The 72089-nt window shown below is 43.0% G+C and overlaps 1 protein-coding gene, 1 long non-coding RNA gene and 3 pseudogenes across 9 annotated transcripts; 2 read left to right on the top strand and 3 right to left on the bottom strand.

Moving 5' to 3' along the window:
* Window positions 1-861: 861 nt before the first annotated feature.
* Window positions 862-980, bottom strand: LOC120594747 (uncharacterized; annotated as a pseudogene).
* Window positions 981-27489: 26509 nt separating this feature from the next.
* On the top strand, window positions 27490-32020 carry LOC120594457 (uncharacterized). Its single transcript, XR_005650584.1, has 4 exons — window positions 27490-27832; window positions 30786-30839; window positions 30948-31081; window positions 31846-32020. It is a non-coding gene; the product is annotated as an uncharacterized LOC120594457 (long non-coding RNA).
* A 10818-nt stretch (window positions 32021-42838) lies between these two features.
* On the bottom strand, window positions 42839-42957 carry LOC120594678 (uncharacterized; annotated as a pseudogene).
* Window positions 42958-46183: 3226 nt separating this feature from the next.
* SEMA4F (ssemaphorin 4F) lies at window positions 46184-70650 on the bottom strand. 8 transcript variants are annotated; one of them, XM_039852469.1, is made up of 14 exons: window positions 70370-70650; window positions 68014-68165; window positions 67339-67398; window positions 67009-67107; window positions 62293-62386; window positions 53854-53973; window positions 53601-53752; window positions 52800-52978; window positions 52433-52580; window positions 52083-52305; window positions 51833-51942; window positions 51558-51718; window positions 48744-48802; window positions 46184-48509 (listed from the first exon to the last, which is right to left on the bottom strand). In XM_039852469.1, exons 1-14 carry the CDS (start codon window positions 70512-70514, stop codon window positions 47899-47901), a joined length of 2313 nt encoding a protein of 770 aa, XP_039708403.1. In that variant the 5' UTR covers window positions 70515-70650; the 3' UTR covers window positions 46184-47898. The 8 variants fall into 8 exon arrangements, with proteins under 8 accessions (XP_039708403.1, XP_039708404.1, XP_039708405.1 ...); XM_039852470.1 differs by having other exon boundaries at window positions 53601-53734; XM_039852471.1 differs by having other exon boundaries at window positions 53601-53731.
* Window positions 59645-59763, top strand: LOC120594731 (uncharacterized; annotated as a pseudogene).
* Window positions 70651-72089: the final 1439 nt, after the last annotated feature.

The raw sequence follows: 72089 nt of genomic DNA, 5'->3' as shown, positions 1-72089 counted from the left end.
ACCTGGTTGCCCAATCACATAGGAATGAGTCAAGGCCCGGCCAGGCTGGGTGGGGCATGGATGTGTGGGCAGAAGACTCTGAGACTTGCACAACCCTGGACTACTGATGTCACCAGAGGGAGCCCAGCTGCAGCCTGAAGCACTGGAGTGACCCCTCCAAAAACTCTGAGAGGAGGGGCGCTGGGCTGTAGGTTTTTTGGCTTCCCCTCTGGGTTGGCCCTCTGATACGTCCTGTCACTTCTCAGACCAGATATTAACAGGGATAATAAGTTCCCTTCATGTCTACCTCTGTGGGTAAGGGGAGGGCGTAAGAGGTGTTAGAGCCAACCAAGCTTGACTTTCTGTTCCAATGACTGGCACGGGACACCCTGGACTGAAGAGTGGGGTCATCACATCTCAAGGGGGCTTCCTCAAGCTTCCAACAGGATGGAATAGGGCACCCTTAGGAGGACCATGGGCCTTGGGATCCTCAACCAGCTTAGGTCTGAAAGGAGGGGGAAAGGGATGCTGAGTCTCTGACTCAGGTCAGCTCAATCTTGGGGGCTTCAAATCCAGCCAGAGCTGTGGCAAGTTTCAGGTACAACCAAGTTGGTTCCCCAAAACCACCTGCTGAGCAAAGGAAGGGAGCCAGGCTGATGGGAATGAAGGCATGTATTACTGGAGAGGATACAGAAAGCAGCAAGTTAGAAATAGAGGAACCTACCCATTCTCACATCTCGAGCTTGTCACATTTAAGCTAAAGTCAACAAAAAAGCAAAAGATGTGCCTCTAAGAGGGGTCTCAGAAGGAGGAGAGGATTTTTAAATTCCCTCCAATCGAGATTTGATTTATTTATTTATTTTTTTAATTTATTTATTTTTAAGCCTACAGCACCTGGTATTCCTAAGTAGTCTCCCATCCAAGTACTAACCAGGCCTGACCCTGCTTAGCTTCTGAGATCAAATGAGATCGGGCGTGTTCAGGGTAACATGGTCGTAGGGGAGCAGACTTTAGACAAAGGACCATGAACTTGCCAGGGAAGGCATCCATGAGCCGACTGAGGATATTGGAGCTGGAAGTAAGGCTTGAGTCCCTAGGCAGCAAAAGAACCTGTCATCTGTCTCTTCAGGTTAGAAAAGAAGGGGCCCCGTTAGCCCACATGGGGCCTCATATGAACTGAAAATGGCACCCCCTCTAGGCAAACCAATTGGATAGACACACCAGAAGCACTCAGATGGCACCTTTGTACAAAGAAATAGATTCTGCTTCCTCCCACAGGTGTGGCCCACACCAGAATACACAACTTGCAAACAGAGTGTGAGCTGGATTTCAGCATGCACTTACTCCCTTGGTCAAGATCTGTGTGCAGTTCACAAACTGCACGCCTGTACACGGATGCCCTGAGAACTGGCTCGTGTGTAAACCCTCCTGTTCTCCCTGGCAGTAGGCAAACCCGAACCTCCCAACAAGGAACAGTGACTGTGGGTAGGCCTAAATCCATGACGGGAGGAAGGAGTTTGAAATAAAGTCATCCTCGTGCCTTTGAAAATGGGCCCTGCATCTCAGCTACCACTCTGCAGTTTAGCCTCTAATTGATTCCTTCCTCACACCATGTTGGAATTTCAGGAATCAGTGTTAGCGACACCCCCTCCCCATCTGCCAGCCACAGAGCCATAGCTGGGGAGACACTGGCAAGCAGGGTTCCTCAACCACAGGATTCTGGCTTGAATTCTGACCTGAAGGTTATAGTAATTACTAGAAATAACTAACATTTATAGAGCACATTGCAATTTACCAAGTGCTTTCACACACATGATCTCATTTGTGCCATGTGAGGCAGGGATGCCTGGTGGGCCTCTCACAGATGAGAAGACAGACTCAGAGGAGCCTGGCGTGGTCAGGTGCTATAGCAGGTGGTTGGGAGTGTGCTCCCTGGAGTCTAACTGCCCGGGTTCCCATCCCAGTCCTGCCATTTCCTGGCTGTGTGACACAGAGCAAGTTGCTTCACCTTTCTGCGCCTCCGTTTTTCCATGCATGAGATGGGGGTATTACTAGCTACCTTATGCATGAGATCGTTGTGGCAGTTAAAATACTTAGAACAGTGTCTTGCATGGAACAAGGGATCCCCGCATAGAAGGTCTGCTCTCCTGGCCAGCTCTGGAAAATAGGATCCATCAATATGTACAAAATCTCGCATCTTTTAGCAGCCCATTTCTGGCATAATTAAGACGGGGTTAGATTGCAATGTCACATTTGGGAACTTTAATTACCTGAGGTTTGTTGAGTGCAACTTAGTCCCCACATGGCTGACACAGTGCCCACAGATGCAGGTGACAGGGATGAGGGAAGCAGGTGGAACAGGCCCTTGGATGGACTGGCAATGTGTGCCTGCCAGGAAGTGAAATCTGGCCAAAGGTGGCCAAGTGGGAATTCAGGCTCAATGTAGCCTCTTCCCGTTTTTCAACAGAATCTTTTTCACTTTTCAACAGAAGCCCAAAATACTGACTTTTAATGTGAAACATCCTGATTTTCAATTTTAGTCATTATTTTGAATTTCTCTAAAACACTGTGTGGGCCAGACCAGACCCAGCTGCAGGGCACCAGCTTGTGCCACTTCCCCAGTCTGCCTTCTCTAACTGCTGTCCTCTGGAGCCTGCAGTGCCTGCCAACCACACGGCTCTCTCCAAGCTTGTCTTTGTTTTTCCCCCTGATGGACACCACCCTGATTGTTCTGCATTTTGAAGTCCATAGATAGTAAAATGTCTGCCGTGAAAGCAACGAGGGTTCTACCTAGAGTGTATCAGAGGAAAGATGCCATAACAAATTAATTACCCAGTTACCATGTAGTATGAAAAATACCGTCCTCTATAAAATAAGATAAACTGACATGCGCTTCTGAATGTGAACATGTTCATCTCAGGGGAGAGGTCTGATACCATATGAGAACCCCTTATTAAAGGGAGGAACCTCAAAGTCATCCCCCACAACCTCTCGTATTGAGATGGAGAACCTGAAAGAAATATGCTCAAGATCCCAGAGCCAGCACCAGCCTCCCGACACCAACACGGCAGTTCCCATGTGCTCACTAAGCCCGCTCCTCGATAGTAATGTGCAATCCTTGCTTTCCAGGGCCTGTGAGTTCCCTTCCCAGGGTACATCCTTAGACATGTCACCCCAAGCATATTCATTGGGAGCACTTCTGCATGTGTAGGGTAGCACTGGAGCCTCAGAAAAGTGATAACACAGTAGCTTACATCTGCAGAGTGCCTTATATGGTTATCCAAGGCCTTCTTATGTTCTTCTAGTTTTCTGGAAGGGGTAAGAGGCATGGAAGAAAGAACACAGACTCAGGGTCAAGCAGACCTCACATGAACACCACTACTGAGATGAATGAATTTAGGTGAGGCACTTGGCCTCCCTGAGCCCCCTATTTCCTCTCTCTGGATATGACTGGATACTAGCTACCACTTAGCATTGGTATAATTCTTATGAGATTTCCCCAATCCTCCCGTTAAAGATATGTTGCTGAGTGACTGTGACACTAGGCCCCTGACTATGACTGTGGTCCAAGGATGTTTCTTAGCTGACAAATGACATCTTGAGAAATGGCACAAGGTCCCCGAACCCACCAAAGGGAGAATCACACACAGAGATACACAGGAGCACTCACACACACGCACATACTGCTGAATGCGCACAGGCAGAGGACTGCTGGGAAGGTGGCCCTTGGGAACCCACCCCTGACAACAATGAGCCAGACTTCAGGTCACCCAGGTTCTCCTGGCAACAAAGGTCAACAAAGGCTTTGGCTGAGGCTGATGGCCCCTGTACCCAGCGGGCCACTGGCACTGGGACACTTTCTCCTTGACTTCTGAATCCATTTGGCAATCCAGTGCACACTGAGACCAGGCTGTTTTAGCAGCAAATTACAGAGACAAGACCGAGGCAACGGGATTAGAGCTGAACTGCGCCTGTACTCACACTTGCGCCAATAAAGTTACACAAGCTGGTAGTGCCTACACTTGAGGGGATTAACGTTCAGGGTAGAAAGGATTTTCCAGAGAGGAACAGCGGGGACTGATGAAGAGCGGTGTTTGAGAGACTATGTGGGCGGAGATAGAAAAGCCTGTGGCCCAGGAGAGAGGCATCAGGGCTTAGTGTGAGCTTCATCGTCGGGATCCTAATTACCTTAAGAAAGTAGCTTAGTCTTCTTGACTATTGTCCTCTTCATTTAGAGTGGGAGAAATAGCTAGTCATCAACATCTAGTAAATGCTTACATTATGCCAGGCATTGTGTTAAGCACTTCTCATATGTGTCTCATTTCTCCTCACAATGAAATAGAGTCTATTATTATTCCCATTGTCCATGTACAGAAACTGAGACTTGTGGCGGGATAATTATCATAAGAAGAGCTGGGGAAGACTTCACAGCAGAGGTGATGTTGGAACTGTCTTAAAAAAAAGAGTAGATGTGTGTTGAGTCAGCAAACAGGAGAAAGAGGAGTAAACATAGTATATTCTAAGCAGAGGGATCCCAAAGGCAGGAAATGAGGTGGAAGAGCAAATTGAGATCTGATCGTGAAGAACTAAGCTAAGGAGTTGCACAATGATGCGTCATCAAGGACTTTTTGGTGGGAGTGTCACATGATTGGATTTTTTGGGTGGAGTAATGATTTTATAGGGCCTTTTGAATCAAGTTTTGCATTCTTCATTATTATGGCTGCAATTTACTCTTAATTCCTGACCACTTCCAACTCATTTCTTTTTTTATTATCCTAGTATAATAAATGTCACCTGTTTAAATCCTTTTTGGAAGTAGACAGGGACTCAATACCTGCTTACCTACGAATAATATACATATATACATTATACATACATACATACATACATACATACATATACATATAGAGGTGGTGTCCAGGCCAGAGAAGAGAAAATGAGAAGATGATTATTTCTGAGATAGAGTAGTAAGGTGATGGGTTACAGAAGCCAAGAGGAGAGAGAATTAGAAGAGGGAGCAGCTGGTCAGCAGGTCACATGTTGCCAAGAGGTTAAATTGGATGAGGACTAAAAAAAGGCCACAGGATTGAGCGATGATGACAAGGTCACAGGGACCACAAGGACAGTTCGTTGCTCTGCAGAGTCAGACACAAATGGGTGATGAAGTAGAGGCAGCAAGGAAAGACTCATCCATATTCAAGAAATTTGCAAAAGGAAAAACAGAGAAAGAGCAGCCCCCGCTGTGGGGGAGGAAGCTCATATTTGCTTATAGGAAGTAGATGAGGAGTACAGATGGGAAGGTGAGCATCGGACGAGTGAAAAGACACAGGGGGAAATAAACCTGGAAGCGGAACGAATTTTTGACAGTGGAAATGTTAGGCAATGGAGATGGGGAGGGAGTTAAAATCTAAGCTACAGCTTTCCCCTGGAATGACAGTTGAGGTTGAAGTGTGCAATCTGATTGCAGGAATCTGAGAAGCAGGTTTCTATCCTTTCCTTACAGAAATATTGTTGAAGTCATTGCCCCAGCTGCAGAATCCTGGCGCTCCTATTCCTCTGTCCTCCCTCAGCCCCCAAAGCAGACACATTTATTCACTGCATGTCCCCAGGAGCAGTCCCTTCTCTGGGCCTCACTTTCTCTGCCTGAGGCTCCTGGTGGGGATGGGGCTACCTAGGATGCATCTGGGGGAGGGAGGTGGAGCACGCAGGTGGGAGGGAGGGGAGGACAAAGAGAGGGGTAAGTCAGGGCTTGGCGATGCAGGTTCAAGGCTCAGGGATTACACATTCTGATCAGTTTCCCAAGGACTGGATTCTCTACGACTGATGGACAATTGCTCTTCTGCTTGTTCTCCAATAATGCTTCCATTTCCATTCCAAAGATGAATTCATAGGAAGCTTGTATCCAAAAGAAGAATAAAAAAATAGTAGTGAACAAATGGGAAGGTCCGCGGCTGCCAGCACGTATGTAATGCCGCCTGTGCCTGGGTGCTTACATAATCGCAGGGCAGCAGTGAGTCACAGCTGCCAGCAGAGTTGAGAAGTGATTAAGTCCTTACAAACCCTCTGCCTGGAGCAGGGCAGGGTGTGCTATTTAACCCCTCTGCTTCCATGGCCTGGCACAGGAGAGGGCTGCTCTTGGGTAGACAACTGCTCAAGATTGTCGAGTTCGGGGCACTGGGAGAGGACCCTCTGGCAGCAAAAGGCCTTTCATTCCATGATACTAATATTTCTGAAAGAAATAAACATAGGGACTCCCAGCATTTTAAAGTTGAGAAGAACTTTAGACTTGTCCAGTCGAATCTTCCCCCTTAACAGATGAGGACAGTGAGACCCAGAGGCTTGCTGTCAGCAGACCCAAGATGAGGACACTTGAGACCGCTCAAGGTCACACAGTGAGATAGTAGCATAGCAGAAACTTGAACCTGGGTCTGCTGACAGCAAGCCTATGAAGTGGTAGACATGAGGACCTGTGGAGATTATTGTTCTTCTGTATTTCAGGTGGGGAGCAGAGCGGTTCTCCACTTCACTGCAGCCTGTGGGCACCCGCTCTCCTCACACAGCCCTAACAAGAATGGCCCCAAAAGAGTTTCCCTTTAGGCCCCAAATTCAACTTAATATTCTTATAGCTGAAGCTCTTGAGGGAAAAATTTCTGGATCCTAGTGGATTCTCTGGCTCTGGAGCCTGTCTGTCTGTCTGATGTGGTTCTGTCTCAGACACTTCCTAGCTCAGTGACCTTGGGCGTGTTATCTAATTTATTTGAGTCTCAGGGGGCTCATCTGTGAAATGGAGATAAAAACAATAGGATTATTGTGAAATCACTACAATAATTTGTGAAAAGTGCTTAGCATGATGCTTGCTAAGAGTAAGCGCTCACCGAATGGTAGCTATTATTAAAATAGCAGAAGTATCACTGCCTTCGCAAAGACTAGAAGTTCCTGCCAGGAGCACCCAGGGAATTCTAAGCCCCAGGCACTCACAATCCTCACGATAATCTCTGTCCAGAGCCTTTCTATGAAGACCTCAAAGCTCTACCACAAATGTAGGCACCATGTAACCTGAATCCTTTCCAGGTCCCTGCCCTGTAGTTGCTGAAGTCCAAGAACATCTGAATTGCTACATCCTATCTGATGTTGTCACTGGCAGTGGTAGCAAGGGACTGTCTGAAGGCAAATGAGTTGTCATCTTATCAGAATTCTCCACAAAAGGTAAAAATGCCTTCCACCTACCCCAGATGGCTGTCCTGGTCTTACTTAGTATCTGAATGATTCTGCCATGCAAGAGTTATCTAAATAAATGATTGCCAGAAAATCTTTTATTTTTCATAATCATTCTATTCAAACATGTTTAAAGTATGTATTCTAGAGGAAGGGGACCTGTAAATATTAACTAACATAAGTGAGAGGGGCACCTGACTGGGGACAAAAAGCAGAACAAAATTTGGGGTGAGGAGATGGTTTGAAAACAAAGGATTAACAAAGTTTGCACATTGCATGGTGAGACCCCCTCACCTTTCCCCTGCTTAGTTCCAAGAATGCCGGCAGCCAGATTCATATCCCCGAAAGGGAAATCAGAGCATCTTGATAAGAAGAATTGAATCACACTTGGAGAAAGACCTCCGATCCCACAGATACTGACATTTAGAAGCACCTCAGTGCAAAAATTCCCATCATTGTTCAGTTACCCATAGCAGTGACCTCAACTCTATCAGACCCAACACCTTTTTGTTAACAGCTTTACTGAAGTATAATTGTGGTACAATAGACAGCTTGTATTTAAGATGTATAATTTAGAAATTCTGACATATGCATCCACTCATAAAATCATTGCCACAATCAAGATAATAATCATATATATCTCCCCAAAAGTTTCCTGTGCCCCTTTGTAATCTTCCTGTCCTTCCACTTCCTGTCCCATTCCCCATTCCCAATCACTGATCTTTCTGTCACTATAGGTTAGTTTGCATTTTCGAGAATTTTATGCATAGGTAATCTTTTTGCCTAGCTTCTTTCATGAAGCATAACTATTCCAAGATTTCACCATGCTGTAGGTACCCACACCTTCTTTTTAAAATAAATATTTTGAAATATCTCCTTTACTAGCTGAAATGACATTCATAGTTAAAAATAATCAACCTATACATAATTTTAAAAAATACATTATAATGCCCTTACAAAGTTAAAATAAAAGGAAAGGAAAGTAATTATAATAAAATAACATGTGTTTCATATGGGCAGAACACCCTGGAAGACATAATAAAGCAGTTAGATATTTTCAATAAGTTTAAACTTAAGAGAAATCAGACTATATTCAACTGAATATTGTTGACATTTTCCTCATTATAATTTGTTATATTTCTTATATTTGCCATTTTAAAATATGGCCTAAATTAGTATATTTGAGTCATCATGAGTAAGACAACTACAATTGAAGACTAATGTCAGTGTATTTGAGCACAAGCAGGACTGATGTCAGTGATGTGTCTTTCTAAATGGTGAACAACCCTTGTTAAGTTCTAAACAAAACGAAGTCCAGTCTCCACTTAGTTTGCATGGTAATTACATGCTTAGAAATGTGAATCTATAGAAATCTCAGGGTATATTAAATCCATGGGGAAAAAATTATATATAAGGCAGAGTTGATATCCTGGATCAAATCATTAAAAATGATTTTTCACCTCCATAACTGTCCAGGAGGACATTGAAAGTGGAGTAGAACACAGAGTCATCAAATCAAAATGCAGTCTCTTAGACATGTTGATACAAAAAATATATTTTTCGTTTATCTGAAATTTTATTTTAACTGGGTGTCCTGTCATTTATCTGGCAACTCTAGACGTGTGGCAGTCTTCATTATATAAGACTGTCCTGCATGTCAGCTAACATCCTTGGCCCCCACATACTAGGTACTAGCAGGACCCTAATGGAAAACTTGGTTCATCTATACTCACAACTCTCCTGAACCACCAGTGTAGGGATTTTCCCCACTCCAACCAATTCTCCAACTCTCCAGACACCAACTGGATGTCTTACAATTCAATTTTGACTACTCAGAGTTAGCACAGGCCACATAAGTTAAGGCCTCAGTCCTATAGGGCTTCCCCTTCCCACCTCCCACTTCAGACACCAAACACAATATGTCTCAGGTTGTCACCTATACTCTGTCTAACTGACTATAAATCAGAATTCCCACAACCCCCTCCTTAGATTTGATAATTTGCTATAATGGCTGACAAAACTTGAGGAAACATTTACTTGTTTTTATAATTTATTATTTAAAATATGGTAAAGTATACAGTTGAACAACAAGATGAAGAGATACATAGAGTGACATCTGGAAGTGTCCTGAGCACAGGAGCTTCTGCCTCCATGAAATTTGGGGTGTGTCACCCTCTCAACACCTAGACGTGTTCTAAACACTGTAGTTTAGGGATGTTTATGGAGGCTTCATCATGTAGTCATGATTGATTATTAAATCAATCTTCAGCCCTTCTCCCCTCCCCAGTTCCCAAGCTTCTAATCATGGCTTTCTGGTGAACAGCCCCCAACCTGAAGCTATCCAGGAGCCCATTTAGAGGTGCTTCTTTAGAACAAAAGATGCTCCTATTACCAGAAAATAAATCAAGAGATTTAGGAACTCTTGACATTACTAGCACCCCTATTACTCAAGAAATTCAAGGGTTTTAGGAACTCTGAGTCAGAAACCAAGGGCAAAACCCAAATATATGTATTTCTTATTAGGTCCTGCCTACCCTCCCATAACTGTGACAACTAAAAATCCTCACAACTTTCCAAAATTTCCATAAGAGCTATCCTTGTTGAGAACCACTGTCCTACAGTGAAGTTCACCAGAAGCAAACCCTACCCATGCACACAGAGCCCACAATCAGCTTTTTAATGATTGGCTCAAACACTCATGAACAGCTAAGGATCCACAGACATTTAAAAAAGACACCCAAGGTGAAAAATAAGGACCAGAACAAATAGATAGAAAAAATGGAACTTGGAGAAAAGATCAAGAAGAAAAAAACTTCAGGGAAAAAATTGTAGGCCACCTTTGGAGAGATAATAGCATGAAGAGGTTTCTATAAAAGGACAAGGAGAAGAAACCTATATGAGCACTTGAAAATTAAATATGCAATAGCCAAAATTGAAAAAAAAAATTAAGTTAAAAAAAATCAATAGAAAGAGTAGGAGATTCAAGGGAGTTTTCCAGAAAGCAGAACAAAATAACAAAGAAATAGACAATAGGATAGAATGAGCTAGAAAGTTAGAGGATCAATTCAGGGAGTTTAATATCCAATTAAGAATTCTAGAAAGAGAAAGCAGAAATTTGAAAAGGGAAGAAATTTATCAAACAAATAATTTAAGAAAAATATCTTAATACTAAAAGACTTGAGTTTGAAAGGCCTATCAGGTGCCAGCATGAAGAATGCAATCCATATCATGATAACATTTCAGAATACCAAGGATGAATAGAAGTTCTTAAAAAGAAAAAAAAAAAAGTTACAACAAAAATAACTAGAAATATGAATGACCACTTCTCAGCTATAATATAGGAAGCTAGAAAACATGAAGCAATGCTTTCAAAATTCTAAGGGAGAAAATGATTTTCAGTCTTAAATTCTATACCTAGCCAAATTATCAATCAAGTGTAAGGATAAAGAAAAATTCAGAGTTGAAAGTCTCAAAAGACTTTTCTCCCATGCATTCTTTCTCAGGAAGCTATTTGAGGATGTGACCAATGAAAACGAGGAAGTTAATAAACAAAAAAGAAAACATGAGATCTAGGAAACAAGATCAAACACAGGTGGGTCAAAGGAGATTTCTAGGATAATGAAGGGAAGTTCCAGAACCATAGCTACATAGCTGGCCCAGAAAGCAACAAGTCAGCTTGAGCAAGATGAGGCAAGAAAATTATCTGGTAAGTTATCTGATACATTTAACTATATGTACAGTCACATTAAGAAGCCATCCATCAGAATTGAGACATTTAAGCAAATGGGGGAGAAAAGGACAATTACTAACCCTAGGAATATCAAAAAGTTTACAAGAAAAGAAGCATGATTACAATACCATCCTTGGCTCTGCAATGAATAGTATTTATATCATTATAATAATATAAATACTGAAATCAGATTTAACCAGAAATTGCAATATTGCTATATTGGCCGCAAGAAAGCCACTACTCTATGAGAGAGCCAACAGTTAAAGTCTAAAATTCATGACTCAAACCAACAATATATGCATATCACATAAAAAAAAATAGAGATAAAAAAAGAACTAAAAAATTGTTTAAGAGTAAATAGGACAGGAGATAGCTGTTTTACCTTATGAGTGCTTTGGCAGTGTTTAACTTTAAATAATGTAAAAGTTACATAAGTAAAAATAAATAAAAATAAAAATTATCTTAGACATGCTTCTTGGATAAAAGTAAAAATTAATTTTGAGAAATTAATATGGCTGAGGTAGAAGTGGTCTGGGAACTTTCTCTAGAGCAGGAAGATCTGTGTTCTGAATTTAATCTTTGAGCTACACTTTGTGACATACTTTGAGCCCTGTCAAAGGCAAAGTAGACCAGTGCCTTTGAAAAGAGAAACCAATGACTCCTCCAGTGAGAAGAGGCCTGCAGAAGAGGCTTGGGAAGGACCCTGGTGTGCACACCAGCTATGGACATAATCTCTCTCTTATTCAGTGTTTTGCCAAGTCACCAGGAGCAGGAAGCTGCTTTCTCTATTACACAGAGTAACAAAGAGGGAAAGAGTGTTTCGATAATGAGGACTGATAACTGTCTCCCACAGAGAAAGCCTGGGCCTCACAAAAGCTTTACATTACAACGTGGATGGCACTTATCAGGGTTCCTGAAGTTGCAACCAGGACACGGAAAGCCATGGAAGCTGAAGGGTGTTTTTCTCAAACAGAAAGAAAGACCTGGAGACAGATTAAATAAAGATTCCCAGCTATGAAAGCAGATGGGTGGGAAAAAAAGAGATGTGTCTATCTTTTTAAATCTTGCTCTAAATTGCAGGTTGCCTTGTATGTAGGATGAAGATTAGAAATTGTATAATTACATTCGGCTTTAATGGAGAGTTTCATTTTGGTAGGAAAAGAGTAAATGGACTGGGTGGGGTGCTATAGCTTGTGACTCAGTTATCCATACTTAGGAAAAACCTGTCTGCTTGGATCACAAGCCCACGAGTCACACAAGTGGCAGTTTTACCTAGGCTATGGCCCTAGTGCCTAGCAAGAAAAATCCCCTTTGGCCTCGCCAACCTGAACCTAGGACTTGATGAGAAACAGTCCATCCCTTTTGAGCCTGTATTTTCAACCAAGGCCATCTCAAGTCTGATCTGATTATCCGTATATGTTAGTTCATCACAAATTCTGATGGGGTGTTGACGTTGACTTGGTGCTGCAGACCAAAGTGCACTGCATCACAGGTGTGTTTCAATAACTGTCTCATTAAGAACTTTTGGATGTTCAGTAGGAACTGCTGGAGATCTACGAACTAGAGATTAAGGTAATCATTTCTGAAGAGGTTTTTTTTAAATCAGACTTTGGTTGGTTTTTCATTACATATTTTATTAACTAGACCCTAAATACCCGCCCCCCAAAAAATGATTTGATTTGACCAAAAAAGACAAAAAGATAGACATAGGACATAAACACAATGTGTGAGTGGACCCTCAGTGGAAGGAGCAGACCCAAACTCTCAGAGGTATTTCAACTGATTTTCTGCATCCGCAGGTCTGAACCACCATCTCAAACTGCAGAACTGTCAGCTCCCCAGATAATCTGTGGCAAAATCTTCCTCTATGGCTGGTGATGTTTGAGTTCTCCTGGACTCTGGCTACAGGCGCCTGTCCATTAGTCAAGAAATAAATGGACACTGTGGTTGCTCCTTGGGGAGCTCACAGTAGGAGGAGGTCAGCAGCACAGCTATCCACACCAACAATCCTCGCAGCAGGTCATGTGGACTTCTCGGGGGTGTACACGTGAGAAGACAAGCTCCTGCCTTACTACCCCTTGTTTCTTGCCTTCCACCTTCCTCCACTAATAACACGCTAGCAACACAACTTTCACCACTCCTCAGAAGACCAGATACTACTCAATTCCTGTTGATACTAGCTACCACTTATGGAATAGTTACCACACACCAGGGATTATTTCTTTCAATGCCTGCAACAACCTCACTAGAAGATGGGCACCATTTTCCAGCTAGGAAACAGAGGCTTTAAGAGGTAGTAGCACGCTAAAGACAGCCTGGAGCTGGTATTCATACTTATACTATCTGAGCAGACGTCCTGTTTCTATTTATTTTTTTATAAATATATTTGAGTTAGGTTTCTGTCCCTTGCAACTAAAAGGGTGCTATCTAATACAGAAGATTAATGTGAGAGTGACGATCAGCCATGGGCAAAACATAAAATTACCAAGCCACAAGAAAGGCAGCCGCTGAGTCTCAGAAGCTTCTGGAGCTGCAAGTTCACAGGCTTCAGTGCTTCCTCCCTTGTTTCTGCTTGTGCTTTTCTTGCATTTCTTGTTGGTGGTATGTTGGACAAGGGCGATTATTTCTGAGCTTACAAGTGATTTTTAATGAATTTTAAGATTTTGTCAATCTGTTCTTTTAAACTTTTACGCAACGAATATGTACTTCTTATGTAATTTTTTAAAGGTATAAAGAAAACAAATAAAATCAAAATGAACTTCTGAACCACTTAACAGCCTGCAATCCCGGAAAATGCAGACTCCTGGATGCCAGAAAAGTGGGCTAAATGTGACTGGGTGACATGTCGAAATGTCTAATTTTTTTCTCTCTGATTTTCTCTTTTTCTTTTCCTTTCACCCCAATTACACGGGTAGCCTCCTCTACCTCAGGGGAGGTATGTGGTAGGACAGAAAACAAAAATAGCATAAAACATACTTTCCTTTCCGACTTTTATTTCCAAAAGTGTAATCACCAGAGAGAGGGGAGGGATTGTGTGGATAGAAGCAGAATATACAGGAAAAGCATGAACAGAAAAGGATTTCCTCAATACCAGAAAAATACTCTCCGGGGAGAGGAGTAGAAGGCTAATAGTCTCAGAGCATTGGCACCAGAGATTAAGCTCTTCTTTAGTTTGTTTTTGCTAACATTAAATGTTATCTAAGAATTTTTCAAACAACTTTCTAGTAACTCTTGCACCGAAGAATATAAAAGTATACATGTAAAGCATTGACATAAGACAATATTTTAGCATCGACGAGAAAACCACCTAGACAGGTACCCCCACCAAAAAGTTTTAGGAAGCTCTGAAGTAAGGAAAAAGTTATTGAATCAAGAATCTGGAGTTATTGTAACTTTGAAGCCACTCCTTTAACTTTACTGCTCACTAGAGACAGAGATTAAGCAAGAAATGAATTCTGTGAAGATATTTTGGACCTTCTGCTTTCTTAAAAACTTAAGGGAATTGCACATTCATGTTTTTTCTGCATAAATGCCTCTGTCCTGGTTTCTGCTTCTCAGCTTCTGAATGTCATCCACCAAGGATCCGTGAGCCAGTTGCTCCACAGATGTGATCCACAAAGTCTTCCCTGCTGGCCTTTTTCCTTCCATCTAGGTCCATGGGTAAATCACATCCTGCTACCAGATAAATAACCAATTGCTCAAACCCAAAACAGAGTACAGGGCTGAGCTGGGGGAAGGGAAAGGGCAACATCTTATCACCTGATTCAGTTTTCTGTTTGTTTCAAAGATTTTTTAAGGAATTTTATTTTAGAATAATTTTTGATTTATAGAAAAGTTGCAAAGATAGTGCAGAGAAGCACATATATGTCTCACCCAGCTTCCCCTAATGTTAACATTTTACATTACATGGTACATTTGCCAAAACTAAATAAACAAATTAGTACGTTACGATTAACTAGATTTTATTCAGATTTCACCAACTTTTCCACTAATGTCCTTTTTTCTGATCCAGGATTCAGTTTAGAATACCACATTGCATTTTGTGATTGACCATTTTAGAATTTAACTTGGATTTTTGTAAAAGTTACACATGGTTCATGGTTTAAAAAATGAAAAAACGATCAGATACGACTTATAACAAAGAAAAGCAGTTTTCTGCCCCAACTTTCCTCACTTCAAGTTCTCTTCTCCCAGAGGCAAACAATTCCAGCTCTCCCTCTCCTTTCACCCTTTACCCTCTCTTCCTGCAGTCCAGCTACACTGGCCTCTGCACTTTTCCTTGAATCATGTTAAAAGAAGGAGTTTTAGAAAGATAAATTTGACAACTATATGCAAGGAGGACTGGAAGCTAAGGGACAAGAGACAAGGACTCGGGGCAGCAATTTTACTACCCCAGGCAGAGGGTCATTAGGGCCTACAGGAGGGAAGTGACAAGGGAGAGAGAAAGAAGGAACTTTGCCAATCCATCTGTTACGGTTTGATTTGTATCCCCACCACCACCACCTAATTCATATGTCGAAGTCCTAATTCCCAGTCCCTCAAAATATGGTCTTATGTGGAAATAGGGTCTTTGCAGATATAATTAGTTAAGTTAAGGTGAAGTCACTAGGATGGGCCCTAATCTAATATGAATAGTGTCCTTATAAAAAGGGAAAATTTGGACACTGGCAGACACATATAGATAGAAAATGATGTGAAGAGAAATAAGGAGAAGACAGCCATCTGCAGACCAAGGAAGGAGGCCTGGAACAGACACTTTCCCTTCACAGCCCTCAGAAGAAACCAGCCTTGCTGACACCTTGATCTTAGACTTCTGGCCACCAGAACTGTGAGACAAAAAATCTGGTCCCAGTCCGGTCTATTGTATTTTGTTATGGCAGCCCTAGCAAACTAATACAGCATCTTTGGGGGAAAATATTCCTGGATTCAAGTTACCTCTTCTTCACTTTCTCATAAGGAATAATTCTCCAAAGCCACCCTCCTGAGAGGGCTGGAAGCAGTGTTTGCAGAATGGGCATGTGTTTCCAGCCTGAGGCACTGGATGCTCTTCTACTCCAGGAGTGAGTGAGGGGTGGCTTTTCTGGGTCATTGATCAGTTTGTTCCCAGAACACACCTGAGAAATCAAAGAACCAACTCTAGTGATCAGAAATTGCTGGACAGAAACGTCCATTCTCCCCACTTGAGGAAGTAATCAGTGCTAAGAATCAGACTGTGGGTAAAGCCTGAGGAGAAAGGAGACTCTTCTCTGTGGAGCCTTTAACATCTTACCAATGGCTCTTCAGAAGAGAAAAGAGCCGCAAGAGGTAAAACAACCTAAAAAAAAGGTAAACCCTGGCTCTGTCATTTTATGACCTAGGCTTTACTGAAATAACTATCCCTCTTGGCTAAACAAAGAATTCCCAAGAATTCTATATACCAAGGTCAATGGCACGATGATTAGTGTACCCCACAGGACCAGGGACAAGCAAGTCTACCACAGAGCTCTACCATCCAGCCATTCAGGACGCCCTTGCTAAAGTCCTTGGCCCCCTTAGCCCTTTTATCTGCCAATGTTCCCAACACTTACCCTCACTATAGGTTACCCACCATTTGCTCACTCAAGGGCTGCCAAGTTTTGCTAGAGAAAGTATCACAAGTGTACCACTTCCCACCCCCAAGTCACATCTGGCCCTCCCTGCTCCCATGGCTATCCATCTGGAGTTGGCTTCCTGTTGCTTCCCTCTCAACCCTTGCGAAGAATTTTTCTAGGCTCCACAAGTCTCCAGTTTCATCCCCATGTCTCTCACTTTCATTTGAGAATGTCATTTTCATTTTCCTGTGAAATGAAAAGCCCTCGGGCATATACTACCTCAGGTGTTTCTCTCCACTTTAGAATTTCTCTTTGTCCACATCTGTCCTCTCCTGGGCTCCTCCTATCTCAGGGGAAATTTTATTACAGAAATTTTTAAACACATACAAATAATTTTATTTACTTTTTGTATCTTCAAACTCCTCCGGTTTTCTTGACTACAATATCAGACAGGTCTCCTCTAGCCTTAGAAACAAAATTTTTAAAACTATCATAATCTTGCTATTTCCCTGAGCTGCTTCCTAATTTCTTTACATTTTCTAATGGCCAGATGTTGCCAAGTTCTTCCGTTTCTCCTCTTTATATCTTAACTCCCTACAATCTAGCTTCCATCTTTATTACTCTACTGAAATTCCTTTTCCAATTATTTAACTTTGTTATTTGGAAATAAATTCAGACATATAAAAAAAAGTTGCAAAAATTGTGGGAAAATTCTCATTTACCCTTTATCCAATTTCTTCAAATGTTAACATTTTACATAACCATAATACATTTATCAAAACCAAGAAATTAACATTGACGCAATTTATTAACAAATTACAGACTTTCTTAGAAATTTACTATTGCTTTGCCAATGTCTAATTTCTAAATCCATCCTTTTAAGACAGCTTTTTACTAAATCTGTCTGAAAGAACATTTTTTAACTTCTTCAGTTCTGAATATAAAAGTAAAGAGGGATGAGTACAACACTTGGAGAGTGTGGAAAGATATAAAAAGAAAATACAAAGACAGAACACATTAAATGACACCACTATCATCAGCAAAATCCATACTGTGCATTTCTTCGGCATAAAAAAATTCAAGGAACAATAGAAGAGATGAAGAGAGAACCTGTAGTTGCAAAAAGATTCATGAGCTAGAGTAGCCAATTGCAGTGTGTGGACTTTGGTTCCCAATTTAAATAAACTGTAAAGCAAATTGTAAGACAATTGAGAAATTTCGAACTCCGAATATTTAGTAATCTAAGTAATTATTAGTAGTTTCTCAGTGTGATAATTGTACTATGTTTATGTTTAAAGAACATTTATTTTAGAGATATCCATTGAAATTCTTATAGATGATATGACTGCTTCAAAGTGATGCCCCTTCCTGCCCTCTTCCTGATCTTCCCTGATCCTTCACACAAGTAGCTCCCAGCCCTTTCCGGTATCAAGCAATCCGGCCTTTCAAATCTCCTTCCAATTCTCAGCTCTGCCTATAACTTTGCTTAGCTCAACGAGAGCAGGAGAACCTGCCAGAAAACATAGGAAAATATCCCAGTATGTGTTAGTATTCTGTTCATGTTAAAAAGGTATGCAAACTAAATAAATTTGGTATCATGCTGTATAGATGTTTGTATCCTCTCTCTCTTATTCTATTTATGTATTTATTGCTAAACATTATACCATTAGCACTTTGCCAAATCTTTAAACATTAAATTTTAATGTCTGCAGACTATTCCACCATACAGTGACCCTTAGTTGTCAAAGCAATTCGGTCCTCTTCCTCTTTGTCCATAGGCCTTGATGCTATTGACCATCCTTCTGACTTGAAAAGTTCTTCCATTGGCTTCTGCGATATCCTCCCATCTCTCCCCTCCCCCTCTGACTAATCGTAGTTCTTTGACTTGTCTTCCTCCAGTTCCTCCCCAAAGTTCTATCTAGATCCTCTCTTAGCCTCTTCTTTTCCTCTTTCTTCTCTCTCCTTAGGTGGACTCTTTCTCTCTTGGCTTCACTGCGAAGGATTCCTAAATCTATAACCTCAGCCTTATACCTGATTCCAGTGTTCCTGATGAGTAACTGCCCTGTGTATTGTACATGACCACCAAGATACAGTCCAGTATAGTTTCACCAACACTGCTGATCACCAGCTCTGCCTGCCCCCTTGCTTCCACTCATGTTGCTGCCATCTCCTCAGGGTTCAGCTCGATGCCTTGGAGTCACTCTCCATTCTTCACCTTCCATTTCACCAAGTCACCAAGCCCTATAGAATCTACTCCTGAAACGTGTCTCACAATTTCTAATGTTCCGTTCTCACTGCTCCACTAAGACTTTGAATTTTCATCTTGTTATATTCACCTCTTACTCGATCTTTCCTCCTCTGTTTCTGTTTCCATCCTATCCATCTTACCTCCAACCACCATATTAATCTTCCTAAAGGTTGACTTTAATTTGGAGGCTTACCTGTTCAATAATCTTCAGCAGCTCCCCATTACTCACCAAATAGAGTTCTGACATTTAAGGCACAATTTAATATGACCTGCCAAACATCCTCTCCAATCTTATTTCTCACTTCTTCCCACATACATCTTGGAGGGGGAGTAGCATGGCTCCAGAGTCAGATCCCAATCTAGTAATGCTCTGGTTTTGGGTAAATTATCTGAGCCTCTACTTCCCCATCCATAAAATGGGAGTACTAGCGGTACCTACCTCAGAAGTTGTTGGGAGGATAAGATGAGATAAAGTACATAAAGCATAATACCAGGCATACAGCAGGTTCTTAATAAATGTCAGATATTGCTACTTTTATTATATCACTGTAATAAAACTGAGTTGCTTGGTTTTTCCATACAAGTTTTAGTATTTACTTCTCATCCCACTACTTTTGCTCATACCATTCCTTCTGCCTGCAGCTTTCATCCACCACCTTCACTTTCTGAAATCTCTCCTAAACCCAGAGGCTCTGCTGTTTCTCTGAACTTTTCCTCAACCCCCAGCCACAAGAGCTCTCTCCTTTACCCTTTAGGTTTCTTTGCTTCCAACATTGCAGAGATATTTACACTGCCTTGTGGTGAGCTGTGTGAGTGCTTTATCTCCCTACAAATTAGGATGGGTCTTCTTTTTATTTAATATCTTCTGCATAGCCTAGAATAGAGTCTGTCACAGAGCTAAAAACTGGTAACCTTTAATCAAGAGATTCGGTGGATGACATTTCCTATTTCTCAACAACAATTTCATCTTGATACCTGTCTATTAAACAGATATTTACTAAGCATCCTATTAAACTTATCAATACATCTTATTAAGCCTAGCATTAATGAATATGATCCTCGCCCTCTTGATGCATACAGCCCAGTTCAGAAGATTATACTTTCAGGAAGAAAATTAAGAACAAGTTGAGGCAGTTATTTGACAATGTGTTTAATCAACTATAATCAAATTTCACAATGTATACTCCAGATAGTTTTCTGGGTGATCAAGCTAGAGAGGAGTCTGGAGGCATTAGAAGGTGAGAAGGGGAGGAACACAGGCAGAAATCTTTACTAGAAGGTTGAGCGGGTGAATTTAGGTGGGGCAAGTAGAGGGAGGAATCATTCTGCAGCAAAATAATTACATATGCTTTCATGGAGGGTCGGATAAACTAATAGGACTGTGCCTCCTGCTAAGTTAATGATTCTTTGTGCTGGAATACCAGTATATGACAATGAACGCCAGCTACACTGCTCACAGGTAGTCATTACCATAATTATAAACACCAGGGATTAACATTAACCTGCCAGAAGTTCATGTGAGTAATGGGTATCTCCCTAAACTGTCGCTGGATAAAAGCACCTGCGATTCTTAGAGAATCAGCTTTGATTAAAGAAGTTTTCTGAGTTTTGTTCTTTTTCTATTTTGAAGTTCTAAGTTGCTATTCGAATTAATAAGATCATATTTCCATGCTAACGCCTAAGAGAAGAAGGCTTGCCGGGAAGTTGGACTTCCCTCTCAGCCACATATGGCCTTAAGTATAAGGCATGGGCCGATTGTGAATTATGAGATGTAATTTAAGGAATCCTAGAGAGAAACTGCCCCCAAGAGCCTGCCCACATGACTAAAATGACACTGGTATATATTGCAGTGTATCCAGTTCTCTTGCAAACGTAAGTACTACTGAGAAGTCCACATTTCGTCTCTAATCTTTTGATTTGAATGTGATTAGTATTCATTTGAGGGAGGAGAGAAGGAGCAGAAAGAGACTGGGGACAGGTCTCTGCACAGAGAAAGCGGGGGACAAAAGGAAAAGCTTCCTGTCGTGAGACGGCAGAGCCATGGTGCATTCCTCCGCTTCTGCCTCTGCAGTAAGCCAGGTCAGCGCGGTGGAGCCCGCAGCAGCCCACCCCTGGGACGTGCAGAGCGTCAGGCCTCGCCTGTCGCCTGGAGGAAGAGCACATGGGAGGGCAGCTGACCGTGCGCGGATCCTCCGTGGAAGTGGATGAAGTTATGTAAGGGCTTATGAAACGCGAAGGGCCGGCCTGGCTCTGCAGTATGGGCACGAAGGGACCAATAGTCACGAGGGGTATTGCCGGGCCCCTGCCCACAGCGGCGCAGGCGAAGGCTTCGGTGAAGGCCAGGCAGAGGATGCTGTGCCTGCCCACCCCAGGCTCGCCCTGCGCTGCAGGTCTCCAAAGCCCGCGAGGCCTGCTCACGGGGAATTTCAAGTGCAAGTAGACTGGAAGCGTTTTCGATGAACGACGTGTTTTACACATAGTCGGAGTTCATGGATCTTATTTCTGTATCTAACTCGGTTCTCATCTTCTAGCTCCGAATTTCTCTGGGGAACTCACGGCCCGGAGTGCCCTCTCTGGACGGGGAATAGGTGCTCGTGCTGCCACCTGCAGGTGAAAGGGGAAATTGAGCCAACTGTGGTTGGGTGGCCCGTGACTGGAAGGACGATTTCAGGATAGAGTAGAGTGTATTTCAGATTACTGGAACTACCAGAATCACTGACGTTTAAACATATTAATTCTAAAGAGCACAGCAATCGACAAAAGATTTGATCTAGCCTCCACACATCCTCTGGAGGTTTCCCTTAGATTAGTTTTTCCATTTTGTGGATTTGGAAGAGGATTGATGATACATATTTGTACAAATGCGATTCGGTGTTGTAAAACAGATGTTCACCACCAAAGCATGTAATTGATCCACACATATCAGCGCTGATGTGTTACTGGTGCCACCTCCATGATGTCACTATGATTTCCATCATAGTCGGTTCCACCTTGCCTATATGGTTCCGAGTGGCCCCTGCGATATCACCAGTGGTCTGGGTCACTCACAGTCCAGTGGGTTACCCCATTGCCCTGTACTCTGCATCATAATTACTCTTTCTTCAGACATCCCAATGCCATGATTTTGAAAGTGAATGATTATTTAAAAAATAATTTTAGAGCAAGTCCATTAGGTTGATGGTTAAGAGCACAGGCCCTGTGGTCAGGCTGCCTGGGTTTGAATCCTGACTCCGACTTTTTAACTTTGCGGCCTTGAGAAAGGCATTTAGTCTCTCTATGCCTTAGTTTCCTCACCTACTAAGGGGACATGAGAGTACAGTCCTTCCAGAATTGCTGTGCATTTTACATGAGAAAATGCACATGAGCACCTGCAGGATAGTGTACTAAGATGATGTGCTCAATATTCCGAATGCCCAGTTGTGTGTCCAGGCTTTGCCCTTTGCTAGACGGGGCATATGAAATAAGTTATTTCACTTCTTTGTGCCTTGGGTTTCTCATCTATAAAATGAAAATTATAAGAATATCTATCTCACAGATAGGGAATTAAATGAAATATATCTATTATGCTTAGACACAGTAAATACTCAAATGGTAGCCTTTTAAATCGGAATTCGTTTTTGCTATTTTCAGCATTCTGTTGTTTGGAAGATTCTGGTTTTTAGACTCTCAGATAAACAATTTCCTCTGTTTGTCATTTTATAGTTGTCTTGAGTACAGTCATATGTGTTCCTTCCATCACTTTGGGAGGTAGATGTCCTCATCCCCATTTTGCAGATGAAGAAACTAAAGCTCAGAGTGGTTTAGTGACTTGCCAGATGTCACACAGTAAGTGGCATCAGGATGCATATCAGCTCTTCTCTTCCTAAGACCAGGGCTCCATTTACTACATCACAGGTGCCTTTATAATTCTTCTAAATGTGATGAGTACACATTTTATGTTACAACTTTTTGCCACATATCTATGGAGTGCCTGAAATTTTTCAAATTATGGAGACTTTTTGAAATCAAACTTCCAAATTTCAAGAAAACTAAAAGAAATACACTTAGAGCCTTTTCTTCGTAACAAGCCTTTGTTTTGTGACTTATTAATAGACCGGGCTATTAGGTACTGCTTTTGGAGAGGAGTGTGGAGAGAGGCAACAGGTCAGGCCATTGGGGTACCAGCATCTCAAGAACTGAAACTCGGTTAAGCCCAGTGCTCCTCCCCCAGCCTTAGCACCTCACACTCTCCACTTTGAAATGCTCCCCCTCAGTCGTGAAATTACTTATTTCTTCCTCTTTCTTCCCTGACAGACTGTGAGTTCCGCGAAGCTTAATACTGCATCTAACATGTCAGTTGTCTAAAAGTCATTTCAGTTTCCCATCTGTAAAAAGGAAATGCAGAGAAGAAAAATTTTTCACTGAAAAGAGTCAAGAAACAAGATGACGTTTCTTTAGACACTTGATAACAGATCCATCCCAATCTATAGAGAAAAAGATTTAGGATAGATTTGATCTTTTTTTTAGCCAAATATCCCATTTAAGGGCTTCCTTTCTTGATTAGTAATAATAACAGTAACAACTAACATTTATCAAATGCTACGCATGAGCAGGCACTAGCCCAAGCATATTATGTGCAAGCTCAGTCAAGTTCTGTAGTACCCCTACATACTAAGTACTCTACTCATCCTCATTTTACTGATGAAGAGGCAAGTAGAGAGAGAGCTGGGGCTTGCCAGTGCCACACGGCTAGTAAGTAAAATAGCAGCACTGGGACTTGAACCCAGGTCTTGCCAACTGAGAGAGGAGGTTCTAACCTCTGGCCAGCCTGCCTGCATCCCAGGAGTGGCAGGGCAGCTACTACAGGGCTTGTAGGGAGGTGCCCCACGTGGAACAGCAGATGAGGTGAGTGTGTGCATGCTTCCTACCTCAACCGTCTTGATTCCTTCTCTTTGATTTATTTTTTATTTCAAGCAGCCTGGGTTTATACCAGAGTCATCTTCTGTGGCTTCTTCCCTGCCTGTGCCTGGCGCTCCTGGCCCTGACTCTGCCCCCAGTGTGCTTTCTCCCATAGTCCCTGGCCCCAGGGCAAGGGGGAATATCCAGTGTCAGAGATCAGCAAAGCCCTCCACGTGACAGACAGGCACTTGACTCCCAGCAGACTGCACCCACGCCTCCCACCAGTGGTTTCGTGACCATCAGTAAGCCAAGACCTCGTCTCTCCCTCAGCGAGTCCCAAGTGCCCAGCTCACAGGGCACAGCTGCTCCTCACGTGCTCCTGGCCCCAAAGGCCAGACATTTCCTCTCGGTTCACGCAGGCCTTAGCCTCCCCATTCTCTTCCCATAGCCCTATTTGTGCTTACCCATCAAATCCCCCAGGGCCAGATCCTTTCATGACCAATGGAACAGGCAGCTTGCTGTGGGGATTTGATTTCCAAATTTCAACAGCTTCGGTAATTTCAGCAATAACTGTACAGGGAGCCCAGATTATTTAGAGCTTCTGTTCTCAAGACTTTTTTTAAAAAAAACTTTTCTAAGAGTTGCTTGGAATTCCAAACTTATTTTCCTGTCATATGTGGTTCTAAATAATCGTTAGGTCCTATGAGAGACCCTAGAAATTACCTACTACACACTGAGCATCTGCAGTAGAAGGCAGAGGAAAATCAAACGCCTCTATGCCACTGAGGCCCTTGAGGAAAAGCAACTACAACTTAAGATTAAGAGGAAAGGTAGGTGGAGGTGCTGAAAGGAAGTTCTGAACAACTTCAGAGGCCATGGAACAATAGCTTCTCCATTCCAGATGCAGAAGAAACACCAAGCTTGTTAAAATGCAGATCCCAGAGTCTCTCCACCAGAGGTTCTGATTCCTTAGGTCTGAATTGAGACCCGGAACTTTCAGGGTCAATGGGATGTCTTCCAATACAGATGTCCACAGATAAAGCTCAGAGAAAGACACTCAGGCACCAAGCACACCTAACACCTGTGTGTACCAAGGAAGCAGACTTAGAGAGCAAAGAGAGAGAGATGGATTTCCTGAGGAAGGTGTTCAGAAAGGAGAAGCAGGAAAGAGGAGATGGAGGGAATGCGCTATGGATGAGAATGATGTTCAGAGACCCCCAGAATCCCACATCCTGAAGGGACCTAAAAGTTAGACCCTTTATACAACTCATAAACTCCACCTTTCCAGAGAGTAGTCAGGCAACTTCCCAACGTGCATACAGTATGGGAAGTACAACAGCGGTTCATCCCTCTTTTAATTCTTCTTCTTAGAATGATTTTTATTCTATTGAACTAAAATCTATCTCCCTTTATTTTTCTATCTTATTCTGTGAACATAATAAGAAAGCTTAGAAAACTAATTAATGTGTGATTGACTTATATCCCATAACCTTCTCAGAGATGGGTTTTAAAAATTTTAAACGGCTTTATTGAGATATAATTGATACATAATAAAATGCACACACTTAAAGTGTACAAGATGATAAGTTTTCACATATGGATACACCTGTGAAACCATTCCAACAATCAAGCTAATGAGCATATCCATCATGCCCTTTTGTGATTCCTCTCTGTGTCCCTGTGCCCATGCCTAGGCAACCACTGACCTGACTTCTGTCACTATAGATTACTTTGGATTTTATAGAATTTTATATAAATGTTAACTTATAACATGTACTCTTTTTTGCCTGGCTTCTTAGCATTTTGAGATTCATCCATGTTGCTGCGTGTATTGATGCTATGTTCCTTCTCGTCGCTGAGTAGTATTCCATTGTATAGATACCCCACAATTTGCTATCCATTCACTCGTTGATGGACATTTGGGTTGTTTCCAGTTTTTTACTGTTACAAATAAAGCTTCTATGACCATTCATCTAAACTCTGTGCGGGCCTGTGTTTTCACTCCTCTTGGGTAAATAGCTAGAATAGAATAATTAGATCACATGGTAGGTATATGTTTAAGTTTTTAAGATATTGCCAAACTGTTTCCAAATGGCTGTACCGTTTTACATCCCCACCAGCAGGGTACGAGACTTCCAGGTGCTCCATCTCCTTGCCAGCACTTGGTATGGTCAGTGTTTCCAACTTTAGCCATTCTTTTTAGCCATTCTAACAGGTAACCAAAAGTCTCTCACTGAGGTTTAATTTGCACTTCTCTACTGATCAATGATGTTGAACACCTTTGCATTCATCCAGATATCTTCGTTAATGAAGTGGCTGTTGAAATATTTGGCCTGTTTTGGACGAGGGGAGTTGTTTTCTTATTATTGACTTTTTATCATAGTAAAATCAAGAGTAGTGTACTTAATTTATTGTATTGTAAAAACATTCTATACTTTGTGTCTTTTATTTTCCCAAAGACACAAATTGATAAAGAATATATGAGCAAATGAAAAACTAAAAAGTCTTCATAGAATAGCATAAAGTATTTATAAAGTTATTAAACAGCTCAAAGATAAAATCAAATGCTTATCTAGATCCAAGAATTGCTTGCTTCACCTTTAAAAGCTTTATAAACTAAAAAGGAATTAAATAGAGGAAAAGAAAAAGTAAGTTCAAGGCATTTTCTCAAGAGTCAAATACTGAACCAAACCATTAAAAAACTGTGGATTACACAGTGCAATTGACTGTTAACAATAAAATGCTTTAAAGTGTGCAATATATGCATATAAAATATGGTGGGTTTGCAAATTGGCATCTCTATTATTTTGTATTCAGGTTGCTTACAAAATAACTTTTCTATCTTGAACATGAGAAAGCAGCAAAAACTGACTTTAAAAATACCTGGAAAATTACATTAGGTTAAATTGTGATCCTTTAATATGACTAGACAATGATGAAATCATCAAAGAGATCATAGTAAGCCACGAAGCCCCAGGGAAGCTACTGACAATTTAGTATTTTCATATCATGTGGAAATAGGCATTCTGTTTACCAAAGATAGCTGCAGAAATGTATTCATGATGATTAAGACATGTACATGTAAAAAGTTGAAACATAGCATCATAAAAATGGTTTGTATGAAACACTAATTTCCTAGATAGGTGGACTGAGCTCATTACACTTCAGCATGGGCACTGGTGTTTTCCAAAGGCAGCATGTTATTCCTAAGTAGCTTCTTGGATTATCTTCTGAGCATTGCGATGATCTATTCAAATGGTAAACAGCTGTGGTATATTTTTATTCTTTTCACAGTTCTTTCTTCCTTTCTGATGTTGCAAGATTCCTTTTATCCTCCTGTTTCAAGAACTTCCTTCAGCCATTCTTTTAGGGTACGGAGGTCTGCTGGGCACAAATTCCCTTCATTTTCTTTCATCTAAAAATGTCTTGATTTCCTCCTTTACTCCTGAATAATGTTTTCACTTTTGTACAGGATCCTGGGCTGACGGTTCTTTGCTTTCAGCTCTTAAAAAATGTTTTTGCCACTTCCTTCTGGCTTCAGTGGTTTCTTATGAGAAACTGCTCTCATTCAAATTGTTCTCATGAGCAAAGTTTCATTTTCTCTTTCTGCTTTGTTTTAGTTTTCAGAAGGTTGATTAAAACATGACTTATTGTAGATTTCTTTGGATCTATACTGCTTGGAATTCAGTAATTTCTTGAATCTTTAGGTTTATGTCTCTTGTCGAATTTAGTTGATTTTTCAGTCATTTAAAAAAAATTTTTGGTCATTTTTCAGTTCTAATTTTCCATTTGGTTCTTTTTTATATCTTCTATTTCTTTAATGAGGTGTTCTATTTTTCATTTGTTGTAAACATGTTTATAACTTCTCATCAAAAATTTTCTATAATAGCTTCTTTAAAATTTTTGTCTACATTTGTATCATCTCAATATTGGCATCTGTTGACTGTCTTTTCTCATTCAAGTTGAGATTTTCCTGGGTTTTGACATAATGAATGACTTTCTATTATATCCTGGACATTTTGGAATTTATAAGACTTCAGATTTTATTTAAATTTTCTGTTTTAGCAGGTTATTTCTGACAACATGCCATCAGGAAAAGGGAGTTGCTGCCTCATTACCACCAGGTGGGAGTGAAACTTCATGTTCCCGGCTTGGCCTCCATTGACAGACACTCCAGTAACAGGAGAGGTATCTCATTATCACCGGATGCGGGTGAGAGTTCCAGCTCCCACATGGCCTTCACCGACATCATAGAGGGAGTCATTCTGGGGGACACTGCCCTGCAGGGAAAGATTGGGATGCCTCATTGAAACGTAGTGAGGGTGGGATCTAGGCCCCCCACTGGCCTTTGCTGACAGAGATGAGGCCACAGTTTTTTACATATTTTCTGCTGCTTTGCACACCTGGTAAATTTTTGTTGGATCCTAGACGTTGTAAACTTTATCTTTTTGAGTGTTAGATATTTTTGTATTTCTATAAATATTCTCAAGCTTGGTTCTGGGATACGATTAAGTTATTTGGAAATAGTTTGATCCTTTTAGGTTTTGCATTTATGATACTTTGGGAGGATCCTGAGACGTACTCAGTCTAAGGTATTCATTCCCCACTAGAAGCAAGGTCCTTCTGTGTACATGACTCAGTGCTCCACGATTCATGAGGTTTTCCAATCTGACTGTGGGAACGGACACTGTTCCCAGCTCCGTATTGTTACTTCTAATCCTCTCCAGTAGGTTCCTCACACTTATGCTGGTCAGTACTCAGCTAAATTCTTGACAAGAACCCTCTGTAGATCTCTAGAGCTCTCTCTGTGCAGCTCTTTCCTCCTTGGTTCTCTGTCCTGCAAACTCTAGTTGCTTTGGTCTCCCTGGACATCCCTCTGTTTTCTCAACTCAAAGAGTTCACCAGGCTCCACCTGGTGCTGTGGCCTGGAAACTCCTTCAAGGCAGTGAGCTGGAGCAACTGTAGGACTCACCTTATCTGTTTTTCACCTCTCAGGAAACGCTGTCCTTCATTGCCCAACGTTCATATTTTGAAAACCATTGTTTTATATATTTACGTGGGTTTTTTCTTGGTTTTTGTTTGTTTTGGTTTAGTTTGGTTTTGGTTTTGGTTTGGTGGCTATTGTTTCAGGCAGGAGGGTAATTCTGGACCTGTTGTTCCGTCTTGGACAGATCAGAAGTCTCCTAGAGAAGTTTTCAACTTTTTATTTCAAAAACTATTTAAACTTTCATAAAAGTAGTGAGACTAGTACAATGAATGCTTACATACCCTTTTACCCAGATTCAGCAATTGCTAATATTTTGCCTCATTCATGTTATTTCTCTCTAGATAGATACAGACATACATATATGCACAGATCATCATTGTTCTTGCTGAACCATTCAAGAGTAGGCTGCAGACATCATGCCACTATCACCATCATTATATCCATTTTTCAGATGAGTAAACAGTCCCAGAGAGACATAGCAACTTGCTCAAGGCCACAGGGCTAGTAATAGAGGGAGTCAGGATAGGAACCCAGACCTATCTTCTTCAGAGCCTAAAGTTTTAACCACAGCAGTTTACAAGGGCCACTGTCTTTACCCAGTACATGAGTTGTACCAGATACTAGTTCAAGCTGAAAGCCAAACAGCCATGAGAAAATAAAAGGAAAATTCCAATAGCAATTCCACATGGAAAATGGGGAGAAGATCAAGGATTCTCCCTTCCTCCATCCTCAGTCCACTGGTGACTCATCTAAAGCCCCAGTTATCTAAGCATTGGATTTATTTTTTTAACTCCTATCTACTTCGTTAGAGCAATTTAGTACCTGCCTCACCAAGCAGGAGTGAATTTAATGGCTCGAGTCCTCATAGATTTGACAGTCACTCAGGCTCATTCTGACTTCTTTATCCCCTTGCAATCCAACCGAAAATGGGTACCAGGAACTCAAGCTTCTCAGGCCTCATTGTGCACCTGGCTGCCATCCCCATGTGTGCGCTCACTGGGACTCCTTTAACATAAGTGGGACCCATAAGTGGGATCTGGCCACACCTATAGAGAACAGGTGCAAACTCAGAGACTTAGGAAAGAGACACAGGGGGGCCCTCCTGGTGGTAGCTCCTGCTGATTAACAGGGTCCCTGTGGCCTGCTCACATTTTCATGCTACAAAGATTTGGAGGCAGAGGTTGTTCTGAGTCTCCAAGAGTTTGGTTTCCACTGAGTTCAAAGCCTGGCCTTGACCTGAAAGCTGTGTTCCCCCAGTCCATTCTGACTGGCCATGTGGGGTTCCACTGAAGCCACTGTGATGGTTTTCTGTTCCTGTTACAGTGTCTTCTCATTACAGCATATTCCTGGAAAAGGCCATGATTAATGTTTCATCTTAGCGCATTGCAACATGAGCTGTTTCCTGGCAGCTAAAAGAAGGGGAGGAAAGGCAGGGGGGAAACTTGCTTCACTATTTCCAACTAAATTCCACTCCCTTCATGGGACTTTTTCAGACCACTCCTGCCAACAAATCCTTGGGCCGCAGCCCTCCCCTGCTCTGCAGCTTCTCTGACTTTCTAGAACATTGCTTGTCTCCATCGGCCATTCATATAAGCCATTCAGCCTTGTTTATTTCATCACTGATTGACATGTGAATGCCACCTTGTCTCCTTAACCAGATTGTGCATTTTTGGAGGGCTGGGACTATATTTTAAGATAGTTTTGTATCTTCTCCCATCTCAAAATATGGTGTTATGTGCCTTCTCTTTCACCCTCCAACCTGAAATATAACTTATTTATTTTGTTTAATATCTGACCCCCATCAGAAAATTAGCTCCAGAAAGACAGGGATTTTTGTCTGCTTTGTTCACTGATTTTTTTCCTCTAGCATTTAGAGCGGTGTCTGGCACATAGCGAGTAGTAAATAAATGTGTGTTGAATTAAGGGATGAATAATGTGAAAAACTATGAAGTGAAGCACCAATATTTATGGGAAAATAATCTTTTTCATTTCAGCTCTTCAATGACTACTTTATGTATGGCTGTTTATGAATTTCAGGAGAATTTCTTTAGGCTCTCAAATCAATTTCATTTCTTTATGTCTGACTCAGGAAAGAGTAACCATCAGTAGTTAATTGAGATTTCACTATGCACCAGTAACAATATATATCCTCATTTAATCAACACTCCTCTCCCCCAGGTTGATACTGTTAAAATCACCATTTTACTGAGGAGGATCTGAATCTCCTAGAAGGTAAATAATTTGCCCGCCTCTCACAGCTAGTAAGTGGTGAAGCTGGGACTTGAACCCAAGTCATTATGGTTGGTCACCACTCTGTTTTCTTGCTTTAACTGAATCCAGGCTTCCAGAATGACCCTTGAGCTTCCTTCTCTGACATCATCAGGTCCCGGGCAGCCCAGCCCGGCCTTCTCCAGGATGAGAGACTGGATCCTGGGACTGCCCACGAAGGATTGGAAGCAAGCTATTAAAGTAGGGTAAGTTTGTGGCAGGAAAAGCAGGTCCTGATCACTGAGGTTTCTTCATTAGATGCTGACAAGCAATTTTAGCTGCACCATGAACATTAGCTGTGACAGAGATGACTGTAAATAAAGCACATTTCAGGCAGAGGAAAGAGTTCAATTTTGGTCATCCTTAATTTGAGATAGCTTTTTAATACTCAGGAGCAAATGTTGCATAAACAGTTGGATACACAAGTCTGAAGTTCAAGTAAGAGGGCTAGAGATACAAATTTGGGAGCTGACAGCATCACGGAAACCTGTCTAAAGCAGCTGACTCAGAGCTACCAACCTTGCTTCTTAGCTGTCAGAGCTCCAGTGCTGAAGACTGTGTCAAATGTTTTGGAAAGGTTGATGAGCGCAGTGTTCGGGTTTCACTGTTTCCTCCATTCTGCAGCTGCTGCATTATAAAGCTCAAGTTTTCCACATTTTCCTTCTCACTGGAGTCCCATTGGGATCCAGTGAGTATGTGTGTGATCAACTGCAATTGTTCAACAACTAAAATGGTTAACCCTAGAGATTGCCTCTGGGACTCCATTTTCCCTAGGTTTTCATGGCACTTATAAAGGCACTTATAAAGGGATTCATTCTTTCCAGATATGTTAAAACCATAACCCAGGCCTGGGATCCAACTTGTCTTCAGTGACTTTGCATATCTCAGATCCAAAGCACCAACACCAATTTCATAGTGTGATTTGAGGACCTCTAATTTCCTTTCTTTTCCTTTCTTTTCATGGCCATAGCATGCACCACCTTCACTAATTACTCAGCCAATATGCATCCCATCCTTGCCCCCAGCTGTGAAATGGAGATTACAGAGAATGAGCGGAGAAGAAGCTCAAGGAGCGCGGGCAGAACTCGGAGCTATTGGCATGGAGTATCTGAAAAGTACTGACTGAGGAAGGAATAAAAAGATTTTTTAACAGCATTGGGACCAGCTGAGGTTGGAAATCATAAATTCATTCTGGGACCAGTCAGCCTGGCTGTGAAATTTTCTCTAGCTGAACTCCAGCAGAGAAAACAAATAGTAGAGCCACTTCACTGTTGGGAAATGGCCTGGCAGGTGCATAGGGAGAGCAAATGGTGGGTTGTTGATGAGAATGTGGCTGAAACATTAGCCAATAGGCCCCAGGCTAGAGAAGGGAGGGAGGTAAAGCCAAAAGGAACTGATACTCAGAGTATCCTGGCTCAGGCAGGCTGTGGGTAAACCCACAAGGACCTCGATGGGACAGAGCTTGAGGAACATTCAGGAAAAGCAAGTCCAGGACAAAGGAGACAAATATAGCTGGCACTCCCAAGCCAAGTCTGGCTTCGTAACCTCCACAGCCCATCCCCAGAGACCCCCAGACATCAGGGCTCAATGAAGCCTCAGTTTGCCAGGAACAACTCAGCCCCTCCAGCTGGATCTCTCCAATTTCACCTTTCATTAGAATGACGCTGGGTTATCTCACAGCATCAAAGACATAGCTGAAGAATTAAGTCTCAAGAAAGCAGGAACCAGGAAACCAGGGACCTGGAGGAGCAGAACCAGGGACTCAAACACCTCTCCGTCTCTCACTGTCTCTTTAGTTTCCTCTTCTCCTTTGCTCTGCAAGTTTCCTTCATTCTCTCTGACTGAAGAAACTTAAGATCTTAGACTCTGGGACCAACTACATAAGACTGTAATCCTAGGTCTATTCTTCTATCTACCATCTGAATGACTTTGAACAAGTTACTTACCTTCTCGGTGCCTCAGTTTCCTCATGAAGATAATAACAGAACCTACTTCCTAGGATTGCTTGAAGAGGAAACAATTTAATACTTTTAAACCATTTGAAAGGGTCCCTGGCCCCCCAGGCTCTCTCTTATATGAGAGAGGAGTTTGGACAGCAAGGGTGTCACTCAGGAATTTGCATTCAAGTCTGAAGGTAGTAAACTGGGATCCCATTCAGGCCAATAGTAGGATCCACAGGGACCCGTTTTCATGGGGGCAGTAGAAGCTGTGGCACTACTCCGAGTAGGGCAGGAGACATGTCATTTTGTTAGAAGCATAGGAATACATTTTAAATCTCAGCGTTTACTCTCAGCCCCCTAGTCTACGTTGCTCCCATTGGTCATCAGTAGACAATCACACCTGCCATGTTAAGGGAAAACTCGGCATATCTCTCCTCCATCTCTGTGAATGAGATGCCCACTTCTATTCAAGAAGAACCATTCCTAGTCCTTTAATTTCCCCATCTGCCTCGGGACTGTTGTTCCGCCAGCCACCCCCTCTCTCCCTACTCCTTCCACATCTTCCACTTTTCCACGGCATGACTTTCTCAGGGGTATTTGTACTGAGTTATATTTTCATGGAACCACTCAATTGGTATGGATTTTGCATTACCCTTATTGCAGAGGGACTTTTTATTTAAAAAGTTCTGTTTCAACAAAACCTAACCAGGCAAGAGTTGAGGTTAGAGTCCCTGAATCTGGGTGGAACATAATGGTCTGATGATCAAGCTAAGGAGGACATTTTTGCCCAAGTCTACAGATATCTCTGCCTTCTGGTAGAAGGCTGAAGATTTGAATTATTGTCTGGAAAAGGATGTTTTTCACTTACGACCAGCTCCATGAACTTTCATGCGACAAGACACCCCATCTCTAAGATATCTCCCTCCGCACCTATCCATCACATGCCACGTACTTACGCTTTCTTGCTTACTGGGGTACTACAACCTCTGCCTCCCTTCTGCCTGTTTAAACCCTTTTACCATGAATAGATTTCCCTGATTTCCATCTGGTTTTTCATACCTGGATTTTCCAGCTCTACCCGATGCCTTTATATTGATAATTTGACTGGACTCTTTCCCATAGTACCACCCACAGGCCTTACGTTTTAGAGGGGGTTCTGCTCTGGCAAGGAACGTACGGGCCCAAAGGGATGTGCCAATCTGGAGTCCTAACCTCCCTCCAGGCATCCTCCAGGACCTGGGATGCTGGAAATCCCTGTCCATATACCCTGAGCCTACTTCTAGGGCCTGGACAGGCCTCTTCCTTGGGTCTGGAGGGTGGATCTTACTGCCTGTGTGTGAACTCTTAGACCTGAGGGGTGGCTGAGGCCAGTGTGCAGGGTTCCTGAAGATGCAGGATAGGGCCAGGGCAAGCAAGAGAAGGGAGCGGCTGGAAGCTTCACTTGTACTCTCGCTCCAGGCCCTGCAAATCCCACAAGTGCCAGGTATATAAATGAAGGAGGGCCAGCCCTGGGCCTCAAGAAACATCAAAGACACAGCAAACCAAGTTTTAAGGTAAGACTTGAACTAAAGATAGTTTCTTCTTCTCTCTTAAGCCTGGAGCCTAGAGCCATTCTCCAATATGCTGATCTCTACTCCCCTGTCTGACCTGCATCTCCCCAGCAAGAGGCCACCTCAGCTCAAAATTCTTTCCTCTCAAAATGCTCTCCAGCTCATCAAGACCTCAATCTCACATCTGAGCTCCACTCCAGAAGAGGAAGGGGCAGTAAGAGAGTGCCATCTCACCCCTCTGTGCTTCAGTTTTTTCATCTGTCAAGTGGGAATAATAATAACTACCCCTCATCCCACAGGATTACTTTGAGGCTAAAATTAGAACTGACCACCTGATTACCCAACATCTAAGCCTATTCCTAGCAACAGCCTCTCAAAGAGAAGTGCAGGGAAAAGCTAATTTGGGGTGAGAGATACTGATACTCTGGACTGTATATCGTCCACTAGCTATGCCAAGTTTTAAGTTCTAGGCTGGTTCCCCATGTTACCCAGCATGCCTCAGGACTAATGCCCCTCAATTGATGCCAACTGGTATTTACTCAAATGATAAAACAAAAGTTAATACTAGTGCAAGCTGAATATAAGCTGAGAAGACAGATCTGCAGCAAGGACTAACTCTTACTGTGGGGAAACAGGCACATTTCCACTCTGCCGATGGAAGGTCAAAATAGTACAGGCCCTGTGGAAGGCAATTTGCAGTATCTAACCACTCATGTGCTTATCCTTTGACCACACAAACTTACTTCTGGGAATTTATCCCACAGATACACCTACATTCCTCTGAGATGACATATGTACAAGGTTATTCATAGCAGCACAGATAGTAAAAGCAAAAAGTTAGAAGTAACCCAGGGGCCCATAAATAGGAACTAGTTAAATGTAGTATGATATCCTTACAACCTAATATTGTAAAATAGGACAAGGAAGCTTTCTATACATTGATGTGGGAAGATCTCCTTGACACATCGTGTTAGAAAGAGTGGGAAATAAGAATGCACTTTAATCTTTTTTGATTGGCTTGTATTCTCACAGAGAGTCACTAAAAGGATACATAAGAAAATTAATAAGAGAAGCAGGGGAGAGGCTTTTTAATTATACCTTTTTATATTGTTTTTATTTTGAAATCATGTAAATATTTTGACTTAGCAAAAAATAAATTAATAAAGGGAAAAAAAAACTTTCTAGAATGCATTCTAGAAGGGCAAAGAGTGCTGACTGGGTGGCAGAAAGTCAGATATGATCAGGCCCCTGACCGCCCTGAATTTCCTCAACTGAAGGACGAGAGAGGGTGGCCCGTCTGCTCTCGGTTCCTTCCAGCCCCACTCTTCTATAAATAAGATTCTTTCCTGGATCGCACCCTGTTTTATATCATTACTACCTTCTGTGCCCTTTCACTTGCACAAACAATTGCAAGTTGACTGAGCATGTTCAGCATCATTTTCCAATGAATTCCCAGAACTTTACAATCCATATTTGGCTATTTTTCGTTCTTGTATTACATTCGACAATTGTCCACGCCCCGTGCTTCTCTCTCAAGCTTTGTTCAGAGGCTTTTAAATTTGCATTTTAGCTTGGATTACTCCTTTTAGTAAGCAATTTGGTCATATAAAAGGTAAATATAACATCCTGTTTCTTGGGTGATTACTCTCTCTATGACAAAGTCCAGTTCTGCTTGAGTCATTTGTTTGGAGTTCCTTCGTTAAGGGCTGTGGGGACGTGACGGAAACCCATGGGCACGGCATATGGAAGCTGAGATGAGCTGGGTTGCTCTGCTATGTCCTGGGAGACATGGGCAAGGCTGGGGACTGACGAGGAGCCTGAAAGGCAGAGCACTGTGCCTGGGGTTTTTGGCGCTCTGCTCAGGACAGAAACATTGCTGGGCCCTTAGTGTTGCGCATTGCAGGAGAGGCATGGAGAGAGGCGTCGGGCTAAGGGCTGAAGTGGGAGGGAGGAGCTCAACAAACCTATGATCCCAGCTCCAACGTGGGGTCTAGGCCCAGGTGCAAGAGGGAGGCAACTTGACTGTCCCATCTGGCCAAGTGCCTGATGCCAGTGTAGACAGGGTTGATACAACCCGCTAAGATGCCCAGAGATCCCAACGGCACAATTTTCTTTCTTTTTCTTTTAAATCATTTTTGTCCAAAAACTTAAAATTTTTAAATTAAAAGAATTCTAATTATCCTCCTCCAAACAGAACTATTTTTGTTTCTCCATGTGTACTTTCAGGTCCTGATCATAAGAACTTACTTTTCTAGATGCAGAATAGTTGTGTAGGTAAATTTCTGCTGTTTTCATTTAACATTACTTTATAAGCCTGTGGCCTCAAAGTCTTCATAATGATGGAATAATTGTCCACTGCATAAATATGCTATGGTATAGTTAACCATTTCCCTATTATGTTGTTGCTCCTTGTACATTTAACTTTCCTATCCTTAGAAATTTTTCCTTAAAATAAATTCTCAGGACTCTGAGCTCTGGGATCCTTATCTATAAAAAGAGTACAAAAGAGCTTCTGCTGAGGTTGAAAAAAAGGATTAAAAATAACACACTCAAAGCACCCAGCACAGCGCCTGGCTCTGAGAAGGTGCTCAACACGTGATATTGATTATCATTTTTTTTATTTCCACCGTGTCCTGGGAACCTAAGTGCATAATCCTTGAGAGCCTGAAGGATTATGTGGCTATAGGAAAGCGTAGATATCAAGAAGAAAGCGTGAAAGATATCCAACAACTACTCCCCCGCCGCCCCCCACCCCACACACACGCAAGTGTTCCAGGCCCGACTGTCTTTGCCATGAATGTTTTATCAAACACAGATCATTGACAAGTTATCTAAACTCTGGCTATCTGAGTCAGTTTATCTGCTTCGTCATCTATCTCTAAAAGGCTAAATGCTTCCCAATTCATTCTAATACACTCCGCGGTCCCATTTCTGAGTATTCCTTTTAAAGTATTCCCACACATCTATGAAATTATGTATTTATGAAGTTCCTCACTGCAGCAAAAGACTGGAAACACCTCTAGTGCCCATCTAGGGAACAGGTTGAACAAACTATGGCACAATCACATGGTGGAACACACTGTAGCTATGAAAAAGAATGAGGAAATGCCCTATGAACAGATAGGGGCAATTTCCTGGATATGTTGTTCAGTGAAAAGAGTATATCAGGGCATAAAGCATTCTGCCTAGTCTGTGAGATTTCCAAGAGCAGCCACTTCCCCTGCCCAGATTGCAAAATCACTAACGCAGGACTCATCCCAAGAAACCAAGGCAGGCTGAGCACCAGGCTAGGGGGGAAAAACCTGTGCTCTCACTATAAACACTAAAAGGGCGTTTGAACTAATTCAACGTCCATTCTGATTTTCTCATGAGAAAAACATAAAACCCTGTTGGTGTTGGAGATACAGAAGGAGACTCCCCTGGTGCTATCAGTACATTAGAAACCAACAGGAAGCATAAAAGGCAATGGTGAAATCCAATCCTAAAGGCGCTGTTACTAAAATCATATTTGAGTCAAGAATGAGCTTGATCTGGGCTTGTTCTAGAGGTTCTAGTCAATAGGCTGAAATAAGAAAAAGAAGGAAGCAACATTCATCACTATTTCCAAATGATATGATGTTCAGCAATAGACAACTCATTAATATAAGAAATATCAGAGAGGTGGAGCTATAGTGCTCAAACAAAGCAGATTAAATAAAGCAGATTAAAAAAGAGAGAAATATCAGGCAAGAGAATCCTATGTAGTTATCAAAGATGATGGTGCAGAACCACGTTTATCACTGTGGAAAGGTGTCCAAGATAGAGTACCACAGGGAAGAAGTAGGTTACAAACAGTGTTATACTATGGATTAGTTTTAAAAATATATGTACACACCTAGGTTGAATATAAATATAGTGAAAAGTCTCGAAGGAAATTCACCAAAATGTATTTAGAGATTATATCTTTGGCCTACAGGGTTACAGGTGATTCTTATTTTTTTATATTTTTTGGTATTTTTCTGAACACTTTATAATAAGCATATTTATATAATTAAAAAAAACAAATCTTTTTTACCCACAAACACACACATGGGCATGCATGCAAAACTCATTTTGAGGTCATTAGGATAAGCTGTGCTTTTCCTAAAGCGGTTAGTGCTAGTGACCTAAAGCCACTTCTCAACTCACACCCCACCTCCCTGAAAAACCAGATTGGTCTGCTCCGCCTGGCCCCTTCCCCTCTGAAGGGAATCCCCAGAAAGGCCTAATCTGGGCCCGATTCCCCAGGTGGCTATGGCCCCTGCATTGGCACCTGCACCCAGCCCTGGCTTCATCCTAGCTGTTCGTAGACTCCCAGTCCTCTAAGGCTGCCCACCTGCCCGAAGCTGAGAGGGTTCCTCCTTGCAATCATCCAGCAGACGCTTTTGCCTCGCCAGTGGGTAGATTTGAAAATCTCTCTGGCAGCCTCAAGGCTCTATATTCCAGGCTTTTTTGCCCCACTACTGTTGGGCTGAAGGTCATCAGCAGAGCATGCCAGGTCGGATAAACTTCATCTCAGGTCTCTTGGGTGAACTTAAATATCCCTGAGCCATGCCCCTTCCTGGGGGCCCCAGCCCTGTACCTCAGACAATTTATTGAGCTCATTCTGCCACCTCATTCCTGTTGTCCACAATTTTGTGTCTGAATCCTGCATCTGCCATTGCCCACCTCATCACAGACACATTGCCTGGTATAGGCAGCTGCTATATGTGGTACATCTGGTCCTCTTTCTGATTCTCCACTCTGTACCCCAGAGGTTGTGAGAAAGCCCTTACTCGGTCTCAATGCCTATTGGGAAGAGGACTGAATTTGCCATCCCTCTGTTTCAACTTGAGTCATACTCTAGCAGCCCCTCTCTGGAGCTTCTTCTGGTCCCTCCTGGTCCAGAACCCACTACTCCATCAGAGGGTGATCAGGCCAGCTCTATGAGGCTGAACATCTTTTCTCTAGCATTCCCTCCAAACTGCTGCGGCGTTGGAGTGAGTGGCCAAACCCAAGGATGATTCGGTGGACTGAGATCAAGGCTGGCCTTGATTATCTTGGGACTGTAAAAAATACTGGCATAGTCATTCCTCACCTCTCCCGAACCAGCTCACTATCTGTTTCACCTTTGCATAACTCAGCTACTACGAACCAGGAAGAAACATACAAATACAAACGCCTTTAAACAGATTTGCTCTGAAACTGGTAAACTTTACTTTCTACTTATTTCCGTCTAGCTTGGTTATTCGATTTCTAACTCCATAACATTTGAGGAAAAGCAAACTAGAAAACGGGAAAGCAGTAGCTACAAGGCAGGCATCAGAAGGTGAGAACCTGAGAATGATCACATGTAAGGATTGGAAAAGTGTGAGACCTCGAGGGGAGAAGCAAACAGTCCTGTGTATCTGACCTTGCCACAGAGCACAGTGATTGATGTTTATAATGTAACCCCACATTACACATAAGCATGGGTCCTATACAGCATGCTCCCCAAGGATGCCTAGATGTTTGCAGAGAAGTCCCAGATCTTCGAAGGCTACCCACCTTGCCTGAAGTTGAAAGGGCTCCTCTTGGCCATGCACCCGTCAGAAGATTTTGCACAACCACACTGCAAAAGTAGCATGGGTCAATTCTCACCATTTGGATGGCATTTCTCAGAAGTTGATCCAAATGTATTTTTATTAGTGATACATTTCTATACTAATATATTTAAAGCACAATTAGTGTTTTGCTGCTTTGTGCTAGTTTCTCGAAGTAGCCAATGGAGGGGAAATAAAAATGGACCAATGAACTGTTAATGACTTAAGTTTTCTGGTTAACTTGTAAAATGGAGCATAGAATACCTGCCTGAAGTACTTCGAAAGATTACTTTAAAGGTAGGATGACTATGTGAAAGTTCTGTCTGTAGAAAGGAATAAGGAGTGTTACAGTGGAAATTCCTCTTACCTAGATTAGTGATGGATTAAAATTACAAGAGGAAGGAAAATTACAAGTACATAGTCCTTAAAGTTTAGAGAGAGATCTATCTCGTAGACAGATCATTGACTTAGAATTGGGCACCACTCAGAGAGGATTCCGCCCAGCATTAGCGACGCGCCATTCTCGGGGAATGAGTGACATCTACTGGACACTAACTGTACTGCAACTGACCTGGAAAATCAGAAGACTTCAAACCAGCCAGGCAGGACTCGTGTACAATTTTTAGTAGGGCACGACCACTGCGAAAATTAAAATTAAAAACAGTCACCGAATATTTTCCTCCAAAAAATCAAAATTTTCTTTTACTGAAAAATAACTTCTATTTTTTCATATTCAAATATAGTGCATATTAATTGTAGAAAAATTTTTTAAAGAAAATAGATTGTCAATAATATCACTATGGACACTTAAACTTAACTTAGAGCCACTGCCACTGCCATTGTCATCATCACTCTCTCTTTCTTCTTCTCCATTCCCTCTCCTTCTCTCTCTCTCCCTTCCTCCATATTGTTTTTTTTAAAGAAATGACCATTGCTAACAGCTTTATGTGTATTATTCCACATATTTTTATGATAACAGTAATGCATAAATATTACAAACAATAACAAGTTATACTGAACACGTGGAGGACTGTGGGGCATTTTAGTAAGAGGCTATTAGAAAGAACTTCCAGCACCCGAGCTTACACTAGGTAGTTTGCAGAACAGGTTAAGGAAGCAGGGCTCTGCTCTGGATGGGTGCTGCCAGGAAGTAGGGTAATTCTATGATTGGGTGCCTTAATAAATCTCACCCAGAAGGAGGGACAATTAGCTCGAGGCTCAAGCTGGAGAAGAATTGGTAAAGCATCAGCGGCCACTCCTATTAGCCTGGACAGGTGGATGCTTGGTCACTTTTTTTTTTAATTTATTTATTTTTATGGTGACATTGGTTAACAAAATCCAATAAGTTTCAGCTGTACATTTTAACAGTAAGGCATATATATATATAAATAAATGTATATATAAATACATATATATTTACATGTGTGTTCACCTCCCATAGTCAGATTTCTTTCTGTCACCACATATTTGACCCCTTTTACCCCCTCCCCCTCTCCCCTACCTTCTGGCTTGGTCACGTTTGTAGTTTGGACAATGTTCCTGTTTTGTCTGTGTGCAGATGTGATTGTGGAATGGTCTTGTTTTATTTCGATCCATCGCAGCAGAGTGGCCTCAGCAGATGTTGGCCTTCTGTACAACAGAACTCCGAGGCCTCGCGGTGGCGCCAGAGCAGCTCCCGGCTATCAAGGCTGCTCTTCTTCCTTCTGGTTCCCATTTTTCCACCTAACAATGTTGTGCATATGTTCTCAAGTCAATATTGGGGTTATTTAAACAAATTTCTCCTGTTGAATAATTGGATTTTTCTAATATTTTAGGCTTCTAGTTAACACTAAAATGAAAACCTTTAGAAATACATCTTTGCACAATTATACTGTTATTTCTTAAATTTCCAGCAGCATAATTACTGGGTCAAATGATATATACATTTTTAAATTATTGCCAGAAGATCTTCCATAGAGTTTGTACTAATTTCACTTTCAACAATAGAAAACCCTATTCCCTCCCAAATGCTCATCAGCCCAAAGATCATCCACCTTTTAAAAATCTTTGCCAGTTTCATAGACAAAAAAAAAAATCTTGTCTTTAAAAGTTTTATTATGTAAAATTGGACACAGAATAAAGAACAAATGAGGCATAGCTATGTCTCACTAGACTGACTACATGCCACTAGACTGCATTAGACTGTCTCAGACTTCAAGAGAGTCTAGGTAGAGGGTACAAAGCCTTGTGTTGGTGTCTCAAGTCTGTTTCTCAAGCTGCCAGTAAAAAGAGATGTCTGCAGAACGTGGTGGCTTTCGGTCCCTTGGGATTTGGGACATACCTTGACAATAGTGCTTTTCGAAATGTCATTATCTGCTCACTTGTCCTCCTCCGCACTGAATCAGGAGCTTCAAGTGGGGAGGGATTGTGTTTTATTCACTTTTTTCTTAATTTTTTACTGTGGTAAAATATTCATAACATAAAACTTACCGTCTTTACCATTTTTAAGTACATGATTCAGTGGTATTAAATGCATTGGTAATAATGTACAATCATCACCGTCATCCATCCCCAGCTCCCTTTCCACCTTATAAAACTGAAACTCTACACCCGGTAAACATAACTCCTATTCCTCTCACCCCCAGGCCCTGGCCACCACCATTCTAATTTCTGTCTCTATGAATTTGACTTCTCTGAGTACCTCACATAAGTGGAATCATGTATTTGTCTTTTTGTGACTGGCTTATTTCACTTATCTTATGTCCTCAAGATCCATCCATGTTGTAGCAGGCGTCAGAATTTCCTTCTTTTTTTATTTATTTTTTTAAATTTTTTAGGCAAGGCAACCCTTGGTTGACCTCACAGATTACAAGGACCTTGTCCAGCTTACAATTCCTTTTTTTGTTGTTTTTTAATGCCTACAGCACCTGGTCCTCCTAGGTGGTCTCCCATCCAAGTACTAACCAGGCCTGACCCTGCTTAGCTTGCAAGATCAGACAAGATCAGGCTTGTTCAGGATACCATGGCCGTAGACAGAATTTCCTTCTTTTTTAAGTAGCATTTGTAAGAAACCGGTTGTTTCAAGCCGCTAAGAGTATGGAGTTTTTGTTATTGCATTATAAAAACCTGTCCTAACTAATACAGCAGTAAATACCCAAAAGAATAAGACCGTATCTAGCAAAGCTTCTAATGGCAGCTTTGTTTTAAACTATTGTAGAGGAAGCATGTGGATGCCTTGGTTGGTTAACTAATATCCACGGGTTTATGTTCCCTTCTTCCTGAGGACATTTACCTGGGAATTACAAGGTGATCACAATCTATGATGAGCTCTAGTATTATGATTAAACCACAAATTGCATAAATCCAGTAAATTTGAGAGGTGATGGGTTTTGAGTCTGATAAAAGATTAATTTTGTAGATATGTGTAGAGAGAAGCTATGTTAGGGGAAATGGCTCCCTCAAAGGGCTGGAGGAAGGCCCTCCATTTTAGGCGCCCAGTGTTCATTCACCTCCATCCTATCTACAGCCAGTTCTGCTCCCTCAGTCTATAGGCCAATTCATAACGCAGATGCTCCGGACTCAGCTGATTTTAGAAATGCTGAAATAGTTATAATGGGCATGAATGTTTCTTCTCATACTCATGGGGGAAAAAAAATTACTTTATTTCTATGAATCAACTTAAGCTGTTTCTGAGCTCCTGGTCACTTCAAGGGGGAAATAGTCTATCTTGTGCATCTTGGGGGTGGTCCTCTTTCTCCCTAGAATTGAACATGAATTCAGGAGACCTCTTTGGCTCCCAGCAAAGGACAGAAGGGTCTCTGGTTCTTACAACTGCTGCTGAGAAGCTCACCATCTGAGCCCACGAAGACAAAGGATGGGGAACTCCTCCCTTCCACACCAAAGCGTGGGGACACAGCCCCCAATCCTCAAGGCCATGGCTGTCTCCAGCATCCACACCTTCCATCCCACCAGAGCTCGTGTCACTCCTGGAGAAGGTGCAAGGCAGAGGAAACTGGTCTGCGTCACTCGAAGATTCACCTCAGGGAAGGGCTACTTCTGCCTCCTCACTTCTTGTAGAGGAAGGAGCAGGAGCTTACCATCACGCATGGAAGAGTTGTGCTGAGAATGTGTGCCAAATCTGTGCTCTCTTGGGCTTGCAGGGGAGAATTCCAGTGACTCCATGTGAGGTTGATCAGAACCCCTTTCAGGACTGATATGAAGTTGGCCCATGAAGGGCCTGAGTTTCCTCATGAGTTCTCTGCCTCAGTCTCTGACCAGAGAGGTCTAGTCAGCCTCCTCGCCCTTTAACCCTCAGAGAGTCCCAGTGAACCTCACTCCCTGAAGGATTTTGTTGCCAGCCTCCTCAACTCAAAGGACTTGCTTAACCCTAAGGTGAAATGTTGGTCTTTGGACCAGCACCAGTTGCTGACTCCTCCTGCCCCAACCATGGCTCCAGCTGCAGGTGGTACAAGCCTTTAGCTTTCATTTCATCACTGTCGCGTCTTGGACTCCATGAGAGGGGTGCCAACTCTGACGTAAACAAGGAGTGCCATACCCACCAGTGGGTAGGTCTGGGATTCTTCTGTAGCCCTAAACCCCAGGCCCAGTGTGTCTAAGGGAAACCCCAGTCCCATGGACTGGGAATCCCCCCAAAAAAGGGAGGAAGAGAGTGCCTGGCTTACACTTATTTATCCAGAGGGCCCAGAGCAGCCCTCCGAACCTGACCCCTTATCTTGGCCCTTCCAACCACCCGTCGCTGCATGCAACACCTTCAGGAAGTGAGATCTTTTTCTCCGTTGCCTGCCCTTCCCGCCTCAAGCAGGACCTGGTGTTTCACATCAGTCCAGATGGACTTCTCCGGAACCGCACCTGCTGCCTACTGGCCACACAAATTGCTATGTCACAGAGAGGCCTGTCCTGGAGCCCCACCAGGGAGAACTTAAAACTGCAGAAAGATTTCTGGTACTTTTATTGATAACTTTTCCTCCAGTTGATGAGAATGATCTTTTAAAATTCCCACCTTGCCTTTGCTACAATCAAAAAGGCAAGTTTTATCCCCACGCCCTTGAGACAGGATTTGTGTGCAATTGACCAAGGACAGTCTGTTGTAGCCCTCTCGCCTCAGGGAAAGGCCACTTCTGCCTCCTTTATAGAGTACCCAGGAGAGTCAGGGGCCAGGAGATAGCAAAAGGAGCCCTTTCCTGACATCACTGAGGCCACCGTCAACGCATGGGGCTGCTATGGAAAGGGAGGGAGCTAGAGGTCTCCAGAGAAAGGATGTGAGTCAGCCTCCTGTTGAGTTAGGGCCAGTGCTGTGCTAGAGCATGCTTGGCTCATAAGAGCCAACAATGAACATCTTTCTGGCTCTATTTTCAGTAAGGTCATGTGGGCAGCAGCAGACCACTGGTTAGGAATGACAAGCTGAGAACGAGGGGAATTTAAGAGAGCCAGAGAGCAGGCAATCTTTGGAGACAGAAGGTAACACAAGCATAAGCCCCATCCTCACCCCTACCCTTGGTTGCTTTAACAGGTGGAGCCAGGCAGGTCTCTGGCTGCCAGAATCCTCACAGTACTTCCTGCAGAAACCTTATACTCTTTTCATCTCCTTTATCCACAGGTCCTCTCTCTTCCCACACCCCACAGCCCAAAGGTCATGCAGTCGGCTACACTATTTCTCTAGGAATGGGCTTCACCTTCACTCTCGGGGCTTGAACTTTCCAACTAAGAGGTGGCTCTCCTCCCTTCAGTCATATTCCCATCCTTCCTCATTTTTCCTACATTCTTTATCCCATTATCCTCCATCCAAGAACCGAACGTCCCAAATCCTCTATGGTTTGATCCCTCCCCTCCTTGAAAGACTTTTCTCCTCCCCTCCTCACAGGGACCCCAGGAGAAATGGACATCTCTCCATCTCTTTTCCTCCCCACAACTGAAACTAACCCGTAACCTTGAGAGAGTAGAGTGAAGTGAGGATAAACCCAAGAACACAAGCTTTCCCCCATTCCCATGTAGAAGGACTAATAAGGACACTGAGGTCAGACACATCTGAGGATTATAAAAACCACAGGCCCTGCCTCCCACAGGCCCCAGACAGTGGTACCAAAGATCTGACCGAGATGACCCAGGACAGGACACCCATGTGAGGCAATGACCCTCCTTCCACCAAATGAGGCTTAAAGTAACTGCATGTGTCACGTTTATCATATGGTTAAGCTATATGATTATGGTATCATTAATACAATTTTTACCACGACAACCTCTACTGGTATAGTGCTTTATTGTTTACATGTTCTGTCATTCAATCCTTGCAGCAACCCTGAGGTAGGTATTATTATCCCCACTTTACAGATGAGCAAACGGATGTTCTTAGGTTAGATTACTGGCCGAAGATCATATGCTTATTAGGGCAAAGCCGCTGATAATTCCAAACCCAAGGGGACTGTTTTGAGTAATTCACAGGCTGCTGCCAAGGAAAGTAGAGCTGAAAACTTCAGTTGGGAAGGGCTGGATCTTTTACTGGAGCTCACTCAAGGGGTTCCCTCACCAGGGATGAACGAGGCACATTCGCAGGGCAAGACCGGAACTGAGCAGGAGAAGCCTAAAGCATCTGCGAGTTGTGAAGCAGGAAGTTTGCTGAGAGTTGACAGTGTCATCGAATATGCACAGAGCCCAGCTTCCAGAGACTGGGGAAACGAGATGGCACCCAGCAGCTGCAAGTCCAGGGGCTGGCCACAGGGCGGGTAGGGTGGAGCAGAAAGAGCTGCCACTGAGCGGCACCTCTCAGCTTGGCCATGGTGTGGTATCCTTGGGGCAGTGGTCCTCCAATTTTGTTAAGGCCTTGGGAATCTTATGAAGACCATAAAACCTCCCCCCCAGCAAAACACAGACACACAAGTACAGACAACATTTTGCATACGATTTCAGGGAGTCCATGAACCCCCAGGGGAGAACTCCTGCTTTAGGGCAAGGGCGTCAACCTGAGTAACGTCACTGATACAAACCTATCTCCATGCTGCGTGTATTTCCTGTGACTGTTCCCCTTTTGCTGTCCCCTAATGTTTAGAATGTTGTGAAGTTTATTTTCAATGGGAGCCAAGGAAAGGGGGCCCAGCCAGAGAAAGAGCAGCTGTGCACGGCAGTGGTGGCAGCCAGGAGGCAAAAACAAAGAAAAAGATTGGGTCACATGTACTTCTGCCCTTCCCACCCGGAAGGTCACTTTGGGAGTTTTTCTCTACTCAAGAGAAAGGTTGTGGGAGGTGATGGGGAAGGGCAGTGGTTTGCTTCCTTTTAGAAAGAAAAGCCATCCCCTCGCTGGCTACAGGGTCTAAAGCTCTGCAGGCAGTGCCCCCTCCCAGCCTCCCCCTCCTTACTCACTGTGAAAGCTCCTGAGCGCTGGCCCAGTTATGCATACTTGGCCAGGTCTCCTGTGAACACACATGCTCTTTCATGAAAGAAGGAAAACTGGGAGAGGGGGAGATCTCAGGGCAAAGAGTCCATGTTGCAGCATAGGGATCATGCACTCCCCACAGAGAATCAGATAAACTGGGAGAATCAGCAAAGCCACCCCAAGGACTCAGTGCACATCAGCCCCCAATCGTGTCCACAGGTCTCCCTTCCAGCCAGGGTCTAACCAGAAGGCAAAGTCATAGCTACGTCCCATGTCCCATTCCCAAACTAATGGGCCCAAGATAGTGGATGAGGGCTGAAGGGGCCACAGCAGTTCAAACCAGGGGTGGAAAAAATCTTGATTCTCTGAAGTTCTGATCTCTCATGAGACTCAGGAATCAGGACTCAGACAAAGGGCTGGCTCAGAGCCCATCCAGGGCCAGAGAAGGTAGATACTGAAGTCAAGTGACCACTCAAAGGCCAAAAAGAACTGAGGCCATGACGGTCTTCCAAGCCCAGTGACCCCCAGGGTCTCAGCGGTCATTCCAGTCCAGTGGTCACTCATGCAGTAGTGGTCATTTGCCCAGCCCTAAATGGATGTTTCATCACACGTGGCCAGCGGAGCCCCAGTCAGCCGAATGTGGGCTGGGCTCGGGCAAGGATCAAGCAGGAAGGGTGGAGGGAAGCCACCAAAGCCACTGCTCCGCTTAGCTAGGGCCAGGGGCAGCCGCTCATCTTCAGGAGAGGGAGAGGGAGGATCCTGGCTGTAGCTCGTGGTCCCAGATGGTGGGGCCCCCAGGTCTAAGCCCACCTTGTCTCTAGCCAGAAGTTCCCTCTGCCGCCGCCGCTGCTGACGCCGACCAATCAGGAGGAGAGTCAGGGATGCTGCAAGAATCCCCAGGAAGAAGCCGGCCAGTCCAGCCCCCACTGTGTGGACCCGGCTTGGGGGTCCCCGCTGGCTGCCCCACACCAAGCTATAAGCAGCTACCACGCGGGCTGCCCCACCCTCCTGACATTCACAGGCATAAGCGCCCATGGCCCCTGGGGTTACCACCACCTCCAGCCCATCCCGCCGGGGGGTAAGTGCAGTCACTCCACCGGGCTGGTGCCACACACAGGATGCCCAGGCTGAGCTTGGGGAACAGGGCAAGACCACATGCGCAGCTGTAGCCACAGGAACTTCAAATACTACTGGGTGTTCTGCAGAGAGAGAGCAAAGGCACAAAAGGTAGTGAGGCTATAGGCTGAGGGTGTGATCAAGAGAAATGTGGGGGAAGATCAGATTAGAGAAGGGGCCATGGAAGTAAAGCTAAAAGGAGGTGGGTCATCAGCTGCCATATCTGCCAAGACCCAAGTTTTAAAGTGGATCCAAGATAGACAACTTTCTAGCCCTTTTCCACCCACTCCACCCACATTTTCCTAAACCAGACAGACCTCCGGGCTCCTTAGGGCACAAAGAAGAGACATCTGCTGACTCTATGTCTTGGACCAGCCTACAAAGAAGAGAATACTCAGTAAATCCAGTGTCAACATTCCTTTCTACCCTCCTCAGCACCACTGAACACTCCCTCACTTGTTACATCTCCCGTCACCTCCTAAATTACTCCTGGAACTATTGGTCAACATGCTCTTTGTCACTAATTTTTCCCCCAACACTCCTTACACTTCTCATGACACTTGCCATGTCAAATTCTACACATATTCTAGCAGGCCACAGAAAATTAAATTTGTGCCAGTTCTGTTAGAAAGATGACTGGTGGGGTGTTTTAAAAGAAACACGGGAAACTTCCAAGAAATGTAGCTGGCTATCCACAACCCCAAGATTTCTCCGGGGGGAAAAAAAAAACATAAAAACTACAGGGTTGGTTTGTTTGTTTGTTTGTTTCTATTAAGAAAAAGAGAAAATGTCATCTCTACAAAAATTAGTCAAAATTCTGGGAGGGTCAGTAACACAACTTTGTTTCATAAAGCTGCTCATCCCTGAGTAGGAACTCTCTCTCCAACAACTGTTGATATCTACTGGCCTCTAACAGATCTGTTTCAAACAACACAATTCCAGTACTTCCAGGATTTCAGTGGACTGCGTCTCACAGAGGGACAGTAAGACAGACTGCTGACTCTGGACTCTCTGGCACTACTCCCAGAGGTGGGGAGGCCACGGAGACCACTCCTGGGCTGTCAGTGAAGACCAGGTGGAAGTTCAATCTGAACACGCAAGAGCCTCAGCCAAAGGTAGACTCTGTTTGAGTGTTAACTCCTTCAACACGAACTGAGACCCCTGAAAGGAGCTCTAAGATCCGTATGAACACACACTGGGTAAAACCGAGTTTGCTTTGTCTAGCCTAGAGTGGGGAACATGGAGAGGCCATATGTGCAGCTACAGCCTCAGGATTTGCACAGTCTATGTTTTTCTCCCTTGTATAAACTGAGGTATGAAGGGTAGTATGCATAAAAGTACCAACTTGGTAATTTCTTGTACTACCAAGAAGTACGCCTGCATATATACCCTACCACCACCACCACATATATATCTTAAGGAGACCCTGAGGCTCAAGTACACAGGATATCTAAGACCAATGAAATTCTTGTCTTAGTGGATATTAAAACAATAAAGGAAAGAATAAGGTACTTGTTTTTTTCTTAGGTGTTTCAAGAGAAATTAAAAGACCAGGTCAAAGTTCTTAACCAGAAATTGATTCCCAAAGACAAGTATTTTTACTTTTAAAATATTTGTAACTTTGGAGTTCAGTAACATGTACAAATATACAGTAAATTAACTGGGCTTCAAAATAGGAAATCACAAAGTCAATTCGAAAAAATATTTTCCAAGCAATCAACTAAAAAAACTTCATTGAAGGGAATCTTAAAGATTAAAAGACTTAAGAAATGTTATATACCAATTACAACTGATGGACATCATTTGAATCCTGACTTAAGCAAACTATTTTCAAGTATAAGCAACTGGGAAAATCAGAACATTGAATATTTCGTGATATTAAGAAATTGAGTTTTTGGTATGATAGTGATAATATGGCTATGTTTTTTTTTAAAGCGATACACATAGAAAGATTTGTGGATGAAGTAATATAACGTCTGAGGTTGGCTTTAAGATAATTGTGAGTGAGTGAAGGTATTGATGAAGCAAGATTGGCCAATGGATAGTTGTTGAAGCTGAGTGATAGATACATGGCAATTCATTATACTACTTTATTTTTGAATGTTTGAAATTTCCTATAATAAAATGTTTCTGAGAGAGTCCTTATCCAGTAGAGATACATATTGAAATATTTTAGATGAATATGATGTCAGGGATATGCTTCAATGTGACATATGATTTTAAGCTAGCTGCTGAATGGAAAATGGATGCTGGGAGCCCCAAATGGACAAATGGAGACCGATTTGGAGGTTATTAGAGTAATCCAGTTAAGAAGTGATGATGGCGTGGGCTAGAGTGATAGCACTAGAGGAGAGAAGTGGCTGTGGACTGAGGGTATGATAGATAGAGCTAGAGTCAGTAAAAACTAAAATACGGTGTGGGCAGTTTCTGGCTTCACCAACTAGATGAATGGAGGTCCCTTTTTTGAGATGAAGAAAACCAGAGGACCATTTGAAAGAAAGAGGAAACAACAATGCATGCTAGATCGCCAGTCTGAGTTGCTTGTGAAGTATCCAAGGACAATATCAAGCAGGCAGCTGACAGGGAATTCTGCAGCTCAGCTAAAGATACATCTGTAGTTGTCAACAGCACTCAGTTGGGAGTGAATGGGGATGAAATCACCTAGACAGGCTGTGCAAGTGTAAAGAGAAGGACTGAACCCCGAGGAACATCAACATTCAGAAGCTGGATGGAAAAGGAATCAGTAAGGGAGACAGGCTGGTGAGGCAGGTAGGAAAACCTGAAGGAGGAAAGAGGAAAGAGTATTTCAAGGAAGGAAGGAGGGAGTAGTCAACTGTAAAAATACTTTGACGGCTCTTATAAAATGGAAACTGAGACATGTACGGCAATGTGGAGGCCAGTCACATGGTCTGGGCAGGTCCAGCAGAGAGGCAGGACACTGATGAGGCAGCACCAGATGGACATATAGATGAGTTAGTAGGGACTGACAAATGGACACACAAGTTGCACTAAAAGAAGAAATGCACATAGACATACACAGAGGGCAGCATTAACAGACAAGGAATAGACAGACATAAGTATCAGTCAGAGCCCTGGGACAGCAGGCAAGAGGCAAGGGCAGACACACTCACCCTCCATGCTCCCCAGCATGGGCCACACATGCATCCAGCCGAAAGCTCCAGGCACAGACAGGGTCTTGGGCCAGGATGCACTCTGAGCAGCTCTGGAGACGGCCACAGTTGGTTGTGTTCACTTGTGTCACCTCAGCACGGGAGCCAACCAGGAGCCAGCTCTACAGAAAGTGAGTGAGAAAAAGGAATACACTGCATCTCTCAGACTTCAGGGTCACAAACTGGCTCTGGACTCAGATGTCTCCCAACCAGAATACCCAAAATCTACTACTCACTTGATACAATTTCATATTCTCAACTGGCTGTGGCTCTGGGAATAAGGCCAGATCCTCAAGGACACTGAGCTTGGCTCCAGTCCGCACAGCTCGGTGGAGGTGTCCATCCTCTAGAAGCCAGGCAAGGGATACAACATAGTGAAATAACTATAGTTGTGCCTAGGACTCTGATGCTTGTATGTATGGGTCCCTCTTTGTGACAAGAGCATGTGTGCACTGGATGGGCAATGTGCTTAGCTATTAAACATACCTGTCCCTAGGTAGAGCACATCATACTCTTTCCCTAAGAGGCTGGTCACCCTGTGGGCCACGACTCTGAGATAGGCTGTATCCGTAGTTACGAGCAGAAGGTGGTCATCAGCTGGAATCACTGGCTGGTCCATGAGTGGGTGATCTCGAATGAAGGTGAGCACACGGTCAGGCAGAGAGAGCGATGAGCCAAATTGCTGGAGTTTCATGTTATTGGTGATGCACTAGAGGAAACAGAGGATGGGAGACAAAGTTTCCCAGGGGCCAGAAAGTGCCCAAGATGTTTAGTTGGGCTCTTGCTGTAATGGGGCAATTCTGGTGTGGGTTGAAGAGCTGCCCCAGCCCTCTCACCTCTCCAGGTCTGGGCTGGGGTACATCATTGTCCACGACAGGCAGTCCCCTGTTGCAGTCATGTTTCAGCTCTTTGAAGGGACCATTCAGCACTGTCCGAATGTCTTGTGGTTGGAAGGCACAGACAGTAGAGATGGCGGCCCCCTCCCTGGAAGAGTCACAGGTTAGAGCCAGACACATGACGGGACCTAGGGGACAGCAACTCATCACCTGTCAAATGAGATGACCCATGAGAAATGCACGAGAGCCATTTAGTCTACTCCAGGGAGAAGCCACCCTCCCTCCTCCGGATGAGATAGCACTGACACTGTGCCCACCCCATGTATCTCCCACCTTGTAACTCTACTTCACACCATGACCCCCTCACCACTGAGAGGAAAAGATGCCGTAAAAGATGGGGGTCCCCCCTCCATGCTCAGGTCGAAGAATGGCCATGTCTTGCAGGACACTGGAGGCCCGGCCATGCTCAGGCCCTGGACATAGCAGGTCAGCCTTCAGAAATGTCGTCCACCTCTGCCGGAGGGTCTTCCGGCCCCCAAGGTCCCCCTGGGGTGACAAGCACATGGAAAGTTCTCTTTAGAAGACCAACATTATAGAAAGAGTGTGAAGACCAATATAAGTTTCCCCTGACAGGGACAGATGGGGAGGCAGATGCATAGAAATGTAAGGACAGAGATACAGATAGAGTAACAGCAGGGGATAATAAGATACACAGGTAGACAGGGTCAAAATGACAATGACAATGACAGTGACTAAGTTCACTGAGCACTTAAGAAGTACTGTACAATGTGCTTACATAACTCACCTCATTTAGTCCTCAAAACAACCCGTATAGCTAGGCATTATTAACATCCTCATCTGCAAGGATGCTAGAGAACATGCCCAGAGTCGCAGAAGCAGTAAGTGGTGGAGAAGCTGAAGCCCAGGTCCAACTGTCAACAGCTCCTGCCTTTAACTAGTCCACCTCCAAGGGGCAGGGTGACACAAGGGTAATTATGAGGTTAAAGAGGATAGAGCCCTTTCCCCACATTCCTCGAGCTCCCAGAAAAGAAGTCAAGACATAGGCAAAAAGGAGACAGAGGAGAGATGCACAGACAGAGACCCAGAGAGGAAAAGACACAGGCCAGGAAGAGCAAGAGACAACAGACAGCCGGGGTCGGGGTCTCACCGCGCACACTCGGGCCACCCGCGGAACCTTAATGTGCTCGTATGAGTCAAACGCTCGGGAAGTCTCGGTAAAGAAGAAGTAGATTTCATCGTCTCCGTCTTCATCCCCCCACTCGGCTGGCCTCAAGGCCACTGCTGCGACAAAAGCTGGAGCTGGGGAGACCTGCGGCCTCAGATCCCACAGACATAGCCTGGGACCACCCGGCCTCCACCCGCCCTCTCGGTTCCCAAAGCACCCCTCCCCCTCTCCCCACCGTTGAGCCAGGATGGCAAGGTCTCTGTCCGAATCCAATCCTCAGCACGACCCACAGCCCGGGAGATAATCGGCTCCGTCCCCAGGTAGTTTTTCACAGTGGCAGCATAGAGGACCCCCCCTGCAGGGCGACAGGGAGATGAGCTGTAAGAGACCCACTGAGCAAAGTAAAAGGGGTCACAGGCAGAGCAGGGAATAAAGCAGGGGCAGGAGCTCTCAGAGGCTGAGTGTCCATTAAGTGCCAGTCACTGCTAAGCACATGAAAGGCATCACCTCACTTAAAAATCATCGTGGGAATAAAGTGCTCCAGGGCAGGAGGGCGAACCAGTGTTAAGAGAAGAGTGCCAGGACGGTAATGTGTACGAAGGGAGAATAAAGGCTGTCCTTGTGCAAATCAGCCTTTGGTTAGTTCCTTGTTGTTTTAGGGACTCTTCTACCCTGTAATACACTAATTATACTGTGACTCTCCAGGAAGGGGATTTGCTCTGCAGCCTGTCCCCATCTTACTTAAGATCTACCCCTATGGTAAATGTCTGAAGGATCTAGCACTCTTTCTGAACATCAGTGGATGTACACTGCTCTGAAACAAGTCACAACTTCAGGGTGTACCAGCATCACTCTGGAAATCGATCAAAATGCAGATTCCTGGGGAAGAAGGGGAGGTGCCGCTCTGTGGGCTGAATGTCAAAGCACTGTAGCCACTCTGAGTAACACTGCCAAGAGTTCAGACATGAGCAGGGGGAAATGATTCTGGGGAGAGTAGAAGGCTGAGAACTCCCTGCAGTTTCGTGTATCACAGGGGCTCTGGAGAGGACACAGTGGCAATCCTTCACCACTGACTGCATATGAGGCACTGTGCTGCATGCTAAGCACATTGCTTCCCCCAAGAATCCCACTCTGAGTCTGGAAGACAAACATGTAACCAGATACCAGGAGGTGTGGATGCACAGACTTGTGTGGGAGCACAGAGGAGGACCCAGCCACATCTGACTGGGAGCAGAACCTCAGAGGTGATGTCTGAGCTGGGTCTGAAGTATGAGTATTTGCCAGGTAGAAGGACTTCAAGGAGAAAGATTAACAAGTGGGAAGAGGGGAGCCATGTCTGGGGATGCAGGGCACTGCCCACGGCTGAAGCGCCGGTGGGGCACAGGGGCTGCTGGGCAAGCGAGCAGAGATGCCCGGGAACATGTACTTTATCCTACAGGTAAGAGCAAAACTATAGAGATTTTCTTAAAGATGAGGTGACATGATCAGTTTTGGTTTTTAAGAGGATAATGCTAATTAAAGGCAATTCACAGTCCGTGCAAGGGTGAGGGGCCTGATAAGGGAGGGGCAGAAGGAACAGAGGGACTAGACTTGGGAGATATTTCTGAGGCAGAATCCATTAACGAGATTTGAAAATCAATTGAGCATGAGGTATGAAAGAATGGAATAAATTATGTCTCTCAGGTTTCCAGCATATAAGGTAGATGATAATAGACGGTGATATTATGAACCAAGACAAAATGACAGGAGAAGCCCCATAAAGGAGGCGGGTGGAGAGGAAGTAAGCTCAGGCTGAGGTGCCTTCAGGACGTCTGGTCAGAGGTACTGGAAGGCAATCAAACAGAAAGGGCTGGGCAGCAGGGCTGAGTTAGGCAACATGGGAGTCATGCTTAAGTCGTGACATGAACATAATAGCCAGGGAGAAAAGGGAAGCAGGAAGAGAGCCTAGGACACCACCATTTAGAGGGGAAAGCTACTGAAGGCAATTCAGAAGATCAAATTAGAGGGGCTGGAGGAGCGAAAAAGGCTAGTGTGTCAGAAGTCAGTGCACAGAAACTCCAGCAAGAGCCATGGGGGCTCTCACCCACTAAGGGAAGAGTAAAGAGTCAGGCAAGTGAGAGTAAGGAGTCGGGCCAGTGTGAGGGAAGCAGAGTCATGATGAGGACACAGGTGCTCCAGTGAGGCTGCATGCACCAGGTACTGGAAAGATAACCACTTTGTTAAAAACACATCATGCAGAGCGAAAAGGGTCAGGAGCCCTCTGAGGGCAACAGTACAGCTAAGTTAGAAACCTCCTTGTGGGATAGGGAGGGGAGACTATACTATCACTTGGGATTGTGACAAGAATCCAAGCTTTTTGGAGCCAGGAAAGCTTAGGTTTCAATTCTGAATACTTACTGGTAGTATGATCTTGGGCAAATTAACCTTCCTAAGCCTCAGGTTCTTCAAATACAGAATGGGGATAATACCACCTTCCACTTAGAACAGTGCTGAAGATTAAATGAGATAACAAACACAGAGACCCAGGTAGGGCCTGGCCCATGGCTGCTATTTGATACGTGTGGGTTATAGCTCCTTCTGAAACTTGAATTGTTGTCAGAGGTGGGAAGACTATAAAGTGGCATCCATTTCCTTTCAGAGTATTTCAGGAGGGAGAAAACCGGGTGTGGGGCATAGGTCCTGACAGCAAATAGAACAGCAAAAGAGCTAATCCTCTGTACTTCTAAGGGAAAAGAAAGTTGACAAAAAAGACAGAACTGGAATGAAAATTTTTCCTAAGAGTGTTGTACACAAAACACCCTAAAATGAAAACTCTGGCAGAAGCTATGTCAGGGATACCCTGAGAATGGAGGGAGATGGTTATGAATATTTGGGGAGCATGAATTGGTGGGGGGAAGGAATAGTCATAAATATTCTGCAAACAGGAAAGGACCTCATATAACCATGCAAGGACCCAGTAGTGGATGGAGGTAAAGAGTCCCAAAACTTTCTAAAGAATCAATAGTGGCATTCAGCAACTCTGGAGCCTAGAATCGAAGAGCATACTCAAGGTGGAATAGTAGAAGGTCACTGACACTAAGGGACAGCAAGAAGAATCAGACACTTTAGGAAGAAGTAGCAGGTATACCAGGAGTACCAAGGGGCTTGCAACAGTCTTACACACACCCACACACACACACACACACACAGAAGGAACAGAAGCCATTGGTCAATGAGAGCAGAAATCCATAGGAGGACACAGGATCACCACATGTCCTAGACGCTCCAAGGCAGTCTCAACTCTAAGTATTCTGTTTCACTGTCCATATAATAAAACACCCCTGCATTTATTACTGAATGGATCAATTCGGTAAACATTAAAACACACATTTGTTATTGGCAGAAGATGACGTGCAAAAGAGAAAGATGCCCACAGTGCTGAGTTCAGTAAATAAGCTGGTTAGAAAAAAACACTGCGTACAATTCAACCCAATTTTTTAAGATACAGATACCTGTCTGCAGGCCTAGGAAAGATTGTTGAGGGAGCTACATCTACAGTGTTAATGATGTTTGTTTCTGACTAATGAAATAACACGTGATTTTTATTTTCTGCTGTATACTTTTTGTATTCACTAAATGTTTTTTTGTAGTTAGCATTTTTAATTTTATAGCCTGAAAAATTAAGATATTTTTATGTTGGAAATTAAAAAAAAAAAAAAAGATTGAAAGCTGCAAAAGATAAAGAATCATAGTTATTTGTAGAAGTAGATCTCTACTTGCCCAGATGTAAAGCCTGTGAATACAGTATGTTAGAACCCAACTGACAGGCTAGGGTAAAGTCAGGGCAGTGAATATTTCACTACTCTAAGGGTTTCAAATTTTCACTCTGGTATCAAAATGCTCACCTTTAAAGAAGTTTATAATACGAATTATCATTCATTAGCTTTAGAAAGAGGATTTTAAACATGCCCTAACCTTCCTTCCTCCACTCCCTTTTTTTCTCGTGGTCAGAGCTTGCAGGATTAATAGCTGCTACCCTAATAGTCTCCATTTCCTTATCCAAAAATTGGGACAGCTTTTTTTTAAAGCCTATTATTGGGACAGATTTAGGTAGTAGGAGATACAGTGTTTGTCTTTTCCTCTGTTGGCCATATAGTATGTCTATAATTGTCTTGTTTCAGTGTGTGAATACTAGTCTTGGGGCAGACACACCTGGAATTAAGAGGTAGGCTTGGATGCAAAATGCTGGCAGCACCCAGTGTATCTGGAACATTTACAGTGCTCCTTGGCAGATGCAGTAACCACAAGATGCAATGAGACCAAAAGGAGATGATAAAAACACAGGAATGGGTTCCCAAAGAGAAAGAGCAAAAGCTACCTCCCTTGGCCCTATTTATTACAGGGTGTGATAGGAAGGACCACAGATGACAAGCTGCTGTCTCTAGCTAGGTTACCTGGGTGGGTATGCACTGAGAGGAGGGGACACTGATAGGGGAACAGGTTTGGGGAAGGTAAGTGAAGATGATGAGCTCAGAGTTTGGGACATGCTAATTTTGAGATTCCTGTGAGACATCCAAGTGGAGTTGTCTGGAAGGCAGTTGGATGTGTGGTCTGTAGCACCAGACAATGGCTGGGAGGCATTAGAATGTGGTGGAAACAGAATTCACAGGACTGATTGAGATCATAACCATGTAGAATGAGAAGAGAAGAGGATCTTGGGTGGAAGTCTAAGGAATTCCAATATTAAAGGATGAGCAGAAGACAAATACCCTATAAAGGAGACTGAGAAGGAACTGCTGATGTTCTTAGGCTAATGTGAACGTTATTGTCAAGATATTTGCATTTTCCCAAATTTGAATAGTGCAAATAGAGATACTGAGATCATTTTGTTAATTTTATCTACGTGCAGTACAGATAAATGTCATATTTGAAAACAAGATTTCTGAAGCTTTTCCTAAAAGAACTACAAATACCAATAAACCCATGAAAAGTTGTTCAGCTTCACTAATAGAGATGAAATCAAAAATACATCAAATTGGACTTTGGAGGCAGTCACAGTTTGTATGTTTATTAAGTATATTACCTGAGACTGACAAGAGTGCAATGAAATAAGCCCTCTCATTACTGGTTAACTGGAGAGAAATTTAGACAAATCCATCAAGTACCATAAAAATCTTTACACCCTTTGCCCAGCAAGTCTACTTTTTGGGTTGACTCATATGCAATTAATCACATTTATGTAAGAAGATTTCTTCTGCAGTATTATTCATAAAAGCAATAATTTACTTTAAAATTTGAATGTATAATTATATGGGAATAATTAAATTGTACTACATTCATATAATGGAAGAGTACGTAATCACTAAAAATCAGGTTTTGAATAATAAACAATTTCTATGAGAAAATTATTAGTATAAAATACTAAGTGAAATATGCATAACAATTCCAATTTATTATAAATACACACACACAGTGAAACACAATAGAAGAAAATATTCTAAAATAATAATAGTTACCTGGTAACGATTGAATTACAATAACTTTTCACTTTCTTCTTTATACATTTCTACATTTTCTCAATTTCCTACAATGCACATTGTAATTTTTTATCATTTAAAATATATTCTATTAATAAATATTACATTCTAGTAATATTTGCAATACTGAAAGCTCTTTTTACTTCAAAAGATCCCTATTATCTTTAAGGACATTTTTTATAGCTCCTAACTAGGAGTTCTAATTCTAGTTCTTACATAATATTGGCACTATTTTCTGTACTGCCATTTTCAAAACAGAGGGAAACAGGGCATAGTGGATCAACATTGAAAGAGCCAGCTGAATACTGACACTTACGTCAGACCAAGAAAAATTTTAAGTTATAGCCTTATGAAGTAAGAACTTGAGAGAAAAATTTATAATATTGGTGTTGACCATGATTTGGATCTGAGACAGAAAGAAACATGGAGGTTCTACATTACTTTGTCTAAAGTTAGCCATTCTAAACTGTTAGAAAGTGATTTTTGATCACTTCCATCAATTATTAGAGGATCTATGGCCATGTTACCCTGAACATGCCTGATCCCATCTGATCTCGGAAGCTAAGCAGGGTCGGGCCTGGTTAGTACTTGGATGGGAGACCACCTAGGAAGACCAGGTACAGTAGATGTAAAAAAAAAAAATTAAATTATCAGCAGAAAGCCAACTCTGAATTTCATTATCTAAAAAAAAAAAACCTTGACACTTTTTTAAAATGTTCTTCCTTTTTGAAAATTTTGTCATACAATGATTTAATTTATGAAATTTGTGTCCTTATACCACATGCCAATGCAAATCCACCTGCTGACTAGAACATTAATTACATGCAGAAGACTGAATGTACTTAAAGTTTATTGCTTGAAACAAAGATAGTATGTTGATTATCTTAGGTAATTGCAATTGAGAAGTCATTTTGTTGATAAAAAATTATGTAGAATCAAGACATTCACAACCGCTATCTTTCTTAATGATCCCAATGACTGACTCAGAATTTTGCCAAATGTGGTTGATAAAAAGCCAAGAAAAATAAACTATCAACTAAACTGTTTTATTTAAACATGTACGAGTATAATAAACAAAGTTTCATCAATTTCAACTATAGATGAATGATAAAAATGACAACCCGAATATTCTATTTACTAGATATATACTAATGTTCATTTTCAAAACTTTTATGTTATTTTATTACTTTTCAGAAAACGTAAGTCATTAATTATCTGACTTAAAGTGATTTAATTTTTATAGCTTTTAAGACTTTGCCTATAGTCATGAATAAGAAATAAATTTCATTAAAAAATGTATTGTAAAAACATTCATTGTTAGACCTTATATCTCAATTTTTGTTTCTTGTAAAATATTGTCCAAAAGTAAAGGTAAAAATTAATTTTATGACAAAGTTCAAAGAAAGAAAAAACAGTATAATGAATGATGCTAAGTCAACTGATAAGCAGTTGGGAAAAATTAATTTAGATTCCTATCTCATATCATTCATCAAAATAAGTTTCAAATAGATCAAAACATTAAATGATATAGATTGGAACACTAATATCTTACCCTGTAACTTGCCCAAGAATGCGAACAGAGGATTTATCAAAAAAGAAATAAAAATAGTACTAAAACATGAAAAATGTTCAACTTCACTAATATTCAAAGAAATATAAATTAAAACAAGGTATCATTCTTAATCTAAAAGATTTTTTTTTAAATGACGATACATTCTGGTGAAGTTTATGTGAGGAAAAAAACTTTCATTCACTGCTGACTTAGAGTGTAAATTGGTACACCTTTTCTAAAAACGCAATTAGCACCAGATAATGAGCCATAAAGTGTTCACACCCTTTGATATAGTAATCCATTTCCACGAATCTAAAGGAAATGATCTAAAATGAGGACAAACGTATGCATAAAAACATTCATTACAGTGTTATAGATAATAGCAAAAACTTGGAAGTAAACTAAATAAACCTGGAAATACGATTAATTTATATAAATGGTTTGGAATTGTTTGATTAAATTATGGTATGTTCATAAGATGAGTAGTAGCAGGATGTCATTAAAATTGTCTTCAAAAAGAATTTTTAAACTATACAGAAATGCCTACGATGTAAAGTTACATGACAAAATTCAAAATTATATCCATGTAGCATGACATTTAAAAGTTTCATAATATACACACTCATAAAATTTCTATTAACCTTGTTTTACACTAACATGAGAAAATGGCTGGATTCTCACTGAATGTGGAGGGTGCACATCGAGTATTCTCACCTAAAATATAGCTTATGTAGCACACAAACAATTTACTTTGTGACTACCAAAGAATTAAGCAGTCATTCCCCAGAAAAGGTTTAGGCATAATCTGTGATAGAACCTTCACTGCTTGAGCAACTATACAGAGCTTGTTCAAAGGAATTAACAGAAGGAATTTATTTAAGTCATTGTTGATTCCTCTGAGCAACAAAGGACTGGCCAGCAACATGTGCATGAGTGTATATGAATATGTATATGGCAATACCACACCACCAATACACACACACACACACACACACACACACACACTAAAAAGGCTAGAAAGAAATATCCTAAAATATTAGCAGTGGTTTTCTGAGAAGGAATACTCTACACCTGGGCTAATATGGTAGCCACCAGATACATGTGACAATTTACATTTAAGTTAAAATTAAGGAAAATTTAAAATTCTTTCCTTCAGTTGCACTAGTCACATTTCAAGGACTCAACAGCCACATGCAGCTAGTGGCTACCACAGTAGGCAGCACAGATATAGAACATTCCCATCATCACACAAAGTTCTTTTGGACAGTGCTGTCCTAGAAGATTTCATATGTTCTTGATACTTTTTCCAAATTTATTACAATATGCATTGTAGTAGATTCCTCTTATAAACAAAAAAAAAATGAGAATATAAAATGAGGTTGAGAGAGGAAACACACACTAGAGGTGCAGAGAACACATTCTCTAGAGAGAACACAGGGAAATAATACTCTGGAGAAAAGCAGGAAGAATAGGAAAGGCTAGAAAGAGACATGGGAATAATAGACATTCCTAGGAAAAGAAAGAAAGGACACAGAAATTCCAACAGCAGGGTGGGGAAGGAAGCAAGCAAAGCAAGAAGTCACAGGTTCTTGTCTCTCTCACTCACCAGCCATTACAGCTGCTGACCGCTGAGCTGGCTCAAAAGGACATTTCCCTCGGCCACTCTCAATTCTTTCAACCTGCTGGAAACTGGACACAGCCTACAGACCAGAAGGGGGATTGGTTTAGGGGTCATGCAGAGGTTCATGACGAAAATTACAAAGATGGTCAGACGAAGAAAAAGCCCAATTACCATTCATCTCCCACTGCTCTGCTGCCATCTCCATATTCCCAGTCTGCCACTTCTGATTCCCCCACCCATTCCTTCATCTCCCAATTGTGTCATCACTCTTTTCATTGGTTTATTCTTCTTCCCTTAATTTCCCTCATACCCAACACCTACATGCTCTGATGAGGGAGCACCTGGGATGGCCCTAGAAGACACTGAGGCTGAAAGGCAGATCTTCCCTCTGAAATGTTGCTGAATTGTAGGGGTTGCAAGCTGTCTAGAGAATGTGCTACAGGACAAAGACGGGGGTAGGCAGCAGGGCTGGAGCCCTTCGGAAGGGTAAAGAAAAGTACAGGCTTTATAGGACCACCTGAAGCCCAGAGGTTTAGAGAGAAGCGCCCCTCCCATCCCAAGGATGAAAGATGAGACTGCAGTCAAGAATACATAGAAGGGGAGAAGGGAATCTGCAAAGTCAATGAAGACCTGAAGCTCAGATCAGAATCTGAGGATTCGGTAAGTAAGTGCCTTCCTCATGCAGGGACTCTAGAAGGACTGACCTGGGAGGGGTGCAAAGTATAAAAGTTCAACTAGAGCCAGCCAGAAAAAAGTTGGACCAGAGCCAGCCTTAGCTAAGCATCAGGCGCTAAGAGAGGCTTCAAGATAATGTCTAAAAATGGAAGTCAGGGATGATTTCAACCTAGGACTGACAAGGACGTTAACTGTGGCTGGTTAGGAATCAGATATATGTTCCCTGAGTATAAGTACACTACTGGCCCATTCTGATTGCTCATCTATTTGCTGTAATTGACAAACAAGGTTTTATTTTACTGAGAGAGCCTTGAAAAAGGCTTGTTAAAATCAGATGTGATCTCAGGTCCCTAAAAGAAAATACTGGTTCAAGAGTCTTCTGGAATAGAGGACCCCATAGAGGCACAAGCACCTTACCTGTGTGGCAGTGGGAGCATTCTAGCCTGAGGAGAAAGATAACAGTTTAGTGAGAAAGTGCCAAAATGTCTGGGCACTTTGGAGACAGAGTTAATACCTGCTGCTGTAGCCCTTCTTAGCTCTCACCTAAACTGTGGCAGTAACCTCCTTTCCACCACACTGCCTAGCCTCACCCCCAATTTATTCTACATATCCACTCCAGAGTAATAGTCCTAGACTATCAGTCCCTGATTTGATAAATTTTTGAGTAAGAGAATGAAAATAATGGCTCACCATTGCCTGAAGTATAAACTCTTTAGCCCAAATTACTTATTTTCTAATACTTCTTAAAAATGAACTCTCTTCTAACCAAATCTGGATCACCTGTTATTCCTAGAAAACAAGTTATGTTTTCCTATCTCTTTGCCCAAAGCTACTCCCTTACATTTCACCAAGAACCAAGAGGAAAAGCCTTTTCTCAGTTCTCATCCTCTTTAATCTTTACGTACCTTTTGCTACTTTTGAGTCACTCCCCTACTTGAAATATCCTATTTCTTGACTCACTTGAAACTGTACCCTCCTGGAGTCCCTCCTCCAATCTAGTTGTTATTTCTCTATCTCCTTTGGTTGTTTCTCTTCTCTCTAGCCCCTAACCATGAGTCCTACCTAAAAATCTATTGTTAGCACTTCTCACATATACTTCAAAGACCTCATTCATTCTTACACTTCCAGCCAGACCTCCTATGCAAATCATTTCCCAAACTCTCCAAGTCTGATGTCTTCCAACTCTAGCCTGTGTTTGTGCTTGACTGCTGGACTTCCTCACAGAGATGGCCTATCAGCCCCTTATAACTCAACATGTCAAAACTAGTCCTCTTCCAGTTTCCCCAAATGGCATCATCCTTTTATCTAGGTTTATAGCCTTTGAGCAAGTAAGACTCCTATTAACTAGACAAGTTATGATTACTGTATGGTCAGAGTGACATTTAATAGGGTCTGAAAAGGGCAAGGCGACTCCACTATATTCTCTCTCTGAATATTGAGATTCTTCATTGTGTCGTTTTTGTGTCAGTCAGCACATCAATTGTGTTCAACATTAATTGTGGTGAAGGCAAGTCCCTTAAGCAGAATGCCAGAGCTAGGTAGGACGGCTCTCAGTGAGCTGCGGGGTTGGAATCTGTCCTTCGGTCTTGGCCAAGGACCTTTCCCTGGTGGTTGGGGAGCGGAGGGAGAGTGGTCCCTTTTACATGAAACAGGTCAGATGTCACAAGAAATTGAAGCCAGGTAAGGTCTTTTGGAATACAGGCTGGACTAGAGGGCAGGGTAGTGGAGCCAAACAAACCCGGATTTGAACCTTGGCTCTGCCTCTGCTAGCTATATAACGTTAGACATGGTACCTAACTTTTCTAAACTTTCCTTTCATTGCCTGTAAAATGGAAACAAATAATACCTAAATATCATGATGTGGTGATGAGAATTAAACTCATGAATGTAAATTACCCAGCACAAAGCCTGAGACAGAGTAGATACTCAGCTGAATGTGACGTCTTGTCATTGTGAGTCTAACATTTTTCTCTGTTAACTGCTGGAGTTCCCTCAACAAAACAAATTAAAATACTTTCCTCCAACATCTGATGAGCTATGACTGGAGGGAAGCACTTGCATTGTTGGAGAAGGTAGGTAGTAGGTCCAGTGTTTGAACTTCCTTTTCTAAGAACTTTCATTTCTCTGAGCAAATCAACTCTGAACAAGTTGTGTCTGGAGCAGCTAGCTAGTCAAAGCTCTCAGATAATAGTTAGGCATAGTCTCAAAGTCATTAATCAGAGTCATAAGAGGTTCAGCACTAAGGATAAGGCAAGAACTTGCTCAAGCAGAGGGGGCATTGCCAGATAGCCAGATAAGACAGGTAGGTAAAGGCAGAAGAGAGTATTCAGGAAGCCTGGAGGTCAGTTTTAGTACGTGGTTTAAAGGGTTAACACAGCTTTGTGTGTCCTATAATCTTTCTGTGCCCCGTATTCTCTTACAAACAAGTCTTGACAAAAGGAGAGTCCTTCATTTCATGAGCCTGCTAGAGAAAGAGCCGAAAGTCATAGACATGCAGAACATGGACCCCTGGCTTCACTCTTGGTTGTTGATGTTCCTTGAGAACAGGGGTCCAAGTCATACAAATCCTGACAGGTATGTCTAGAACGCTTTCTGTCTGGATACCTAATGACCAGTAGGGTCCTACCTCAGAGGTCCAAAGTAAAATAAAAGGCCCTGGGAGACTAGCTTGGAGTGATAGCATTGTCTATAAGCTGTGGCTCTGGTATTTATACCCAAGGGATTCCCGAGCCTGCACAGACTGTCAAAAGATAACTATGGCAATGACAGTTCTACTGCTACTTTGTGAACTCTGTGAGGACTGTGGGGAAATAGGGAAACTAGATCCTCAATATTACCCAATAGGATGTAGAGATTTTCAATAACACCCCTGAACTAGAAAACCTTCCCAGGATGATGAAGCTATCCACGCCTGGCAGGGAGTCTCTCAACACCTTATGAAAAGGACTCAACAAAAGCCCAATCAAGCCCAAGGGCAGCCCAGAGGGTCTGACTGTATATCAAGCATATACAATTACAGTATTCTAAGCCAGAGATACGAGGATGGTCCTTAGCAAAGAGAGATTTGGAGCTACACACTGACTAGATCCTGGTCATAAGGATTACTGCAGACTGCAGAAGGGTCAAGTCAAGATCTAAGTTAAAGATCAGAGTCAAGAAAAGGAGTTGTTGCACTCCCTCCTATTCCTCTATGGAGCAGAAAGGGAAGCCATTGGACACAAAGGACGTGTGAGGCTTTCGACGCATCCCAGGGTCTGTCACAAATGTACACTACCACAGGGCCAGTGATTGACTACTGGATAACTGATGGGAAAAGCTGAGGGTTAATAAACATTAAGACCCTTCCTCAGATGTCACCAGTCCCAGAAACTTTTGTCACCATGACTAGCCTAGATGTGATTAGGGGTATATATGTCCGAAGCCTGCTTGGGTGTGAAGGTGAAGATGCCCAGGGCTTCAGCAGCAATGAACAGGACCTAGAAGAAAACATGGTTGACAGAGTGCCCACCTTGAAGGCAAGATCCAGAGTACAGGGCCATGAGGTACTACATTAGTAGGCAGTGACCTCAGAAGCTCATTGAGAGCAGAAGATCAGAGCCCCCATAGAATGAGGTTAGCAGTGCAGGTGAGAGAAGGTGGTGAGAGTCACGGGTCAATGGGAGGAAGAAATAAACATGGACTACGCTGATTAAAAAATGGACCCAGGCTGCCTGGACAAAACATACACAGGCCAAGGGAAACATAGTCTCTGAAGTCTCTCCAGGATTTCTCCTCTCCCCAGCCCAGCTAGCATCCCTATCTTCCTTCACCATCCCATTACATCTCTATGCTTTGTATAGCTCACTTCCTATAGACCACTTCCCTCCCCACTCTTTCATACCCTCCTTCAGTGGCAGACAAAGGCTCCACCCTGTGGGGACATCCCTCACCCCCAATGTTTATCATGCACAATGGCTGCCTTAATCATGCCCCACATCATGGTCACTCACAGAAGACCCTTCCCATCCTCCCACCCCTGTCACTCACAATAACCCCGCACTTCGGATCAAAAGCGAAGGTGCCGCATGTGAGGAGGTGAGAGGCATTGGCAATGGCGAGAATCTGGACAAAATTGTGACATTCGGCCTGAGGGTCAGAGATGGTTAGAAAGAATCAGAAGCAGCAGGTACAAGGAAAGGCAGGGAAGTGTCAGGCCAGTTAGATGCAGCTCTGGGATCAGAGATTATGGGTAATGATACAGTGTTAGAGTCCTGCCTAGGTCCATTGGGATGGCAGCACTGCAGGGGACTGACACAGAGTTAGGGCTGGGTCAAGGTCTCATTTGGCACTTAGGATAGGGTCTGGATTTATACCTACCTCCTTTTTGCCTTTCTTCCTACAGCTCTGTCTGTGGGCCTCAGGCACCATCCAGTCAATCTGAGAAAGAAGGAGTGACCGTTTCCCCCAGATCCTCTCCCAACTTCTCCTAAATCAGAGTAGGTAACAGTTCCACAACCTCTATCAATTTGGGAACTTCAGAGACATCCCTGCCCCCAGAGCATTGTTTTTCAAACTGGAAGTCTTTACCGATTAATGAGTAATGAAGTTAATTGTGAAATGACAACCAGCATTAGAATATATCAGAATGTATCATATTTAGGAGAGCAGATTTTATTTCAAGAAAGTTTTCTTTCAGTACATACTTTGTGTACTGGGTCAAAATATACCATATACTTCTTACTAAGGGCTGGTCAAAAAAGTTTGAGAGCTATTGCCCTAGAGTAATATGATTCCAATGATTCCTCTGCCCATTGTCACCTGAAACCTGGTTACTGTGGCCTCCACCCATCATCATGAACCTCACTCATAGCCTCTCTAGCCACCATGACCGCCCGCCCCCTGCAATCACCCTCAGCTAGCTAAGACCGTGAAGTTGATGATTTCCTCTTATTCATTTTAACCGATACCCCTCCTCCTATAACAACAGCCCCTTTCACATCCCATAAAACCATGGATCTGGAATCTGGGGTCTTCCCCACTCTCATCTCTCACCCTGCGGGGTCTCTCCCCTGAGAAAGGCAGGGATAAAGCAAAGATGGTGTCCCGGGCGCCAACGTAAAGTGTATGGGAAGCAGGATCCACAAGGAGAACAGAGTAATTGTATATCTGAGGAATGGTGAACCGAGTGAGATAGGAGTCAGCCTCTGGCAAGAAGAGAAGGAGAAAGGGAAGAATGATGTCAGCCATTGCTTCGTAAGGGTTGGGTCCACAAGGATAAAGCCAAAGGGGCCAATTTTTGTTTTCTTCCAAGTACCATTTATTTAGCAGTCATCAGGGGAAAAAAAATAGAGACTGACAGGCCATCTAACTTTCCCAAAGACAGATAATTAATGAGGCCAGAATATTTAGCACACAATCTAGCACAATCCAATCAATTATGCTTTTTCTATAAAAATAGAATACTTTATTTAAAAAACAGCACAAATATTAAGTTTGTAATTTCTACTCAGCAATATGAGTAGAAATTTGAAAATACCTATAAAAGGTACAAGTACTTTCTAAATTTCCTCTTTTAAAAAATCACTACTTAATAGTAATTTCTTTTTACTTAGAAGGGAAATGTTTCACTCTTTCCACTAACTAGCTCCTCTCTCTCCCACCACTCTTGACCTCCACTCACCTCTATTCCACCCAAAGAGGTAGAGAGTATAGTGGGCAAGAGTATATAATTTAAAAATAGGTCAGCCTGAGTTTAAATCTGGCTCTTTCACTTACCAGCTGTGATCTTGAGTAAGTTACTTGCCCTCTCTGAGCATCACTTTCCTCATTCATCCAGGGTTGTTGACAGAATTAAATGGTATAACATATGTGGAAGCATCTAATACATACTACATGTTTCACAAATTGTTCTTTTCTTCCTTCCTTAGGTACAAGCTCTGTTTTGGTCAGCTCTAAACCTTATGTCAGTATTTAAAACTCTTATCTATTTAAAGATTATAACAAATAAGTTAGCATAAATTTACCTTCTTAGCTCAACCTCTGGCTCTGGGGACACTTTCCCTGCACCAATACAGTTCTGTTCTACCTGCTTCATCTGCTCAGCTACCCTCAAGACTGATAGAATGGCCAGCAGCCATTCACTCCTAGGTGTGCTGATGTATGGACGCCCACCCATCCTCCCACACCCATATTCATGACTGTGCTCTCATGCTTAGAATAAGCCCTGGTTCATCCAAACTCTTTGCCACATAGATGTATGTATTCCTGGACATAAACCCAGCCCACTAACCTCAACTCTATGTTGTGTCTATTGCTCCAGCACAAACTAAAAGCCCAGGCTCCGACTACAAGTTTGTCTTCTGGATTCAAAACATCCCTATATATCACACAGGTCTGAAGTTTAGACTCTAAATTACTATCACCCAGTTGTGAGTTTTTGCCGAAAGGCTGTACTCTCAGCTTCACTGGTTCTGTCTATCCATGGTGTTAACACTCAATGGCCACTGAGAAGAAAATAAGATCTACAGGCATGCTCAAGTCCACCTCAGCAGAGAGCCTGTAAAGTGTGAATCACTCCAATGACTACTTTTAACCCTGTGGCGTTCCTTGGCTTCTTCCACATCTTTTAAAAGGCCCATATCTCCCTCCTCCTTTTTTCCTTCTGAAGACTTTTAAAATCATTTAAACAGAATTTTAACTCAACTCATTGACTGGTTTCTCAACATAGGGAATGGGTAGAAGGAGAAGGCAATGTTGAGGAAGTTAGGGTTATGGTGGATGGGACAATGGGAGAATAGGAATTGGAGTCAGAGATGTGAAAGGACTAGGACGTGGGTTAGGGAGATTAGGGATGTGAGCAGGAGAAATGGCTTAGAGGAGGGTAGGACTGATGATCTGGGAATGAATTGAAAAGTGGGCAAATGCTGAGTTGGTAATCAGAAGGATGGGTGGTTGGATAAGAATGAAAGACCTCTGGGTTTGGAAGCAGGCGTCAAACTGGCGTCACGGACACAAGTGCATGTGTGGTAAGAGAGGGATAACGGAGAACGAACTCTGTAATAGACACCTCAGGCGACCCCCATCCCCTCCCTGGCCGTCAGGGTCGGCGTCTGCACGACCAGTGGCTTAACTCTCCCGCGGTTCTAACAATAAGGGGCCGCAGGAGCCGCCTGGGCGTGTCACGGGAGCCGAGGCGCGAGGCTCTGGCCCGGGATGCGGTGCAGCAGCCCGGCTAGGGGGTCCCTCCCGGGTCTGGGCAGGGTGTGGGCGGCGCGGGACCGTGCGCGGAGCTGAGGGGCCCTGGTGCTGCTGCCCGGGTCGGGAGGGTAGGTGGGTGCCGGCACCTGCAAGCAGGGCCTGGGAGTGGCGCGAAGGGCTGAGGGCGAGGGCGAGGGCGCCCGCGCCTTACCGGAGATGGGAAGCGAGGTCCTGGGCACTGAGCGAAGGATGCGACCGGACACCGGGCTGCTCAGCACCGCCAGCAGCAGCAGCCGGAAAGGCGAGGCCGGAGGCAACCCGGGGCCCGGGCGGGGCCGCGCAGGAGAGATCGGCATCTTTGGCTCTGCCTGGCCGCAGGGTGGAGTGCACCCTGCCGCCTCTGCTCCGGGTCACTGGGCCTCAGGCCTCGGACCCCACTCGTTTCTCGTCCGCGGGGCTGGGCCTGCATATGGCAGATGAAACGCAAGCCGGCTCCGCCCTCTCAAGAGGGAACCAATGGCCGCGCTGTTTCCTCCTCTAGCCAATCGGAGTTGAGTGGAAGCGGGGCTGAGGAGATGAGATGCCCAACCCAGGTAGAGGCAGAGCTAGACTCAGGTGTAGGTGGGAGTTCTACCTCAGAACTGGGCTGAAGGCATCAAGCCAGGACCTCGAGTATTGTGTTTTCTCAGGCCTCTCCAAAAACTCAAATTTCCATATCTACACTAATAGGGAAAATGTGTGGGTAAATGGATACAAGCACCAAGTTTCTCAAAAGCATTACCTTTGCAAGCATTTAATGTGCCAGGCACAACGCAAAACACAAAAAATAAAAAAGATACTGACTACAAAAAATGCAAATTATATATATATATATGTATGTATATATATATATGTGTGTGTGTGTGTGTGTGTGTGTGTAGTGGGTGTGTGTATATATATGTGTATATATATATAAGAGTATATATATATATATATATATATATACACATATATATATATATATATTCATTCCTTGTTTTAGGGAACCCACAATGTATGAGGCAGATATGTAGCAAATAACTGCAAATAGATAATTGCAATACAAAGTAATTCACACTTGCTATAATAATATACAATAAGTGCTCAGGAGGGACAGATTTTGCCTGAGAAAATCGAGAAGGTTTTACAGAAGTGACATTTGAACCGAGTGTCCAAGAATAGTCTTTGAGGGTGAGAAGCAAAAATGGATATGTCCACTTGGATATCCTGCTGAAGAGACAAACACAAAGCCTGAGCATAACTCACCATCTCTCTCATCTCAACCTCTGTTCCTTCTTCAAGCATTTAATCCTCCAGTTTACAGCTTTTTTGCAGGTAATCCTTGCTTTTTCCTCCTTCATCCTCCATTAGTATTAGTTATCGGAGCTGCATAACAAATGTAACAAGTTAACAACAGTATGTAGTGGCTTAAAACAACAAACATTTATTATTTCTCACAGTTTCCCTATATTATAAATTTGGGAGTAGCTTAGCTGGATGGTCTGACTCCCAGTCTCTCATAAGTTTACAGTTAAGAAATTGGATGGACTGCAGTCATCTGAAGGTTTGACTGTTGCTGGAGGATCCATTTCCAGGCTGACCTACTTCCATGCCTGGCAAATTGGTTCTGGATATTAGCAGTAAGTTTCTGTTCCCCTCCACATAGACCTCTCTGTAGGGCCGCTTGAATGTCCTCACAACATGGAGTGGCTTCCTCAGAGCAAGTGATCCAAAAGAGCAAAGCAAAAGCCAAAATATCTTTTATGACCTAGCCTCAGAAATGACATACAATCATTTCGGCCATATTCTACTCATCACACAGGCTAACCGTGATGCACTGTGGGAAGAGACTACATAAAGGTGAAATATAAGGATTTTGGGAGAGCCATCTTGGAGGCTGTCTGCCACATCCA

Source organism: Pteropus medius, unplaced genomic scaffold, assembly GCF_902729225.1.
Source record: "Pteropus medius unplaced genomic scaffold, Ma_sr-lr_union100, whole genome shotgun sequence".
NCBI lineage: Eukaryota > Metazoa > Chordata > Mammalia > Chiroptera > Pteropodidae > Pteropus > Pteropus medius.
Note: the sequence above shows the minus strand (reverse complement) of the source record. Positions and strands in the feature narration are given on the sequence as shown.

Excerpts from the sequence above, each read along its gene's own strand:
- SEMA4F (XM_039852469.1), bottom strand. The coding sequence starts at position 70,514 with ATGCCGATCTCTCCTGCGCGGCCCCGCCCGGGCCCCGGGTTGCCTCCG. Across the intron at positions 67,399-68,013 it reads CAGGGGAGAGACCCCGCAGG|ATTGACTGGATGGTGCCTGA; the intron begins GTGAGAGATGAG and ends CTTCTTTCTCAG. Across the intron at positions 48,510-48,743 it reads GTGCCCTAAGGAGCCCGGAG|AACACCCAGTAGTATTTGAA; the intron begins GTCTGTCTGGTT and ends CTCTCTCTGCAG.